This window comes from Oncorhynchus keta, chromosome 22, assembly GCF_023373465.1.
Source record: "Oncorhynchus keta strain PuntledgeMale-10-30-2019 chromosome 22, Oket_V2, whole genome shotgun sequence".
In the NCBI taxonomy this organism is placed as follows: domain Eukaryota; kingdom Metazoa; phylum Chordata; class Actinopteri; order Salmoniformes; family Salmonidae; genus Oncorhynchus; species Oncorhynchus keta.
Genome location: NC_068442.1, coordinates 44775372 through 44847460, shown reverse-complemented (window position 1 = coordinate 44847460; position 72089 = coordinate 44775372). Strand labels below are relative to the sequence as shown.

The following is a 72089-nucleotide window of genomic DNA, read 5'->3' as shown; positions in this document are numbered from 1 at the left end:
CCCGGCGTATTCAGTTCGAGGCATTCTGGATTCTAGACGCCGGGTGGGGGGCCTACAGTACCTCGTGGACTGGGAGGGGTACGGCCCGGAGGAGAGATGCTGGGTTCCGGTGAGGGACATTTTGGACCCTTCTCTCCTGATAGAATTCCACCGCCTCCACCCGGATCGCCCAGCACCTCGTCCTCCGGGTCGTCCTCGAGGACGGTGGCGGCGCGCTGCGGGAGCCGCGCGTCAGGGGGGTACTGTCACGACTTCCGCCGAGGTAGGCTCTCCTGCCCGTTCGGGTGGTGCTCGGCGGTCGTCGTCACGTCCTATTAGCCACTACCGATCCCTTTTCGTGTATCTGTTGGTTTTGTCTGATTGTTTTCACCTGTGTGTTAGTTAATTAGTATCTGTATATAATGTAGGTTGTCCCGCCCTTGTTTTGTGCGGGATTGTTTGTTTTGTCATTCGTTTCGTCTGTCTGTGTTTTTGTGTTTATTTATTCTCCAGTTTGTCCGTTATCCTGTTTTGGATAATTTCACCCTGTTTGTATTTTGGGTTGTCCGTGTTTATTTTTGTTCACCGGAGAATAAACTACTTATCACTATTTGCTCTCTGCGCCTGATTCCACCCACCTTGACTAGACGTGACATAGGCAGTGTAAAGCCATAACACATATGTTTTTCCAGCAGCAGACTATAATCGATAATGTAAAAAGATGAACTGAAGTCTAACAAAACAATCTTCTCGTCATCAATTTCTCTTAGCCAATCATCAGTCACTTGCATAAGTGCTTGATGAATGTCCTTCCCTATAAGCATGCTGAAAGACTGTTGTCAATTTGTTTCCTGTAAAATAGCATTCTATCTGCTCAAACACATTTTTTTCATACACTTTACTAAGGGTTGGTAACAGGCTGATTGATCGGCTATTTGAGCCCATAAAGGAGGCTTTACTATTCTTAGGTAGCGCAAGGACTTTAGCTTCCCTCCAGGCCTGAAGGCGCACACTTTCTAGAAGGCTTAAATTGAAGATATGAAGATATCATCTGCTATTATCCTCAGTAATTTTACATTCAATTTGTCAGACCCTGGTGCATTGTCATTGTTGATAGACAACAACAAAAAATGTACCTCTTCCACACTCACTTTACCGAATTCAAAATTACAATTCTTGTCTTTCATAATTTGGTCAGATATACTTGGATGTGTTGTATCAGCGTTTGTTGCTATCATGTCATGCCTAAAAAATCTGTAAAAGTAGTTGGCAATATCAGTCTGTTTTGTAGTGAATGAGCCATCTGATTCAATGAATGATGGAGCCTTTTTTAATTTCATTGAAGGTGCTCCAAAGCTTTTTACTATCATTCTATATGTCATTTATCTTTGTTTCATAGTGTGGTTACTTCTTATTTGTATTCAGTTTAGTCACATGATCTCTCAATTTGCAGAATGTTTGCCAATCAGTTGTGCAGTCAGACGTATTGCCATTTCTTTTGCCTCATCCCTCTCTTTTACAGTCATTTTCTTAATAGGTGCATGCTTATTAGTAACTGGGATAAGCAATTTCTTAAATGTGTCAAGTACAATGTCTGTTTGCTCCTCAGTACACACCACGGACCAACAAATATTTGCATCAACAACATAGGAAAAAACTTATTGTATGACCTCTTATACACTATATTAGGCCCAGCCTTTGGATCTTTGGTTTTCCTAGATATGGCTACTGTATTGTGATCACTACATCCGATGGATGTGGATACTGCTTTCAAGCCCATTTCTGCAGTTGCTGCAGACAGTTCCTCCCCAGGTTGAGGAAGACGTCGGAAACTAGGTGAGCAATGGCCTTGTTGCTGACCTCCAGCTCGGTCAGGCTCTGCCAAACCTCAAGCAGTATGGGTCAAAGGACTCCAGACTGTTGGCGTCCAGATGGAGCTGCTCCAGACTGAACAGGGTGTTGAACACCCGGGGAGGGAGGTTGACTTTGAAGAACAGCATGACGGAATTAGCTGCGGAGCCACGTGGAAGGGATCGTTCGATTGCACCGATCACTTCCCTGAGTGTTAGCTACCGGTGATTTAAGTTAGTTGAAATTTGGCTGTTTAAAGAAAACCAAATAATTGATTTGTTTCTCCTGGCCAATGGACTACTTTTTAATACTGAACTTTCTCTTTAATTGTATCCATTCACAATTTCAGAAGACTAGTCTAATTCCATGTAACATTGTATTGGGTTTTCTCTTTTTTTCAACTGAAACCCCCCTTTCTTATTTTGGGTCTGCTTGCGGGCATTTGTGTGAGGCTGCAAGCTTAGCCGTTTTGTTGTTGTTGTTTTGACTAGGCCATCAGTGATGAATAGTTCAGCCCTCCTGTTGTCAGCTCTTTTTTTGAGTCAGTGTTGCTTCAAGGCCACAAGTCACCAGTTTCTCTCTGATAATCCATTGTTATTTTCTGACAGTGTAGCTGATGGCACAGACTGACTGGTTTCCCAGAGGCCTATCAGTGAAGCTGACCCGACCTTTGACTCATCTCCCATCAGTCTCTCTTCCTGAAATACCAATTACACACGTAGCCAAGACAAAGGTTAGCATGATAATATATTATTTATTCAATGTAGGAAACAATAACACATTCAAAAAGCAATACTTTATAATATTTGACTATGGAAAATAAAATGAATTGCACCACTGCCCCCATTTACCACTAGGGGAAGACAAAGTCAACATTTTGAGAAGAGGGTGGTTCCTCTGGGTGTGGAAACTTTATGGACCAAGGCCTTTGCCAGCAGATCGTTGGTTAAGACAACAACACTCTCCGTCTTAGAGAAATGCTAGTACGCCCTAGTCATGATAGTGTGCCCGAGTCATGACGACTTCAGCAGTACAATATGCGATGAGTGCATTAGTTATGTTACAACATTTCAACAGTTGGTGATGGTAATGGGGAGGTGTGTTTATGTCTGTGAGCGTATTGAGTCTTAAGGCTTTGGAGGGTTAGGGCGATGCAGCAGGACTCAGTAGAGTTTCTCTCCCTTAGACTGTCATACACAGTACTTCCAGAAACAATCTGTGGACACAGAGAAAAACACTGTTCAGTCTCTCTTGCACTATTAGATGGAGGAATATCATTTTTTTTTTTAAACTAAGTCCACTCCAGTAAATAAAATATGTTGTGACTTGAAAATGATTGCTATCACCAACAATCATCAATAAGAAAAGTGCACTCACCCCTTTTCCTCGGTATGGACTTGTCCTCTGCAAATACATTGGATGAGAGCTCCCTCTCCAGCTCCAAGCCCTCCTTCAAAGCCTCTAGCTGTAAGTAGAGAACACTGGTTACAGGCGGTCAAAGGAACACTATGTTTGTTTCTATGGAAAGTGCCTTTTGCTGATGAATCCTACAAAGATGACATCCAGAGATAATTCTCCAGAGAATGTACAAAGTACCTCAGTCAAAGATAACTATGTTCATCTATTCATCTCATAAACCCTGCCTAAAAAGTATTTGATCTGCTAAGGAAAATAAATACTGGTATGACTGCACATCTAATATTTTACTGTACGTAAAAAAAAACGCATTAATGACTTACCTCCTCCAACTCTGCTAGTTTGTTGTCCAAATGTAAACCTGCAGAGAAGAAAATCGGATAACATCATGACAGAAGGCAAACCCAAGAAACACTTGGTCAATCCATGTGTAGTATTATACATCCTCAACATTGAGACTGTTAGTGGTATTTGTGTGCTGCTATACTGTAAATGCCTTACCTAAAGCGTCATTTCTTTCAACAGGTTCTAAGCTTTTATGTAGTAGAAATGCTAGAATCTTGTTCTGGCCATCTGTGCCTTCCCTTGGCTGATAAACATGGTTTCCTGAATATGTGGGAAATGACAATACATCTGTGATTACTACAAAGAACTTGAAAATGAATCTAGAATTACACAATATTCACTTAAAACTCCACAAATGTAGTATTCAGAGTATTGTTAGAAGAACAATTGAAATGGCAAGCAAAATAATGTAATTTGCTTGCCGCATAATACCAGTAACATATTCATCCTCTTTGCATATAATTCGGAACTATTGAATAATGTTCTGCATGACAATGTATTTTCTGAGCTCGTCAATAATAAAATTATTCATATATGCATGATGAATGGCTTGTCAAATGTAAGAACTATTGAAACTACCTGTTGCACATCTTCTGTGCAATTTGCCCTAATTATTCACTAGGAGATCTTTCTCATGGCTACATTTTGACAAAAAGTATAAAGAACTAACAGTACATGCAGTGATGGAAAGGAGCCCATGGTTGCATCCTCCAACATCATCAGGTAGTCAATGCCTCAAATACGCCAGCTAGTACGTGCAACAAGCTAGAACATTCACCAAGCCAGCAGACTCACCAGGGTTGAAGATGCTTCTGCCCTCCACGCTGACTACCCCTTGTAGGAGCAGGAAGGCTACCAGTCCCAGCCAGTACTTCACAGAGACAGTCTTGTCCATGACAATGAAGCAACTGTCCCAAAGAAGTGTTCAAGTAGCAGCTGGTTCTCAACCTGCCCAAAGGATCTACTGCCTTTGGTCCATCCCAACCATACTTTTATCCTGTCTGACATGGAAGGAGGAGACGGGGGCTCAGCCCCCGGTGCTCTCAATCAATAGGTTGCCACCTTCGATTTCGTCAATAGACCACTGTCCTTTGCAAGAGGGATGTTGTAGTGGCTGACCAGCCTGGTCTCATAGACTAGACGTAAGATAGTAAATATAAATCAGGGACACTCAAATTAATATATGTTATGTTTGGTATGGTTACATAAGACAGATGGTTACTTAAGGCAAAAAAAAAAAAGTATGATGGTTGGTCGGGGTGGATGGGTCGGTGTATAATGTGGCTGTCTATCAACCCAAAGGTTGTTCAAATCTCATCACGGACAACTTCAGCATTTTAGCAACTTTTCAACTACTTACTACTTTTTCGCGACTTTGTAACTACTTAGCATATTAGCTAACCCTTCCCCTAACCCTAACCCTTTTAGCTAACCTTTCCCTAACCTTAACCCTTTTAGCTAACCCTAACCCTACCTTAACCCCTAGCCTAGCTACCGAAGCTACAGAATTGTCATTTGTAACATATCATACGAAATGGGTGATGGACATCCACAAATTAATACATACCATAAGAAACCTAACATATCATAATAAATGGAGCGCCTCTTCTGTACATACAGAATAATACGAAATACTATGAGACCAGTTTTGGCTGACAGATCTGGGGCCAGAGGCCCTTCATCAACGTGACAGATACAAAGCCAGCAGAGTGAGGAAGTTGTCAATCACCTATTATTTACAGGAGAGGACAGTCAGATGTTCTTGGCACTTTCAGTCCTTAACTTTTATATGAATGAGTTCCTTAAGAATGTAGAGGGAGAATTTTGGACAGGGGTAAGAGTCTGAGAAGTGAATTGATTCTGTCCCTATAAAGTGCACCATGCCCGGAGATGAGCTCTTCAGTCTTGGCTCCAGGTCTGAGCATCGGCAACAATGTGGAGCTGATTGAACATCCATCACCGAGGTCAAACCACGTGACCCTGGCCTGTCTGTTGCATCCGGAAATCATGACTCAATGCCTGCGTCAGTGAAATGGCTGCTGTATTTATGTACGATAGTTTTAGTTAAATTAAGTGTCTGGCTTGTTTGCCTCATAAAGCTCCTTGGCTGCTATTTCATTGACGCCTTGTGTCTTCCGCTGAGGAGGTTATTGATGGCTAGTCATGTCTCTCATCCAGAAACCCATCACATATCCATCTACTTATGCTACGGATTTTGGGAACTTGAGGACTTAGAGAACATGATTGAGTGAGTCACAGTGAATGAACCTTGTTACATCAAGGAGATATTGCTTCTTGTGAAGTAGTTCAGTAATTTTTATTGAAAATGTAATCAATTTCTTGATGGATCTCCAAACATGACTCACATTGCAGAGGATAACATTCCTAGACACTGTGTGTTCCTCTGTACAATGTTCTTCTGGAATCATTGAAATCAAATTGTATTTGTCAAATGCGCCGAATACAACTGGTGTAGTAGACCTTACCATGAAATGCTTACTTACAAGCCCTTAACCAACAATACAGTTTTAAGAAATATAAGAGTTATTTTATATTTACTAAATAAACTAAAGTAAAAAACTAAACAACACAATAAAATAACAATAACAAAGCTCTGTATACAGGGGGTACCGGTATAGAGTCAATGTGTGGGGGTACCGGTATAGAGTCAACGTGTGGGGGTACCGGTATAGAGTCAACGTGTGGGGGTACCGGTATAGAGTCAACGTGTGGGGGTACCGGTATAGAGTCAACGTGTGGGGGTACCGGTATAGAGTCAACGTGTGGGGGTACCGGTATAGAGTCAACGTGTGGGGGTACCGGTATAGAGTCAACGTGTGGGGGTACCGGTATAGAGTCAACGTGTGGGGGTACCGGTATAGAGTCAACGTGTGGGGGTACCGGTATAGAGTCAACGTGTGGGGGTACCGGTATAGAGTCAACGTGTGGGGGTACCGGTTAGTCAGGGTAATTGAGTTAATAGGTACATGTAGGTAGGGGTAAAGCAACTATGCATAGATAATAAACAGCCGCATAATAAATAAATAAAAGATTTTGGTCAATGCAAACAGTCTGGGTAGCCATTTGATTAGCTGTTCAGCAGTCTTATGGCTTGGGAGTAGAAGCTGTTTAGAACCCTCATGGACCTAGACTTGGCGCTCCGCTTTCAGTGCAGTAGCAGAGAGAACAGTCTATGACTAGGGTGGCTGGAGTTTTTGGTCATTTTTAGGGCCTTCCTCTGACACTACCTGGTACAAAGGTCCTGGATGGTAGGAAGCTTGGCCCCAGTGATGTACTGAGCCGCATGCACTACCCTCTGTCGTGCCTTGTGGTCGGATGCTGAGCAGTTGCCATATCAGGTGGCGATGCAACCAGTCAGGATGCTCTCGATAGTGCAGCTGTAGAACTTTTTGAAGACCTGAGGACCCATGACAAGTATCTTTTCAGTCTCCTGAGGGGGAATGGGTTTTGTCGTGCCCTCTTCACAACTTTCTCGGTGTGTTTGGAACATGATAGTTTGTTGGTGATGTGGACACCAACAAACATGACGATCTCAACCAGCTCCACTGCAGCCCCGTCGATGAGAATGGGGGCGTGATCAACCCTCCTTTTTCTGTAGTCCACGATCATCTCCTTTGTCCTGATCACGTTGAGGGAGAGATAGTTGTCATGGCACCACACTGCCAGGTGTCTGACCTCTTCCCTATAAGCTGTCTCATTGTTGTCGGTGATCAGGCCTACCACAGTTGTGTCGTCGGCAAACTTAATGATGGTGTTGAAGTCGTGCTTCACCACGGAATAGTGGGTGAACAGGGAGTACAGGAGGAGACTAAGCACGCACCCCTGAGTGGTTCCCGTGTTGAGGAGCAGCATGGCAGATGTGTTGTTGCCCACCCTTACAATCTGGGGGCGTCCCGTGAAGAAGCCCAGGATCCAGTTGCAGAGGGAGGTGTTTCGTCCCAGGGTTCTTAGCTTAGTGATGAGCTTTGAGGGTACTATGGTGTTGAATGCTGAGCTATAGTCAATTAACTGCCTTCTCACGTAGGTGTTCCTTTTACCCAGATGGGAAAGGGTCGTCTGCAGTGCAATAGAGATTGTGTCTTCTGTGGATCTTTTGGGGCAGTATGCGAATTGGAGTAAGTCTAGGGTTTCTGGGATGATGGTGTTGATGTGAACCATGACCAGCCTTTCAAAGCACTTCATGGCTTCAGATGTGAGTGCTATGGGTCAGTAGTCATTTAGGCAGGTCACTTTGGTGTTCTTGGGCACAGGGACTATGTTGGTCTGCTTGAAACATTCAACAGATTACGTTCTATAATGGTGTCAAAGCAGATATTTCTGGCCTGACAGATTGTTCTTATGTTCTGAGAGTCAAATCTTATGTTCTGGGAGTCAAATCTTATGTTCTGAGAGTCAAATCTTATGTTCTGAGAGTCAAATCTTATGTTCTGGGAGTCAAATCTTATGTTCTGAGAGTCAAATCTTATGTTCTGAGAGTCAAATACACGTACTTGGAGTGTTATCTCTATTGTGAACGTCTATTTAGATGTATACAATGGGTGGGTCTAATCCTGGATGCTGATTGGTAAAAAACATATTCCAGTCGGTGTCTATTTAGAATTACATGGCTTATCTTTTCCTTTTATTTGGATGATAAATCATTTGAAAATTCAATTTCATCACTGTCTTAAGAGAACAGAGAGATCAAGACTACCAAGCAGTGTTTCCAATCTGTCAGTCTGGTTCATAACATGAACTCCAGTAGCTCTGCATCTCCGTGTATTGATTTGTAAGGTGGCTGTGAGTGTGCAGGAGGATGTATTAATCTAAAATGGCTGTGAGTGTGCAGGAGGATGTATTAATCTAAGATGGCTGTGAGTGTGCAGGAGGATGTATTAATCTAAGATGGCTGTGAGTGTGCAGGAGGATCAGTAACATGATTAATCTAAGGTGGCTGTGAGTGTGCAGGAGGATGTATTAATCTAAGGTGGCTGTGAGTGTGCAGCAGGATCAGTAACATGATTAATCTAAGGTGGCTGTGAGTGTGCAGAAGGATCAATAACATGATGAATCTAAGATGGCTGTGAGTGTGCAGAAGGATCAATAACATGATTAATCTAAGATGGCTATGAGTGTGCAGCAGGATCAGTAACATGATTAATATAAGGTGGCTCTGAGTGTGCAGCAGGATCAATAACATGATTAATCTAAGATGGCTGTGAGTGTGCAGAAGGATCAATAACATGATTAATCTAAGATGGCTGTGAGTGTGCAGAAGGATCAATAACATGATTAATCTAAGGTGGCTGTGAGTGTGCAGCAGGATCAGTAACATGATTCATCTAAGATGGCTGTGAGTGTGCAGCAGGATCAATAACATGATTAATCTAAAATGGCTGTGAGTGTGCAGCAGGATCAATAACATGATTAATCTAAGATGGCTGTGAGTGTGCAGCAGGATCAGTAACATGATTCATCTAAGGTGGCTGTGAGTGTGCAGCAGGATCAATAACATGATTAATCTAAAGTGGCTGTGAGTGTGCAGCAGGATCAGTAACATGATTAATCTAAGATGGCTGTGAGTGTGCAGCAGGATCAATAACATGATTAATCTAAGATGGCTGTGATTGTGCAGTAGGATGTATTAATCTAAAATGGCTGTGAGTGTGCAGTAGGATGTATTAATCTAAGATGGCTGTGAGTGTGCAGTAGGATGTATTAATCTAAGATGGCTGTGAGTGTGCAGTAGGATGTATTAATCTAAGATGGCTGTGAGTGTGCAGTAGGATGTATTAATCTAAGATGGCTGTGAGTGTGCAGGAGGAGCAGTAACATGCTTTATCTAAGATGGCTGTGAGTGTGCAGGAGGATGTATTAAGTTTATCATAGCGCACTATGCTTTATTACGGGAGACAGGTTCAGTGCACTTCACTACATTCTGTATCAGAAAGCAGGCTGACCCTCTTGAAAGTCTCATAGATTGATGCATTGTGGTGTTATTGTTTAGAAAGCCTTGCACAAACTTTCACCGTACTTTACTTCATAGTTAACCTGCAGATGTACGAGTTGCCAGACCCGGTCTCAGGGATGGCTAACTCTGGAGATCTGTTCCATCTCCAATGATTTAGGTCAAGCTGCTTTATGTTTTTTTGCACCTTAACTTGTGGAATAATCTCAAACTCTGAAATTTGATGATTTGGTGCAATGCAGTCAGAGGTACGCCAAACAAAAATTGGAATCACATTTAAAAAATAAATATAAATTCTTCACATTTTCAAACAGTCCATTTTTACTTTCCAACGGGGCTATACATTTGGGAGAGGTTTTTTTCTCTTCTGAGTAGCCTCGTTTCACTGCCATAAATCAAATTAAACCATCTAGTGTTCAGCGAAATAACGACACAATGTCAAATACAGGTAGCCTAGTCAAATAACTAACATCCAATCACATTAACCGTTACTCTCTCGCGTGAATTCCACGCGAGAGTATGTAGCCAAACGTACAGTGGATGCTGCTCATTCCGTTTGCTCGTAAATTGATAAATGGTTAAAAAGAGTAAGGCCTGCGTCCATAGAGACACATACCTGCTACTACCAGCAGTACTACACCTGTCGAAGAGACACAACTTGTTCTGCTTCCACGAGCACATCCAATGCTAGCATCAGTAATTCTACATTTGTTGTTAGCCCAGCTAGCTGACAGTTGTGAATCTGAAGCAGTCGAAGAGCTACTGCCCCCTTAACCAGGAAAGCACCGAACAACAGACAGGGACGTTGGACCATCAAAGATGCGCAAATATGATGAGAATTACATTAATTTGGGTTTCACTTATATTGGGAGTAATGCCTTTCCTCAGCCACAGTGCAAAAGTACTATCTCACAACTCGATGAAACCTTCACTCTTGCGCAGACACGTAGAAACAAAAAAATGCCAATTTGAAAAATAAGCCACTGGAGTTTTTTGAGCGAAAATTAAGATGACTTTCGAGTAGAAAGACATGTATAAAAGCAACAGAAGGGGCAAGAAGGGGCAAGAAGCGTCTTATATGGGGTTATGGTCAGTATATATGATTACTGGTAGGGCACTGGAACCAATATATACTTCAAAGTGCTGCAGAGATAACAACAAAGCAAGAGCTTCTTGTCCAATAGTTGCATAATTTGTCTGACATTGGTTGAATTTACGAGAAAAATAACAAACGGGATGATCCACTCCACTCTTGTCCTGCTGCAGTAGAACAGCACCAGCACCTCTGGCACTAGCATCTACCTCTTAAACGGTTGTTCAAAATCCGGAGCAGCAAGTACAGCGGTATGACATAAGAGTGCTTCAGCAGACTCAAAAGCTACCTGACAATCAGGGGACCACTCAAACAATAGTGCCGGACTGAGCAAATCGGTCAATGGAGCAACTACCTCAGAGAAGTTCTTACAGAAACTACGGTAGTAGCCAACCATCCCTTAAAAGCGGCGTAGCTCTCGTCTGGTGGTAGGTGCGGGGAGTGTAGTTATAGCCAAGACCTTGGCATCAACAGGGCGCACCTGTCCATGGCCCACCTCTTTCCCGAGATAGATAAAAGTAGCCTTCCCAAACTCGCACTTTGCCAAGTTCAGGGTTAGAGAAGCAGCTGCCAACCATTCACATACTACCCTTAGAGAGTCAACATGAGTTGACCACTCAGATGAATAAATCACTAGATTATCAAGCTATGCACTACAATTGGGAACACCAGCTGATACAGAGTTAACCAGTCGTTGGAAAGTGGCTGGTGCAAGAGCCTACATTGAGAGACGAGCTTAAAGCTTTCTTTACTAACCATCATTTTCACTTGTCTGACCGCTTGCATGATGATGAGTTTCTCACAAGACTGGCCTGTCTGGGTGATGTTTTTTCTCACCTGCATGATCTGAATCTAGGATTACAGGGACTCTCCACAACTATATTCAATGTGCGGGACAAAATTGAGGCTATGAATAAGAAGTTGGAGCTCTTCTCTGTCTGCATTAACAAGGACAACACACAGGTCTTTCCGTCATTGTATGACTTTTTGTGTGCAAATGAACTCAAGCTTACGGACAATGTCAAATGTGATATAGCTAAGCACCTGAGTGAGTTGGGTGCGCAATTACGCAGGTACTTTCACAAAACAGATGACACAAACAACTGGATTCATTATCCCTTTCATGTCCTGCCTCCAGTCCACTTACCGATATCTTAGCAAGAGAGCCTCATCGAAATTGCAACAAGCGGTTCTGTGAAAATTTAATTTAATCAGAAGTCACTGCCAGATTTCTGGATTGGGCTGTGCTCAGAGTATCCTGCCTTGGCAAATCGCGCTGTTAAGACACTGATGCCCTTTGCAACCACGTACCTATGTGAGAGTGGATTCTCAGCCCTCACTAGCATGAAAACTAAATACAGGCACAGACTGTGTGTGGAAAAAGACTGAGACTCTCCAAAACAACCCAACATTTCAGAGTAATGTGCACCCTTTCCATTAACCTGTGGTAATTTATTCACAATTTTTGATGAACACATTTTTTCATTCAACTAGGTAAGTCACTTACAAACAAATTCTTATTTTTTTATATATATATATTTTTTTACCTTTATTTAACTAGGCTAGTCAGTTAAGAACAAGTTCTTATTTTCAATGACAGCCTAGGAACAGTGTGTTAACTGCCTTGTTCAGGGGCAGAATGAAATATTTTTTTACCTTGTCAGCTCAGGGATTCGATCCAGCAACCTTTCAATTACTGACCCAACGCTCTAAGCACTAGGCTACCTTCCACCCCTATGAATTAAGGTTTTATATGTAAGATGGCTAAATAAGAGCAAAATTATTGATTATTATTATTTGTACCCTGGTCCTATAAGAGCTCTTTGTCACTTCCCACGAGCCGGGTTGTGACGACAACTCACACTCATTCTTATGTTTAATAAATGTATTGTATAGTGTGTGTGTGGCAGGCTTACAATGATGACAAAAAACAACATTTGAGAGTGCGCTGACCCTGGTGCTAGAGGGGGTACGTAGCTGGAGGTTGAATGTTTGAAGGGGTACAGGACTATGAAAAGGTTTGGGAACCATTGATTTAGGGCAATTCAGACGGCTGATTGAGGACCTTTTTACTTTAATCTCCGTTTTGCTTTTCATAGTGTATTGATATGTATATTCTTTGTATTTAAAGAGTTCTTCTGTAAAATAGACCTTGGTCTCAGCATGACTCTCTGTCAAAATAAAGGTTCATTAAATAAAATAAAAACAAGGAACACTCAAAGACCAAAGATAACCATAATGCAATACCATAGCATAAAGCTATCTGGTAATAGCAACATTGATTGAACTTCCAATAAACTAAAACAATTGGCATCATCTGTCACAATCATTCTCACACACTGTAACTTGTGAGAATGCTTTGATAATTGTTATTTTTGTGTAATTTGGTCCTGCATTTAACAGGGCAAGCAACTGTGACATCCATGCAGAAATGAATTTTGTGACATGTGCTATCAGAAAACGGGCTCATGTGTCTGTGTTTTCCCCAGTGAAGATTTAAATCAAACAATTATTTTTGAAAACTGATTGAAATACAATTTGCTGGACTGGAGATGGTTCTCAAAATTGTCAATAACTATATCATTCATTACTAATGATTTATTGTTTGGTGAAAAAACAAACAAGTGATTACAACTATGTCGTGTGCAAATAAGGACATTGTTTTATGTTGATATTACACCTTCATTTTCTCTTTTGTTTTTACATAGATAAATAGCCTAATCTCCTCTATCCTCTTTCATTCGTCACATATTCAAAAGTGAATGATATGACCCGCCCTGCATCCCGTAGCTGGTCTTGAAGCAAGCCAGCAGGCTAGCTAATGAAATCCACAGCTGCAAAGGAGGAGGAAGAAGAAGAGGGAGGGTCTGTGAGAGAGAGACCCACACGAATCGGACTGGCAAAGGGAGGTTTAGAGGTGGTTAGGTAGCTACTTGATACTAATCAAAGGGACACCCGTACTAGTATTGGAATCATCAATTGGGTTTATGACAAAAAACAATAAATCAGATTCCGGTACTGTACCCTTCGGGAAATCGTGGAAGCGTAATTCAACGTGAACGGCGTTGACACCTCGCTGACATCATGGCTGAATTTAGCATCGATCAGAACAAACTGCCTGGAGTAAAAGAAGGTAACGTTTGCAAGCTAGCTACTTAGCAGCACGATGGATAAACTGTAGCTAGAGCTAGCTTCGATGGTTTACACCTGTCTGACAGGTAATATATAAATAGGTGTCAAGTACCTGCATCATATATGCTTAATCTATGTTTGTTTTGTCAAATAGCTAAACTGGCAAACTAACGTTAGCTAACGTTACACTGGGTCACTGTTAAGTATCTGGCTTTCATGTTTCTGCTAGTTAGCTAACGTTAACTGAGGACAAATAAATTCACACGTGATTCTGGAATTTGTTATGATTGTGCGAGTTTTTAACTGTCTGGCAGCTAACGTGTCAGATCGCTATCTCTGGTCTGCAGAGGTGGCAATGGATTTTCGACTTTTACTACAAACTGTCTGATTTCCCCCTGGCTAGCTAGTTATTGTATTCAATGGCATTCAGGTGGTTTGCATGTAAAGTGGTTGAGCCAGATGCTGTCACTCAATCTCTCCAGGATACGGTCTGGACATCGAAAGATGCTGTGGGCAACATCAGATCATGGTTTTGTAACGTTTCTCACCACCTGTTCTGAGCACACACTCCGTGTTCCCCTTACGGATGAATGCACAGATTGGTGGACCATGCTATATTGTCCCACCTAGCTATGTGTTGAAAAAAATATGCCATGCTAGTGTGCAAAACATTCCCAAACGAATTTCCTTTACTCACAAAGTTTCCTCAAAATGGCCTAGTTCTGGGTTGGAACAAAATGTTATTCAGAATTTGAAGAGTGGTGAGAATTGGTGAGCCCTAACTCTTGTCCAAAACAATAGCTCATAACAGCTGTTGGGATATGAGTGGACACTACAGACAGACCATAACACACTTAAAACAATCCCCTTGTTTGGATATCTTCTACAAATATCATGTTCTTGTGTATGCTTTCAATCTGCTCTGATTGGGGATGTGGAGCAGACTGTCTCTTCCTGAGGTTGGGAAACAGCTGCTCTGGTCCAACTCCATGGAATTTTTGACATGGTGGTCTGGAGGAGAGCATGATGGGAGAACGTGCCTTTCCACTGCTGTGCGACTGGCTCCATGGAACCATCCAAGTGATACATATGGTTGTTTGAGATGGTTCCAGCCCCACCCCCTATTTATTAATTTATTCCTGCTTACAAATGACAAAATGATTTATATTCATTGGGAAAATAAGAATTTATTGCCAGCCTCGGTTAACTTTTGGATGAAACAGTGTGTTATTTCTCCCAGGCCTGATCTAGGCCTGTTCCTAGATGTGCAACCTCAGCATGTTTCATGGTAGACACACTTTTGCTTTGCTCTTTGTCTGTGATCCACGCATGGCACTGTAGAGGGCCATGCATTGAAACATTGAGGCACATTTTAATGGAGAAATGACAATGTTCAGTAGGTTAGGTCAGTGTTAGATTGAATCTCCTGGGGAGGGGGGGTTCAATTAAGAGATTAAGCATAAGGTTGAAACGTGGTCAGTGTTAATCAACATTTATGTGAGCCTGTCTGGGGTGGGGGTTTTATGGAAATGGGACCTAATTCATCCTCTCTCACTATGACACATCCATCTATCTACCCCCTCCCTGTTCTGCCCATTCTCTATCTATTAACCCCAGTGGAGCTGCAGCTCATCCCTCCCCTGCCCAGCAGTGACATGTGTCAGGGGAGTTTGATTCACTATGGGGCTGTCTATTAATCATAGAGGCTCTGGGTTGTCTTCACATGGCACTACAGCAACTGAGAAATACTGCTGCACAGTTTGTGGACTGCTGCTTTTGTCATGAATTATGTATGATATGGATGAGGTCATCTCTGAGAACAGATTGTGGCTTGCCTTGCTGTGTGAGTTTGAACTGTGGCAGGCTCGCTAGCAGAGAGAGAGCGAGGGAGGAGAACTAGTCAAATTAAGGCCTAAATAGTCAGTGGAATAACCAAGTGCATTTACATTACATTTAAGTCATTTAGCAGACGCTCTTATCCAGAGCGACTTACAAATTGGTGCATACACCTTATGACATCCAGTGGAACAGCCACTTTACAATAGTGCATCTAAATCTTTTTAGGGGGGGTGAGAAGGATTACTTACCCCTAGGTCCTTGAGGTTTTCAGGTGTCTCCGGAAGGTGGTGATTGACTCCGCTGTCCTGGCGTCGTGAGGGAGTTTGTTCCACCATTGGGGGGCCAGAGCAGCAAACAGTTTTGACTGGGCTGAGCGGGAACTGTACTTCCTCAGTGGTAGGGAGGCGAGCAGGCCAGATGGACATAGGTCCATCTTTAGGCTATGTCCCTGAGATTGGTAGGGCTATTTGAATATTATTCGAAAGAAACATCTGACATGGTAGTCAAATTAGTCTAGATGTTAGCCACACACACTGCCAGTAACAGAGAGATACATGGTTAATTACATATTTATAATCACAGTTTTGTATCCTCCTCAAAGATGTTCACCACAGTTTTGTGCCAGTAAATGGAAAGTCACTTAATAGCATTTCCAGAATGATTCCATTCCAGTTAAACAGAAGAGGTTTAAGTACAGTTTACCCAGCCTATAAAACAGAAACCATTTTGAATGTTCATCAGCAAATATTGCCTGTGTTGCTCACCTTGAGAATGTTCTAGATGAAAACAGCCCCTACGGCAGCAGGGCTCTATCCAAGTTGATATGCTTTATTGGACTGATGGAGTTAAATGCAAAAAGACATGAGCATGTCCTTTCGAATAACCATTTTCTTGTTGGGTGTCAACTGATGGAGATGGGTTGTGGTGCATACAGGTTTATGTGAAACACACTAGAACTTCGTTTTGGTGTCTCTTTCTTTCGGTTTTGTACACCAGCTTCTAAACCGCTGAAAATACAATATTTTTGTTTATTGAAAATATATTTCACAGCGGTTTAGGTGGTTCAATGATTCTCTAGACTATTGCTTGTTTAATCACAAACTGAAATTAGGAAAACCTATATTAGAATTTTAACAACCAGGAAATGGTGGAGCGATTTTTGCATTTTTCATCGATTTTGTTATCGAAGAAACAGTCAACCGCACGAATGCCCTGCCCTCCCGTCTTCAGTCAGCTTTGATTTAATTTTTAGGGTTATGGAGGTTATTGTATTTTCACGAGTGTCTTCATCCATAACCATCACTTATACGGTAATTATCCTAAACCTAGATTAGGGTTTTCCTATGTAATCTGGTTGATCCCCTTAAATTATGAAGATTATGCTAATAGTGCTGGTCATCATATGAATATCGCATCAGCACTACTGTTAACGCTAGTTTGCATGTTGACTGGCGGATCAATTCTCCTTCAAGTGATGCCCAGGGGGAAACCTACAACGCTCATTGCCAGAGACGTACATCATCTCTGACAGACTTTCAGATTCCTTCCATGAGTTCCATTCTTCTGTCTAATTTCTGCTCCTGTGATTGTTCTTGATCTGATTGGTCTTAAGCTATGGCACTGTGCCTCTTCACAACTACTTTGCCTCCGTCTGGCAGTCTGAATGCTTTTTGACAGTGTTGTGCTGCCTGTTTGGAAGCTGCTGCCTCCATCCTCTTCCCCATAAACTAATTAAAAGGTTTGCATGTCCTCAGCAAACGGTAATGTGGTTTGAGAAGTGGCTCAACATATCCCACAGACAGCAAATACAGAGCTTTACTATTCTGACTGAGTGACATCTAAGAAGGCTAATTATAACTAACACTTTGCCATGCTGTCGTGCCTTGGAAGCTAGGACTTAATTTCTTATAAGACTTAATAACTAATTACTGGCAGTTTGTTTTTCTACATAAAAAAAAAAAAAGTAGATTTACCACAGCATGCTTAGGTAGGCCGATGGGGCCTAGCCTCATTCAAAATGAGCAAATTTGTTGAAAAAAACCAACAGAACAATCATCAGTCTTTATTTAACCCAGGGTTGCTTGCTCAACCCCACTTTCAGTTAATACTTTTCTCTTTATTTAAATCTAGACTCTTCTTTTAGGGCCCCTACTTCAGACATGGGCAAGTTCAGCTTCTCCTTTTGTCTTCTTGATCTCTGAACAGGCATCAAACAGAGAATGGCTTGTTAGTGCAGCAATTGTCCTTTTGACCACAAAAACAGGTCATGGGCTTCCCCTCTGTGGGCCTGATGTTCTGTCTGATTGTTACAACGGCCTTGACATTTCTCCAGTTGATGCTGTAGTTCAGCCCCAGTAGCTGCCACAGGTGCAAAGTGTAAGATTAGCCGTCAAGGTTAAATTGGGGGTGCTTGTGTTATTAGGGTCACAAAACCCTTGTTTAGTCTTTGGTGCTCTGTTTCTAGTGAATTTCCTGCCCTTGATCAGGGTGTATCTGTTGTTATCAGTGCTGCAGTAGAACATCATGTGTCGGTGGTGTACACAATGTCTCGTAACATGGAACAATGGTTATCAAGCTGAGTTCTTACAGTACCAACAGAAAAACAGCTTTTCAAAAGGCCTGGTCTGTTTCCATAAGAACTTCAGCTATATCGCCCCAACACAGACAACTTTAACACAGACAAAATATCGCAACGACACAGACCTAACTTCCCAAGTGTGGAGTAGTATTGGCTATTTTCATTACAAACTTTCATTTTGAAGTAACTTCCTGTCTCTGTCTACAGTTGTTCGGGATTTTGCTGTTCTGGAGGACCACTGCCTGGCCCATAACCTCCAGGAGCAGGAAAGTAAGTATACTACCACACCTGAGATGACCTGGAATCAGCTTTACTCTCCCATCCCTAATGGTTTCAGGTTGTCTTGGCTGTTCCCAAAGCAGAGCCCTCTGGATGCAGACAGTGAGCTTTGTGCACAGTAAACCTCCTCCATCGAAGTCTCCTTTACGTCTCATTATCTAGAACAGTACTATTTTAGACAAGCACATTGAGATTTCTTTGCAGCATATGGCTATTTCATGTCAACTATTCCAAGTAGCACCTTTTTTTTTTGCTTTCTTTATGGGAATACAAACTATCAAAATGTTCCATGCATTTGGAATTAGAAAAGTCTGTAATGAAAACACAAATGGTCCCGTGATGCCCCTGAAAATCTCATGTCTGACCCTAAACCTCAGCATCAGTGGTAGCAGGCCGTAAGCAGCTGCAAAACACAGCTGCTAGTCTGCAGCCACAACAATGGCACACTGGTTCTGTGGTGGCTGTTAGCGGGCTGGGCGTTTGCTCACTGTGTCTGGATCACATTATTAATGCCCGTCTGTAGTAGTACAACAAACCAGTCCGGTCTGGTCTCTCTCTGTCAGACTGGTCTAGTCTGGGTGGACGTTAGGCTAGCACAATCAGCGTAGCAGGGATTGGGGATGTCATCAGGGAAACGTTAGAGATTCTATGATTTTCCTTGAGAAACCTGTGTGTATGTTTGTGGTGTTTGTATCCCTGCATGAATTATTGATTGCGTGTTTGAGTTATGGATCTATAGCTTAAAAATCAGATTGATTTTGGTGAAAATTACAATGTATATTGTGCATCGCCTGTATCAACAAAAATATAGTGGTAAATGTTTTTGCTAAATAAGCATTGTTGTAAAATACACTGCATATCAAACAGTCAGCAATAATCTAATGCTTGTGAAGTTATACCTAGGCTAAATTTAAGCTTTCCACAACCATAAGACCCAGTAATAATTTAATTGTTTGGTCAAAATAGTTTAACCTGCTTTATTTTTTGCAATAATCCATGATCTGGTTTTCAAGTCTGTCTATGAAAATGCCCTTTTTACAAACGTAACTAGAACCATGCATAATTAAGCAATAAGGCACGAGGGTGTGTGGTGTATATGGCCAATATACGACAGCTAAGGGCTGTTCTTATGCACGATTCAATGTGGAGTACCTAGACACAGTCCTTAGCCGTGGTATATTGGCCATATATCACAAACCCCCGAGGTGCCTTATTGCTGTTATAAACTGGTTACCAATGTAATTCGAGCAGTAAAAATACATGTTTTGTTATACCCGTGGTATACGGTCTGATATACCACGGCTGTCAGCCAATCAGCATTCAGGGCTCGAACCACCCAGTTTATAATCACTAATAATGACTAACTTCTTGTAGCAGGCGTTAGGCTTTAGAACATTAACACGGATCTCATCAACAGTCTCTCAAGCCCACGTGCTGGTGATTAGCCAGCTAATCTTTTATATTTCATGTTTAGCCAGCTAATCTTTTATATTTCATGTTTAGCCAACTTGGATCTATTTTCTAGCCAACAAAGTTGAACTGTTTTAATTGTTATGAACACAACCTTCTGTTTCTCTCCAACAGTTTGAAAAGCATGTTAGCCTGTCCACTTTGTTCTGATGTTGAAATCAAGTGGCCTAATTTCTCAGAATGAGAACAAGTTGCCAATTCCATATATATTGTATATAATTGTGTTATGCTTATTGCACATTTCTAAAACACAGACTAGACAGCTAGTATAAGTGTCTTTGGTTCAGGTGCTAGTGGTACCCTCATGTGACTCACTGAGCGTTAATGGGTCTGAATCAATGTCAATTGACACTCGTTTTAGAAGTGTCTGCTCTCTGTGAAATTTGAGTAGTTGGGACATAAGGGTATCGTTAGAAAGGATATCTCTTATTATGGTAAAATAATGTCTGTGTTTTGGTGTCCATATGAACGATTCTGTTGGACCAAACCTCAAATGCAAATAGCAAGTTGAAACCGCTTGTCAGGTAGTAAGATGTGATCGCTCAACCTTGTTGGCGTGAGAGGCAGGGGGAAAGGGCTTGGTTGTGTGTAAACCATAGAGGAAGAGGTAAAGCGAGAGTGAAGTTAAAATAAAATAAGGCCAATGTGTTTCTATGGACCTAAGCTTTTCTCCTGCCTTTGGGACAACGACTCCCATTTGTTAGAGCCGTGACGTGCATCGCGTCATTATACACAGATCTCTGGGGGAAATGGGAAGGTGCAGACAAAAGAGCGAAGGAGACGACCAAACATACAACATGAGAGAAAGCGGAACTAAACTCTCCAAAAAATGGAAAACGACAAAACGCTGATTCTTGCGATTCAGGCATTCGGAATATCTCGCAAAAACATACATTTAGAATGAATCAAATTAATTCGATATGTCGCCCAGCTTAGTTTGAGTATTTTTAGATGAATGTCATCTTTAACATATCAGTTTCTTTGTGTCAGTTTGTGTGTTGTTGTGAAGCCCCTCTTCACTGTTTCACTCAAAGCCTTTTATAACGGACATGTCATCTCACTGTAATTGGCTCCCTCCCAGTATTTCTTAGCTGTTGAGGTCGAAAGGTCACAACTCAAAATAGATGAAAGCCCATGCCTCTGAGGTCAGACATAACAGGGTCTTTCTCTTTCTTGTGCAAATAACATCTCCCCGTCTTGGGGATAATGTATAAGGTCTAACACGTCAGTTATACTACGCGTTGCCATCAGCATTGTAAATCATCTTGGGGATAATGTTTAAGGTCTAAGAAGTCAGTTATACTACGCGTTGTCATCAGCATTGTGCCAGTTGCCGTTCTACCTGCTACACTGGAAACCAACCGAAATCAGTATTTTTATTTTCAAATCAATTCGAATTCTTTGGTTAAGTCAAGATGTAGCCTAGACCTATTTACAATATAGGTGAATGCATATTCAATAGGAGTGTGTGCATGCATTGAGTTATTTAAACAAAACAAAAATATAAATGCAACACTCCTCAGTTTCATCAGCTGTCCCGGTCTGGTCTCAGACGATCCCACAGGGGAAGAAGCCGGATGTGGCGGTCCTGAGCTGGCTTAGTTACACGTGGTGTGCGGTTGTGAGGCTTGATGTACGTACTGCCAAATTCTCTAAAATGACTTTGGAAGCCGCTTATAGTAGAGAAATTAACATTAAATTCTCTGGCAACAGCTCTGGTGGACATTCCTTCAGTCAGCATGTCAATAGCACGCTCCCTCAACTTGATACATCTGTGGCATTGTGTTGTGTGATAAAACTGCACATTTTAGTGGCTGTTTATTGCCCCCAACACAAGGTGCACCTGTGTAATGATCATGCTGAATCAGCTTCTTGATTATGCCACATCTGTCAGGTGGCTGGATTTATCTTGGCAAAGGAGAAATGCTCACTAACAGGAATGTAAACAAATTTGTGCATGGAATTTGCGAGAAATAAGCTGTTTGTGCATATGGACAATTTCTGTGATCTTTTATTTCAGCTCATGAAACATGGGACCAACACTTTACATGTTTTGTTTATATTTTTGTTCAGTGTAGCTTGTTTTGACAGATTTTTAATGGGGCTACAGATGGAAAAACAATCTATTTCCCTTCCATTTGTGACTTATTATAGTGATCAACAACATTAATAACCCACAAATGCTGATGCTCCAGATACTCAACTAGTCTAAAGGCCAGTTTTATTGCTTCCTTAATCAGCACAACAGTTTTCAGCTCTGCAAACATAATTGCAAAAGGGTTTTCTAATGATCAATTAGCCTTTTAAAATGATAACCTTGGATTAGCTAATACAACGTGCCATTGGAGCACAGGAGTGATGGTTGCTGGTAATGGGCCTCTGTAAGCTTATGTAGATATTCCAGCTACAATAGTAATTTACAACATTAACTATGTCTGCACTGTATTTCTGATCAATGTTATGTTATGTTCATGGACAAAAAAAATGTGCTTTTCTTTCAAAAACAAGGACATTTCTATACACACACAAGTTTGGGGTCACTTAGAAATGTCCTTGTTTTTGTGTATATATATATATATATATATATATATATATATATATATATATATATATATATATATATATATATATATATATATATATATATATATATATATATATATATATATATATATATATCAATTCATTCCCTGGTCTTTGTAGTTGAAATTCACTGCTTGACTAAGGGACCTTACAGTTATCTGTATGTGTGGGCAACAGAGATGAGGTTGTCATTGAAAAATTATATAAAATATTTTCTGGAGCCCTCGTGAAACTGCCCTCTGCCACTGGTTGATTTTTGACTAGTTGAGGGGTGAGACTTGACTGGAGCAGGGTCACTGCGTAATGAATCCAGTGGAAACTCCACCGCGTTAGGCCTATAAACTAGGGCTGATGTCTCTCCACCGCGTTAGGCCTATAAACTAGGGCTGATGTCTCTCCACCGCGTTAGGCCTATAAACTAGGGCTGATGTCTCTCCACCGCGTTAGGCCTATAAACTAGGGCGGCTGATGTCTCTCCACCGCGTTAGGCCTATAAACTAGGGCTGATGTCTCTCCACCGCGTTTAGGCCTATAAACTAGGGCTGATGTCTCTCCACCGCTTTAGGCCTATAAACTAGGGCTGATGTCTCTCCACCGCTTTAGGCCTATAAACTAGGGCTGATGTCTCTCCACCGCGTTAGGCCTATAAACTAGGGCTGATGTCTCTCCACCGCGTTAGGCCTATAAACTAGGGCGGCGGATGTCTCTCCACCGCGTTTAGGCCTATAAACTAGGGCGGCTGATGTCTCTCCACCGCGTTAGGCCTATAAACTAGGGCGGCTGATGTCTCTCCACCGCGTTAGGCCTATAAACTAGGGCGGCTGATGTCTCTCCACCGCGGTTAGGCCTATAAACTAGGGCGGCGGATGTCTCTCCACCGCGGTTAGGCCTATAAACTAGGGCGGCGGATGTCTCTCCACCGCGTTAGGCCTATAAACTAGGGCGGCGGATGTCTCTCCACCGCGTTAGGCCTATAAACTAGGGCGGCGGATGTCTCTCCACCGCGTTAGGCCTATAAACTAGGGCGGCGGATGTCTCTCCACCGCGTTAGGCCTATAAACTAGGGCGGCGGATGTCTCTCCACCGCGTTAGGCCTATAAACTAGGGCGGCGGATGTCTCTCCACCGCGTTAGGCCTATAAACTAGGGCGGCTGATGTCTCTCCACCGCGTTAGGCCTATAAACTAGGGCGGCTGATGTCTCTCCACAGCGTTAGGCCTATAAACTAGGGCGGCTGATGTCTCTCCACCGCGTTAGGCCTATAAACTAGGGCGGCTGTCTCTCCACAGCGTTAGGCCTATAAACTAGGGCGGCTGATGTCTCTCCACCGCGTTAGGCCTATAAACTAGGGCGGCTGATGTCTCTCCACCGCGTTAGGCCTATAAACTAGGGCGGCTGATGTCTCTCCACCGCGTTAGGCCTATAAACTAGGGCGGCTGATGTCTCTCCACCGCGTTAGGCCTATAAACTAGGGCGGCTGATGTCTCTCCACCGCGTTAGGCCTATAAACTAGGGCGGCTGATGTCTCTCCACCGCGTTAGGCCTATAAACTAGGGCGGCTGATGTCTCTCCACCGCGTTAGGCCTATAAACTAGGGCGGCTGATGTCTCTCCACCGCGTTAGGCCTATAAACTAGGGCGGCTGATGTCTCTCCACCGCGTTAGGCCTATAAACTAGGGCGGCTGATGTCTCTCCACCGCGTTAGGCCTATAAACTAGGGCGGCTGATGTCTCTCCACCGCGTTAGGCCTATAAACGAGGGTCTTGTTAAGCCTCAATGATTTCATGTATTGTCCAGCATCACTGTCTCATGCGTTCTGTTGCACTCACATTGTCCAATGCTGTCTGGCCCTTTAGGATGCCAGCCGCAGAGAACTGGAGCAATTAGTCCGTTCAGAAACTTCTGAGGCTACGCCAAGGTTGAGTAAACACGAAACCTTTATCTTGAGTTCCTAGAAATACGGCCAACAGAAATGTGTTTTCCCCCAGAGAAAAGAACAGCATTGAACATAACCAAATATATTGTTTTCTGACGTTGTATGTTTGCCCTCAATTTCGTGTGGCACCGAAAACCCACTGCACAACCGATCAGCGTCGTCCTATAATCGATATGTCAGCCTATTGGTTTCCTTCATATAGCTGTGATTCACAGCCCCCCCCCCCCTGTTGTCGTCTCGCAATCTCAGAGTAGGAACGTATGGAGCCTCTAGTAAATTGTAGCCTAATTTGGTACTTTTCACTTGGAACCTACCAGTGGATAAATAACCAGTCCAGTGGAGCTGAATGAGTAGCAAGGGATTGAGTGATGCTCCTTTGAGCTGGTAGAGCGTCAGCAACGAGGATTTACAACCTTCCTTGTCCAGCTCTTTGGTCTGTCTCATCCAAGGGGGCCAGCCTTGGAATGGCAACTCCTGGGCTAGTTTGTCATGTCCTGACTCACTGAGCTTGGCTCTGTAACTTCAGGGCTGAAGCGTCCGTGTTTATATCCCTTGTCTCCTCCACAGTGTACACTACTAAACATGCTACTTGTCCTGTCAAAATGGATATCCAAATTTATGTTAGAAATCAACACCCTCTCGGCTCCAGTACTTGCATCCGAGACCTGCGGTTTAAAAGTCACCAAAGCAAATTAAACTGGAGGGTTGTGAATGTTGTCCATTTGGTTCCTCAGCATTGTGGGTTGGCCGGATGACCTGTGAGAGAGTGAAGAAGAGGGTGTGTACTGATTCTGAGTGCTGTGTTTGTTGCTGTGTTTGTCCCCGCAGTCGAGAGCCACTTGGCTTCCAACGTCCACAAGAGCCGTCTGGTGCAGCAGGACGTAGCATTGGCCAAGCAGCTGCAGGAGGAGGAGGACCGGAGGGCCAAGGCCAAGGCCCACAGACAGCACAGAGACATGTGAGTGAGATCATATTAACCACATCATTCCACCACACAATATTCAGTGTGCTCTAGAGATAGCGAAGGGTACGTCATGGAGACTCACAATCTAACTCACACCTTAACCTTAAATATGGAGACCGCATAACTAGTGTGTTTGATTGTGAGTTTCCCTGAACTACCCTCTAGAGCCTAGGGTAGTACACTAAGTCATACCGTATTTTTACTATATACCGGTATTGCTGCATGGCCCTGTTTTGGGTTTTTACTTTACCTTCGATAATGGTATTTGTTAAAGCGTAACGTACATTTTTATAATTTAATCTGCTACTTAAGTCCACTCACTCACTCTCACACACACACATATTACTGCACCTGTACATAGCCCACCTATAATTTAGCCCAAACAACTACCTCTTTCCCTACTGTATTTAATTAATGTATTTATTTTGCTCCTTTGCACCCCATTTTTATTTCTACTTTGCACATTCTTCCATCGCAAATCTACCATTCTAGTGTTTTACTTGCTATATTGTATTTACTTTGCCACCATGGCCTTTTTTTGCCTTTACCTCCCTTCTCACCTCATTTGCTCACATCGTATATAGACTTGTTTATACTGTATTAATGACTGTTTGTTTTACTCCATGTGTAACTCTGTGTCGTTGTATGTGTCAAACTGCTTTGCTTTATCTTGGCCAGGTCGCAATTGTAAATGAGAACTTGTTCTCAACTTGCCTACCTGGTTAAATAAATAAATATTCCACACAGACATAGCCCCACCACTCGAGGGCATTTGTTGTATAATAACACAAGTAGTTTGTTTCTTACATCTGCAAACAGCTAGTTTGTCTTTTCTTAGCAAGTTGCCACTAAACCGTGTTAGCCGCTAATGCTAGTTAGCTGGCTAGCTAATAAATGTAGTCAGAACAAATGTAGCTAGCTATACAGCCTGATGCCAATGATGGTGTAGGCCTAAATCAGCATGTTGTTTGTGCATCAGGAAACACTGATCAACACCGGTTCATACTCAGGCACAATCGAGTGCATTCGGAAAGTATTCAGACCCCTTGACTTTTTCCAAATTTCATTACGTTACAGCCTTATTTTAAATTGTATTAAATAAAAAGATTTCCCTCACCAATCTACACACAATATCACACAATGACAAAGCCACAACAGATTTTGAGTCATTTTTGCAAATGTATTAAAAATACAACTGAAATATCACATTTACATAAGTATTCAGACCCTTTACTCAATACTTGGTTGAAGAACCTTTGGCAGCGATTACAACCTCAAGTCTTCTAGGGTATGACGCTTTACTTTTCTGCAGATCCTATTAAACTCTGCCAGGTTGGATGGGGAGCATCGCTGCACAGCTATTTTCAGGTCTCTCCAGAGATGTTCGATCGGGTTCAAGTCCGGGCTCTGGCTGGGCCACTCAAGGACATTCAGAGACTTGGCCCGAAGCCACGCCTGCGTTGTCTTGGCTGTGTGCTTAGGTTCGTTGTCCTGTTGGAAGGTGAACCTTCACCCCAGTCTAAGGTCCTGAGTGCTCTGGAGCAGGTTTTCATCAAGGATCTCTCTGTTCTTTACATTCATCTTTCTCTCGATCCTAACAAGTCTCCTAGTCCCTGCTGCTGAAAAACAACCCCACAACATGATGCTGCCACCACCATGCTTCACCGTAGTGATGATATTGGCCAGGTGATGAGCGGAGCCTGGTTTCCTCCATACTTGACACTTGGCCTTCAGGCCAAAGAGTTTAGTCTTGTTTTCATCAGACCAGAGAATCTTGTTTATCAGAGAATCCTTAAGGTGCCTTCTGGCGAACGTCAAGCGGGCTGTAATGTGCTTTTTACTGAGGAGTGGCTTCCGTCTGGCCACTTGGCCATAAAGGCCTGATGGTTGTCCTTCTGAAATGTTCTGTGGCCGGCTCTAGGAAGAGTCCTCATATAGACAGGTGTGTGCCTTTCCAAACCATGTCCAATCATTTGAATTTACCTCGGGTGGACTCCAATCAAGTTGTAAAAACGTCTTGATGATGATCAATGGAAACAGGATGCATCTGAGCTCAATTTCGAGTCTCATAGCAAAGGGTCTTAATACTTATGTAAATAAGGTTTTTCTGTTTTATTTTTCATGCGTGTGCAAACATTTCAAATAAACTTTTCGCTTTGTCTTTATGGGATATTGTGTGCAAACTGATGAAACTGTAATTCAATCCATTTTAGAATAGGGCTGTAACATAACAACAAGTGGAAACAGTGAAGGGGTCTGAATACTTTTGTTCAAAAGGAAAATGCTATTGCAACCTCTTTGCAATAAGGAATTGAGACCAAAAGCTCGAAGTTAAGTGTTTATTACCAAGGATACAGTCAGCTGAGTGCATCTATTTAGAAAGCTCACTACACATTTTATACTCTTCCCTTATAGGCATCACTTCCCCAGCTATACATTTTATGACCCCAATGAGTTTCCCTCGTTTCCCCTGTGAAATGTCCATGGTCCTCTCTTTGTTTAGCCAGATGTCAGAATCCCAACCCGTCCATCTTCTGTTCTGGTCCTGACTCTTCTCTCTGATCCCAGGCCATTTCCTCTTCTCCGAGTAGGTCAACCTGTCTAAATGAGCATCCACAGTTTCATGGCCTAAACTTCATTCATTCTCACAGTAATCATTCACTAAACAGGGTACAAACTAACTACAGATTAACATTTTAATACAATCCATCATCACTCCAAATGCACTGTAACTCTTGTCTTTGTCATGTCAAACACTGTATTCACAGTGTCCACTAATGTACTCTAACTATAGAATTATTATTATCATTATATTTCCATGATTCCAACAGTTCACCCAAGTGTTTTGATCTAAATCTCAATTGCCACGTTTGGTAAAAAATAAGCCCTACATTGTTTTCCACGTAGGGCTGCACGACATTGGCAATGTGGAAATGATCTCAAATGAGTGCAGGAAATGCAGAAATTGATTAAAAATGCTGACATTTCTTGGGGGGTTGAAGTTGAGTTGAACAGTATAAAACTATCAGAATGGATGAATGAAGACCTGTTGAAATCACTTAATGCATATGTTGACACTGAGGTAATGCATGTGTTGACACGCTGAGGTAATGCACTACTTATGAAGCAAATTTAGAAATGACATCACCGCACTCTTATGCTTATCCCCCCCCCCAACACCATAGCCACATTTTATACACCCCACACTATTCTGGAAACAAAGCTTTGGGTGTCAGATGTGGAGGAAAAGGCTCCAGTCTTTCCTTCCCACGTGTGTTATTAGTCCGACACGCTGACACACTCGAGTCATCCGCCCTCACGCTCGCTAGCAGCAGAGCAGCACCCCCAAGAGAGAGCCAGATGCTCCGCCGCCCATACAGCCTGGGCTAATGCCGATTTGGCATGCTAGAAGCTTCTGCTGCCATCCTCTCTACCCTCTGCCCAATACCCATCTCTACCTCGCTCTCTCTCTACCGATATTCCCCTCAGATGCCCATCACTTTTAGAATACACTAGGACCTGTATTCATAAACCATGATTGAAAAGACACCATCCTAGATCCCTCAAATTCAAATCTGGACCTCGGAGCCAGCAGCACTGTTTTTTCCCATTCTTCCCCCTCTAATCAGGGTGTTATGGGTGTAAATTCATTATCAAGTGGAACAGCAGTGCTCCATACCTGGTAGGGTAAGATTGAAATAGCCCTATCCTAGATCAACACTCCTCTGAGATAAACGACCTATTAGAACTGTATTACACTGGCTCAATCTGGACTGAAACAGGGATGGACTGTCTGAACTCGTCCAATAGGAAATGCACTATTTTCTTATTTTTCTTCCCTTTGCAAAAAGTTTTGCTACGGTGTACCATAATGAATACATCCCTGCAACATACATTCTCTAACGTGGACATTCAGACATCTTCTAGCATCACCTTCACAGTGGTGTCTCATCACATTCTTCAAGGACTGGCTGCAGATGGAATCGTTATCCGTTCTGAAATGTGTCAAGGTTTTCTAAGATATGAGAACACCTACCTGGGCCAGAGACAGAGATGCTATCAGTCTAAGCACTTGATTAGTATTAGAATCCTTGTGTTCAGTAGCCTTGATACTGCCATCAGCGCTATGAAACAGGGTTTGTATGAGCATAGTGTGTATATACTACCCATGCATACCCAATGTGTTTGTGTAGATGTTAGAGGGCGGCAGGTAGCCTAGCGGTTAGAGCGTTGGGCCAGGAACTGAAAGGTAGCTGTTTCGAATCCCGAGCCAACATGGAGAAGAAAATATATATATATATTTATTATTATTATGGAATGAGAAGCAGGAACACAGTCCTGTCTCATACATTGGATTGAACATTGTTCTCATAAGCCACATTCTGAGATAAGTGACTTGATTTTTAGCTGATTTGAGTTAACCAGAACCTTGGGCAGGGTACAAGTTTTGGGGCAGTTGTGTATCTACTTCTGATGGTGTTTTCTCATCTTGTTTGTCTCCTACACACACACACACACACCTACCTAGTGAGCGCAGTGACAATGAGATCGCCCAGGAGATTCAGGAGGAACTGGTCCGACAGGCCAAGCAGCAGCGGATGCAGGAGGAGAAGGATGCGGTAAGTGACACCACCTCTCCCCTTTCTCCCGCCTCAACCAGTCAACATGGGCATACCTCCTCCTCCCTCCAATCACAAACTGTAGTATCGATGGGTCACCATGGGTGGATCACCCGATTGGCTTGTTGAAAACCACTGCTGGTGTTACAGCCTGTACTTGTTTATTCTACTTCAGTGTTAGAAAGAATGTCTAGCCCAATGGTGACCTCATGTCTGGTGACATCAAATACTATACTGATCAAAAATATAAACACAACATGTAAAGTGTTTGGTCTCATGTTTCAAGAGTGAAATAAAAGATCCCAGAAAATGTCCATATGCCCAAAAAGCTTATTTTTCTCAAATTTCTTCACATTCCTGTTGGTGAACATTTAGCTTTTGCCAAGATAATCAATCCACCTGACAGGTGTGTCATATCAAGAAGCTGATTAAACAGTATGATCATTACACAGGTGCACCTTGTGCTGGGGACAATAATAGGTCACTCTAAAATGTGCCATTTTTGTCACACAACCCAATGCCACAAATGTTTTGAGGGAGTGTGCAATTGGCATGTTGACTGCAGGAATGTCCACCAGAGCTGTTGCCAGAGAATTGAGGCGGTGCTGGGTGCAGAGGAGTATTTCTGTCTAATAAAGCCTTATAGACTCCCAGGCCCAGCCATGGCTGTGTCCTTGCACAGTCATGTGAAATCCATAGATTAGTGCCTAATTCATATATTTAAATGTGCTGATTGCCTTTTATGAACTGTAACTCAGTCAAATCTTTGAAATTGTTATGTTGAGTTTTATTTTTGTACAGTATATACAGTGCCTTGCGAAAGTATTCGGCCCCCTTGAACTTTGCGACCTTTTGCCACATTTCAGGCTTCAAACATAAAGATATAAAACTGTATTTTTTTTGTGAAGAATCAACAACAAGTGGGACACAATCATGAAGTGGAATGACATTTATTGGATATTTCAAACTTTTTTAACAAATCAAAAACTGAAAAATTGGGCGTGCAAAATTATTCAGCCCCTTTACTTTCAGTGCAGCAAACTCTCTCCAGAAGTTCAGTGAGGATCTCTGAATGATCCAATGTTGACCTAAATGACTAATGATGATAAATACAATCCACCTGTGTGTAATCAAGTCTCCGTATAAATGCACCTGCACTGTGATAGTCTCAGAGGTCCGTTAAAAGCGCAGAGAGCATCATGAAGAACAAGGAACACACCAGGCAGGTCCGAGATACTGTTGTGAAGAAGTTTTTAAAGCCGGATTTGGATACAAAAAGATTTCCCAAGCTTTAAACATCCCAAGGAGCACTGTGTAAGCGATAATATTGAAATGGAAGGAGTATCAGACCACTGCAAATCTACCAAGACCTGGCCGTCCCTCAACTTTCTGCTCATACAAGGAGAAGACTGATCAGAGATGCAGCCAAGAGGCCCATGATCACTCTGGATGAACTGCAGAGATCTACAGCTGAGGTGGGAGACTCTGTCCATAGGACAAAAATCAGTCGTATATTGCACAAATCTGGCCTTTATGGAAGTGTGGCAAGAAGAAAGCCATTTCTTAAAGATATCCATAAAAAGTGTTGTTTAAAGTTTGCCACAAGCCACCTGGGAGACACACCAAACATGTGGAAGAAGGTGCTCTGGTCAGATGAAACCAAAATTGAACTTTTTGGCAACAATGCAAAACGTTATGTTTGGCATAAAAGCAACACAGCTCATCACCCTGAACTCACCATCCCCACTGTCAAACATGGTGGTGGCAGCATCATGGTTTGAGCCTGCTTTTCTTCAGCAGGGACAGGGAAGATGGTTAAAATTGATGGGAAGATGGATGGAGCCAAATACAGGACCATTCTGGAAGAAAACCTGATGGAGTCTGCAAAAGACCTGAGACTGGGACGGAGATTTGTCTTCCAACAAGACAATGATCCAAAACATAAAGCAAAATCTACAATGCAATGGTTCAAAAATAAACATATCCAGGTGTTAGAATGGCCAAGTCAAAGTCCAGACCTGAATCCAATCGAGAATCTGTGGAAAGAACTGAAAAATGCTGTTCACAAATGCTCTCCATCCAACCTCACTGAGCTCGAGCTGTTTTGCAAGGAGGAATGGGAAAAAATTCAGTCACTCGATGTGCAAAACTGATAGTGACATACCCCAAGCGACTTACAGCTGTAATCGCAGCAAAAGGTGGCGCTACAAAATATTAACTTAAGGGGGCTGAATAATTTTGCAAGGCACTGTATGACATTTAAAATAGTTTAAATAGTTACTCTTTGGAGGGACCTGACCAAATTCGCATAGAGATGGGAGTTATAGATCTGTCATTCTCATTGAAAGCAAGTCTAAGAAGTGGTAGATCTGTTCTAAGTGATCTATTGATATGCTTCCTAATAAGTTTAGTTTTTACTTTTACTTTCGGTTTTGTACACCAGCTGAAATTATAATATTTTGGGTTATGAAAAGATTGATTAAATGATACATTCTCTACATGATACATCGTTTTGTCACATAAACAGAAATTAGGGCAACTATTTATTAGAATTTTAGCAACCAGAAAATGGTGAAGTGATTTCTGAATATTGTACCTTTTTAAATCTGTGCTTGATAGTCTACCTGGTTCAATGGAACCAATATAATAATCCCAACACTTTAAACCCTCCATATTTGGCACTAAAGCAAATGCTCAATGTATTTATAAAATGTCAAATTTGTATTTTAAACCAGGTCTCATTGGAACTGGCAGTCCTATTCTGCTGATTCCTTATACTTATTAAAACTTAGTCCTTTAAATTTCAATCCTCAGGGGAAAACGTCTCAATCTAGGGTAAAAATAAGAAGTGATGTGTCAGCAGTTTGGAGGGGTTTGTTTATTTGTGTGCGTTTTGTCTCAATGCGTGTTTCCAGGCCATCGCTCGTAAACTGCAGGAGAAAGAGAGGAAGGAGGAGAGGAAGCGACAGAAGCAGCTGGAGGCCAACTTTGAGGAGGAGTACTACGAGGATAATGGTACTGGCGCGCTCCCTGTCTGTGGATATAGGATTATATTCCTGTTGGAGTGAGGGATTAGGATTATATTCCTGTTGGAGTTAGGATTATATTATTCTGTTGGGGGCATATAGGATTATATTCCTATTGGTTTGAGGGATATAGGATTATATTCCTGTTGGCGTGAGGGATTAGGATTAGATTCCTGTTGGAGTGAGAGATTTAGGATTAGATTATTCTGTTGTCGGGGGGAAGGCTAAGGGATTATATATTATTCTGTTGTCGGAGGGAAGGCTAAGGGATTATATATTATTCTGTTGTCGGAGGGAAGGCTATGGGATTATATATTATTCTGTTGTCGGAGGGAAAGCTAAGGGATTATATATTATTCTGTTGTCGGAGGGAAGGGTATGTGCCACTCTGGGTATGTGTAAGGGTGGGTTATCAAAATCAAATATAGGGGTGTGTGTGTGGGATGGAGTAGTGTGTTAGAATAGAGTTGATTTAGGATGAGGATTTAAGAGGGCAGTTTTAAGCAAATAGCTGACCTTGAGGTAGAGCGTGTGTGCGTAGGTAGTGAGGAGTCATTTGTCATCTTGCTCCCTCCTCTCTGACCATTTTACACGCACACTGCAGTTCTGCTCGTTTGTGAGCTGAGGCGGTGCTTTGCAGGGCTGCGAGAGCAGCTTTGACTCAACTGCAGCAATAAGGCTCCATTTTAAACTGATAAATTCATAGAAGCTTGCCTGATGTCAGAACTTAAAGGAGCCTTTTGGCAGTTGTTTCTTCCATTGTGGGTTCCAGTCTCCCCATCCCCCTGCCTTAAAACAGGAAGACATTTTATCTCAACGTCTCATCGGAAAGATTTTTTTTTTTAAACAAGTTAATGCAGAACCAGCTCTGGTGTCCACTAGTACATTCTAGTACCTTGATTCAACCCCAAATTCACAGCGAAACTATTTGAATACTTACCAGATTTGTAAAATGATTTGTGGTATAGGCCTATATGTGGTGTTTTGGGAAACTGACGAGGCCTATATGTCAAATAAAATCAAATTTTATTTGTCACATACCCATGGTGAGCAGATGTTAATGCGAGTGTAGCGAAATGCTTGTGCTTCTAGTTCCGACAATGCAGTAATAACCAACAAGTAATCTAACTAACAATTCCAAAACTACTGTCTTATACACAGTGTAAGGGGATAAAGAATATGTACATAAGGATATATGAATGAGTGATGGTACAGAGCAGCATAGGCAAGATACAGTAGATGGTATCGAGTACAGTATATACATATGAGATGAGTATGTAAACAAAGTGGCATAGTTAGTGGCTAGTGATACAACATGTATTACATAAGGATGCAGTCGATGATATAGAGTACAGTATATACGTATGCATATGAGATGAATAATGTAGGGTAAGTAACATTATATAAGGTAGCATTGTTTAAAGTGGCTGGAGTTGGGTCAGTGTCAATGTCAGTGTGTTGGCAGCAGCCACTCAATGTTAGTGGTGGCTGTTTAACAGTCTGATGGCCTTGAGATAGAAGCTGTTTTTCAGTCTCTCGGTCCCAGCTTTGATGCACCTGTACTAACCTCGCCTTCTGGATGATAGCGGGGTGAACAGGCAGTGGCTCGGGTGGTTGATGTCCTTGATGATCTTTATGGCCTTCCTGTAACATCGGGTGGTGTAGGTGTCCTGGAGGGCAGGTAGTTTGCCCCCGGTGATGCGTTGTGCAGACCTCACTATCCTCTGGAGAGCCTTACGTTTGAGGGCGGAGCAGTTGCCGTACCAGGCGGTGATACAGCCCGCCAGGATGCTCTCGATTGTGCATCTGTAGAAGTTTGTGAGTGCTTTTGGTGACAAGCTGAATTTCTTCAGCCTCCTGAGGTTGAAGAGGCGCTGCTGCGCCGCCTTCACAACGCTGTCTGTGTGAGTGGACCAATTCAGTTTGTCTGTGATGTGTATGCCGAGGAACTTAACTTGCTACCCTCTCCACTACTGTTCCATCGATGTGGATAGGGAGGTGTTCCCTCTGCTGTTTCCTGAAGTCCACAATCATCTCCTTAGTTTTGTTGACGTTGAGTGTGAGGTTATTTTCCTGACACCACACTCCGAGGGCCCTCACCTCCTCCCTGTAGGCCGTCTCATCGTTGTTGGTAATCAAGCCTACCACTGTTGTGTCGTCCGCAAACGTGATGATTGAGTTGGAGGCGTGCGTGGCCACGCAGTCGTGGATGAACAGGGAGTACAGGAGAGGGCTCAGAACGCACCCTTGTGGGGCCCCCGTGTTGAGGATCAGCGGGGAGGAGATGTTGTTGCCTACCCTCACCACCTGGGGGCGGCCCGTCAGGAAGTCCAGTACCCAGTTGCACAGGGCGGGGGTCGAGACCCAGGGTCTCGAGCTTGATGACGAGCTTGGAGGGTACTATGGTGTTGAATGCCGAGCTGTAGTCGATGAACAGCATTCTCACATAGGTATTCCTCTTGTCCAGATGGGTTAGGGCAGTGTGCAGTGTGGTTGAGATTGCATCGTCTGTGGACCTATTTGGACGGTAAGCAAATTGGAGTGGGTCTAGGGTGTCAGGTAGGGTGGAGGTGATATGGTCCTTGACTAGTCTCTCAAAGCACTTCATGATGACGGAAGTGAGTGCTACGGGGCGGTAGTCGTTTAGCTCAGTTACCTTAGCTTTCTTGGGAACAGGAACAATGGTGGCCCTCTTGAAGCATGTGGGAACAGCAGACTGGTATAGGGATTGATTGAATATGTCCGTAAACACACCGGCCAGCTGGTCTGCGCATGCTCTGAGGGCGCGGCTGGGGATGCCGTCTGGGCCTGCAGCCTTACGAGGGTTAACACGTTTAAATGTCTTACTCACCTCGGCTGCAGTGAAGGAGAGACCGCATGTTTTCGTTGCAGGCCGTGTCAGTGGCACTGTATTGTCCTCAAAGCGGGCAAAAAAGTTATTTAGTCTGCCTGGGAGCAAGACATCCTGATCCGTGACTGGGCTGGGTTTCTTCTTGTAGTCCGTGATTGACTGTAGACCCTGCCACATACCTCTTGTGTCTGAGCCGTTGAATTGAGATTCTACTTTGTCTCTGTACTGACGCTTAGCTTGTTTGATAGCCTTGCGGAGGGAATAGCTGCACTGTTTGTATTTGGTCATGTTACCAGACACCTTGCCCTGATTAAAAGCAGTGTTTCGCGCTTTCAGTTTCACGCGAATGCTGCCATCAATCCACGGTTTCTGGTTTGGGAATGTTTTTATCGTTGCTATGGGAACGACATCTTCAACGCACGTTCTAATGAACTCGCACACCGAATCAGCGTATTCGTCAATATTGTTATCTGACGCAATACGAAACATGTCCCAGTCCACGTGATGGAAGCAGTCTTGGAGTGTGGAGTCAGCTTGGTCAGACCAGCGTTGGACAGACCTCAGCGTGGGAGCCTCTTGTTTAAGTTTCTGTCTGTAGGCAGGGATCAACAAAATGGAGTCGTGGTCAGCTTTTCCGAAAGGAGGGTGGGGCAGGGCCTTATATGCGTCGCGGAAGTTGGAATAGCAATGATCCAAGGTTTTTCCACCCCTGGTTGCGCAATCGATATGCTGATAAAATTTAGGGAGTCTTGTTTTCAGATTAGCTTTGTTAAAATCCCCAGCTACAATGAATGCAGCCTCCGGATAAATGGTTTCCAGTTTGCAAAGAGTTAAATAAAGTTTGTTCAGAGCCATCGATGTGTCTGCTTGGGGGGGGGGATATATACGGCTGTGATTATAATCGAAGAGAATTCTCTTGGTAGATAATGCGGTCTACATTTGATTGTGAGGAATTCTAAATCAGGTGAACAGAAGGATTTGAGTTCCTGTATGTTTCTTTCATCACACCATGTCTCGTTAGTCATGAGGCATACGCCCCCGCCACTCTTCTTACCAGAAAGATGTTTGTTTCTGTCGGCGCGATGCGTGGAGAAACCCGTTGGCTGCTCCGCCCCGGATAGCGTCTCTCCAGTGAGCCATGTTTCCGTGAAGCAGAGAACGTTAGTCTCTGATGTCCCTCTGGAATGCTACCCTTGCTCGGATTTCATCAACCTTGTTGTCAAGAGACTGGACATTGGCAAGAAGAATGCTAGGGAGTGGTGCACGATGTGTCCGGAGTCTGACCAGAAGACCGCTGCGTTTCCCTCTTTTACAAAGTCGTTTTTTGGGGTCGCTGCATAGAATCAATTCCGTTGACTTGTTTGTAAGGCAGAACACAGGATCCGAGTCGCGGAAAACATATTCTTGGTCGTACTGATGGTGAGTTGACGCTGATCTTATATTCAGTAGTTCTTCTCGACTGTATGTAATGAAACCTAAGATGACCTGGGGTACTAATGTAAGAAATAACACGTAAAAAAACAAACTGCATAGTTTCCGAGGAACGCGAAGTGAGGCGGCCATCTCTGTCGGCGCCAATGAATGCGGTGATGTGGTGTTTTGGAAACGGACTAGGCCTATGTGGTGTTTTGGAAACGGACTAGGCCTATGTGGTGTTTTGGAAACGGACTAGGCCTATGTGGTGTTTTGGAAACGGACTAGGCCTATGTGGTGTTTTGGAAACGGACTAGGCCTATATGTGGTGTTTTGGAAACGGACTAGGCCTATATGTGGTGTTTTGGAAACGGACTAGGCCTATATGTGGTGTTTTGGAAATGGACTAGGCCTATATGATCAGGACTGTTTTCTAAGTCAGATTACCTTTTTTAACATGACCAAATTATCCCTTTTTATAGAGTCAGGTGAACTCGTGGATCCCATTTTATGTCTCTGTGTCAGTATGAAGGAAGTTAGAGGTAGTTTTGCTAGCCAATGCTAACTAGCATTATCCATAGACTTCAGTCCTTCTGTAGCTCAGTTGGTAGAGCATGGCGCTTGTAACGCCAGGGTAGTGGGTTCGATCCCTGGGACCACCCATACGTAGAATGTATGCACACATGACTGTAAGTCGCTTTGGATAAAAGCGTCTGCTAAATGGCATATATTATTATTATTATTTATTGCGATATCTGCTAGCATGCAGGCTGTGGTTACGGTATGTAGGTTAGTATGAGCAGGAATGAAGGGACGGTCACTCCTGTCAGGAATGTTCTGGTTTCCTCTGTCTCTGAGAGTTGGAATGAAGGGACAGTCACTGCTGTCAGGAATGTTCTGGTTTCCTCTGTCTCTGAGAGTTGGAAGGGACAGTCACTGCTGTCAGGAATGTTCTGGTTTCTCCTGTCTCTGAGCGTTGGAATGAAGGGACAGTCACTGCTGTCAGGAACGTTCTGGTTTCCCCTCTGTCTCTGAGCGTTGGAAGGGATGGTCACTGCTGTCAGGAATGTTCTGGTTTCCCCTCTGTCTCTGAGAGTTGGAAGGGATGGTCACTGCTGTCAGGAATGTTCTGGTTTCTCCTCTGTCTCTGAGAGTTGGAAGGGATGGTCACTGCTGTCAGGAATGTTCTGGTTTCCTCTCTGTCTCTGAGCGTTGGAAGGGATGGTCCCTGCTGTCAGGAATGTTCTGGTTTTCTCTCTGTCTCTGAGCGTTGGAATGAAGGGACAGTCACTGCTGTCAGGAATGTTCTGGTTTTCTCTCTGTCTCTGAGCGTTGGAATGAAGGGACAGTCACTGCTATCAGGAATGTTCTGGTTTTCTCTCTGTCTCTGAGTGTTGGAATGAAGGGACAGTCACTGCTGTCAGGAATGTTCTGGTTTTCTCTCTGTCTCTGAGTGTTGGAATGAAGGGACAGTCACTGCTGTCAGGAATGTTCTGGTTTTCTCTCTGTCTCTGAGCATTGGAATGAAGGGACAGTCACTGCTGTCAGGAATGTTCTGGTTTTCTCTGTCTCTGAGCGTTGGAATGAAGGGACAGTCACTGCTGTCAGGAATGTTCTGGTTTTCTCTCTGTCTCTGAGCGTTGGAATGAAGGGACAGTCACTGCTATCAGGAATGTTCTGGTTTTCTCTCTGTCTCTGAGTGTTGGAATGAAGGGACAGTCACTGCTGTCAGGAATGTTCTGGTTTTCTCTCTGTCTCTGAGTGTTGGAATGAAGGGACAGTCACTGCTGTCAGGAATGTTCTGGTTTTCTCTCTGTCTCTGAGCGTTGGAATGAAGGGACAGTCACTGCTGTCAGGAATGTTCTGGTTTTCTCTCTGTCTCTGAGCGTTGGAATGAAGGGACAGTCACTGCTGTCAGGAATGTTCTGCCGTCCTGTCTTTCCACATGAATCTCTTCTTTCTCAGGGAGTATCCTCTTCCTGTAGATGCACAACCAACCCAGGGCCATAGCCACAAAGTCTCTCAGCGTAGGAGGGCTGATCTTGGATCAGTTTAGCCTTTTTAGAGCACAATGAATAAGATTATATGGACACTGGGGACCTGATCCTAGATCAGGACTCCTACTCTGAGAGGCTTTATGAATATGACTAAAGCCGTATGTAGTACTACCTCGCCCTGCTCTCATGTATTACTGTCTAGCTGGGCTGGCTTTAGAACCCAGGGCTCCCTCTGTATTACACAAGCAAACATTCTGCCGTGCTGCCATTCTGCCGTGCTGCCATTCTGCCGTGCTGCCATTCTGCCGTGCTGCCATTCTGCCGTGCTGCCATTCTGCCATGCTGCCATTCTGCCATGCTGCCGTGGCTGGGCTTGAGCTGGGACGACACATCCAACAACTCTTCCACACCGAACCCTTTTCATGGACACTTTGCTCATATTATCGTTCATTACAATAAAAAGTTTGAATTTAAATAAGTCTTCTATTCTGGGTGGTTGTTGATGGGACATTTTTAGAACTACAGCATTTGTAAAGTACTAGTATTAAGAGTAATAAAAAAATAACTGTGGTGCACTTTGTTATAATCGTATCGTCCAATTGACCGTTATTGTGATAATTCAGTCAATTTGTCGCAATAGGGATTTAAAAAATATATATGTTATATCGCCCAGCTCTAGTGTGTACGTGCTCCTCCACACACACACACACACACACACACACACACACACACACGCTCTGCCACGTCTTATCTCGGGCGAGTTGTTTCCTCAGGCCCGTGTGATTGGCCACCCTTCTCAGGAAGTGACGGGCGCTGCCTGGCTGCCATGTTTGTCTTCTCATTCAGAGAGAAACAGAGGTTGGTTTAGCGTTCAGCTTCTGCAGATAAACCACTGTGGGGGAGAGCGAGGTGTGAAGAGGAGGAGGTGAGACAGAGGAAGGAAAGACATTTATCTGCCTTTTTGTTATTGAGAGAGAAACAGACCAGAGCATCATTTCCATCCTTAACTGCTCAGTCAGCTTATAAAACTGACAGCCAACTACTTTTCCATCAGTCAACTATCTGCCATAATTCAGAGAACAGCCCATTGTTGAGGGTTACAGAGCATTTTAAATGATTATGTAATTAAGGACTAGGTGATTTCTACCTGGCCTTTTTATTTCAACATTTACAGTTTCTGTTGATCAGAGTAACCAGCTGCTACTGGGTGACTGACATTCCATTGGGCTGACGGCAGACACACACCTGTGTCCTTCACAAACAATGTGTTAGGAAGGTTAACTGTGGTTTTTAAAGTTAATTTACATTTGAGTCATTTAGCATACACAATTATCCTGAACGAGCGTTAGTATGTTCTTCTTAAGATAGCTAGTTGGGACAACCACATATCACAGGCATAGAAAGTACATTTTCTTCTCAAACTATCAGTAGCTGGTCTGATTTTTATTATTATGTTTTATATATACAGTTGAAGTCGGAAGTTTACATACACCGTAGCCAAATACATTTAATCTCAGTTTTTCACAATTCCTGACGTTTAATTATAGTAACCAATCAATCAATCAATCAATCTAATTTTATTTATATAGCCCTTCGTACATCAGCTGATATCTCAAAGTGCTGTACAGAAACCCAGCCTAAAACCCCAAACAGCAAGCAATGCAGGTGTAGAAGCACGGTGGCTAGGAAAAACTCCCTGGAAAGGCCAAAACCTAGGAAGAAACCTAGAGAGGAACCAGGCTATGTGGAGTAACAATTCCCTGTCTTAGGTCAGTTAGGATCACCACTTTATTTTAAGAATGTGAAATGTCAGAATAATAGTAGAGATTTATTTATTTCAGCTTTTATTTCTTTCATCACATTCCCAGTGGGTCAGACGTTGACATACACTCAATTAGTATTTGGTAGCATTGCCTTTAAATTGTTTAACTTGGGTCAAATGTTTCGGGTAGCCTTCCACAAGCTTCCCACAAGAAGTTGGGTGAATTTTGGCCCATTCCTCCTGACAGAATTGGTGTAACTGAGTCAGGTTTGTAGGCCTCCTTGCTCGCACACCCTTTTTCAGTTCTGCCCACAAATTTTCAATAGGATTGAGGTCAGGGCTTTGTGATGGCCACTCCAATACCTTGATTTTGTTGTCCAGTAGCCATTTTGCCACAACTTTGTAAGTATGCGTGGGGTCAATGTCCATTTGGAAGACAGTTCTACTTTTGTTTCATCAGACGAGGACATTTCTCCAAAAAGTACGATCTTTGTCCCCATGTGCAGTTGCAAACCGTAGTCTGCCTTTTTTTATGGCGGTTTTGGAGCAGTGGCTTCCTTGCTGAGCGGCCTTTCAGGTAATGTCGGTATAGGACTCGTTTTATTGTGGATATCGATACTGGAGGAAACCGGTACAAAAGTATCTTTACAAGGTCCTGTGCTGTTGTATTGGAATTTATTTGCACTTTTCGCACCAAATTACATTCATCTCTAGGAGACAGAACGTGTCTCCTTCCTGTTAAGGGATTTTTTTTTATCAATAATGACTGTATACATTTCAATCAGGACTGACTAATCAGAATACTATTATGTTACTGTATAGATGTATGAATTTTATTTTAATCCTAGTACTGAATATAATGTGTGTAATTATAATCAAGAATTAGAACAATGACTGTCTGTTCCTTGGTAGAAACGAATGAACTTATTGTCAGACTGGCTAGAATGCTTATCTACACAGGAAGACCTTGGCTTGGTCATAAATTATCTATATTGGTGGGAGACGAGGTAGGAAGGCTTGAGAACTATACTGCCATTGTACCGGAGTGGAGGAGGGACGGGACAGTTTGAAACCTAATGATGTAATTTTCAGTTTATAACCTGTTGTAAATTGTATCGTGTTCGGTACTCTGGAGAATAAACTTTGGTGCTTGATTTTGAGACTGGTCTCTGCCCATTTTATGCAAATATGTTTCTTACAAATCCTTAGAAATGGGCTGAGTGTATTAATTTAATTGGGTATTAAACATAATTTAATTCCTCTAACACTTCCTGAGCGGTATAACGGCTGCGTGGTCCCGTGGTGTTTATACTTGCATACTATTGTTTGTACAGATGAACGTGGTAACTTCAGGCGTTTGGAAATTGGTCCCAAGGATGAACCAGACTTGTGGAGGTCTACAATTTGTTTTCTGTTGTCTTGGCTTATTTATTTTGATTTTCCCATGATGTCAAACAGAGGCACTGAGTTTGAAGGTGGACCTTGAAATACATCCACGGGTACACCTCAAATAGGCTAATTGACATCATTTGAGTCAATCAGAAGCTTCTAAAGCCATGACATCATTTTCTGGAATTCTCCAAGCTGTTTGAAGGCACAGTCAACATAGTGTATGTAAACTTCTGACCCACTGGAATTGTGATACTGTGAATTATAAGTGAAATAATCTGTAAACATCAGGAATTAGGAATTGTGAAAAACTGGGTTTAAATGTGTTTGGCGAAGATGCACGTAAACTTCTGACTTCAACTGTATAACTAACCAGCCCAGCTTCACTGACATCTCTGTTATTGTCTTGTTCCATCCATCCATGTCTTCCTTCCATCTCTTCATAGCCATCGTCTCTCCCCTCAACCCAGCCAGCCGAGCTTCTCTGGACCTGGATGACAAACCCAGGTGGCCTGGTTCTAACTCTCTCTCTTTGGAGAGAGATGCTGTGGAGACTAGAACCAACTCTCTTTCCAGATACCCTGAGCACCATTTAGAGGGTAGGGAGGGGAGAAGGGGCAGGCATGGAGATGCACACCCTGAGCACCACCGCTCCAGTAGCAGGGGCAAACATGGAGACAGGTACCCTGACTACCACCACCCCACTGAGGGTAGAAGCAGAGGGAAGGAGGGCCAGAGGAGCAGAGACAACCAGGGGTCCCAGTCAACCTTCTTTGCAGACAACCATGAACCCAGGAGACAGCGAGATGAGGAGGGGGATAGGGTGGTCAGGAGGAAGGAGAGGCCCGCCCGGCCGCCCCCACCATCCCATATCCCTGTGAAGAGAGACGAGGCTTCGAGTAGAGCGAGACACCGGGAGTGGGAGAGAGACGGGGAACGTGACAGACAGAGAGAACCCAGGAGAGATGAGGAAATTGAGAGAGACGCACAAAGACAGGAAAGACACGGGGAGCGATTGAGAGACCAAGAGCATAGCCGAGACAAAGACGGACACCGAGAGAGAACCAAGAGCAGGGAGCAAGGTCTGGATGAAGTTCAGGACGAGCCCATCCCCAGTTGCCGCAGCAGGGCCTGGGACAGTGGTGGGGAGGAGTCCCCTAGCCCTGGGGATGATGAAGAGGGGAAAGGGGGGGCCAGGGCCCGCCTGATGCTCCTCTCTGGCCCCAGTGAGCTGTGTGAGGAGGCGGCAAGGAGGAGCCCCAGGATGGGGAGAGGGGAGAGGGGACACAGGGACCCTGGGGAGGGCCCCAGCACGGGCAAGGAATGCTCCCATACTCACCCCGCTCCCAGGGAGCCAGGTACGGCCTAGCGCCGGTCCTGTGGCCGACCATTTGTGGGTGTGGTATGTGTGTGTGGGTTCTTGATTGGCCCATGGCTGGGAGCTGCTGGTGGTGGTTTTGTCTCTCTAACTAAATAATCATTCATCAACAATCATTTTCCTTTTTGTCATCATCATCATCATCTTGGTTTAGCAGCTTTCAGTCATTATGGTGGAATTCCACAGTCAGTTACAATACAAGGCCCTGCTGCCAAAGGCCTCTGTGAAACAGTTGAATCAGGTGTGTGCGACAGAGCGCCCAGGTAGAAATATACTGCGTAGAACAGACATGATTCTAATATTGATCAGCTTCTATACATTAAATTTCTTTCTGTGATGTTTTTACCGTTGCACTCCAATTCTATTCCTCAAGGGCTTCTGTCGACATGCACTTTCATCCCTGTCTAGTCTACTCACCACAACTGATCAAGTACTGGCATGGATTTGCCATCAATTTGTCCACACTTACCTACTCTGACCATAAATCAGACATTGATTAAAATAGCAGTGATTTAAACCAGTAGACACTGCAGCCCTAGAAGAATCAGAGTTGTCTCATCCACTCTAGTCTGGTGTTTCCTGGTTCTGGGGTCCCACAAGCACGTCTTAGTTTGTTTTTAAATTCCTGATTCAAGTTAAAGGCTTGACGATTAGTTGAATCAGATGTGTAGTACTTGGGCAAAAATAAAGAAGTACGCTCTTTTGGGTCACCAGGGACAGCATTGGGAAACACTGTTCCAGACTAAAAACAGTTGTATTTACTCAGTTGTATGTGGCGCCCCCTGCAGGTCGTATCGTGCAAGGAGGACCAGGGGGTCGTGGAGCAGGGAATTACGGGCTGGGCGAGGTCACCCAGGGCATCACTAAGCTGGACCTGCGGGAGCAGGAGCTGCTGGACATGGAGGTGGCCCGGAAACTACAGGAGGAAGAGGTGAAGGTGAGAGAACTGGTCTTATAACGCAGTTATTAGGAGAATATAACACCCTTATTAAAACATCATAAAACCCTTGGACAACATGGTAGCTAAAACTCTGTCCCATCGTTTAGTTAACATACATAACATTCAGTAGACCTTTGTATTGTGCAGCTTCAGATGTCTGTGAGAAATGCTCTGTCTCAACAGTCACTTCCTATGTTATGTCATGATAGAGCCCAGGGAACAGAATGTTCTATGCTGAGGGAAAATATGACTCAATTGGTTCTTAATTATTTTTCGGTTCCAGGCAAGCAAGATGGATAAGCGTGCGGCCCAAGTGGCTCAGGATGAGGTGAGTGGAAGGCCGGCTGCTTCTCTGTCTGGAACAGTCGTCACTGACCGACTCGCTTTCTCACGCTCTTTCATTTTCTCTCACTCTCTTGCCCTGTCTCAAGTCTCAACTTTTGACACATCAACTTAAGCAAGGTACTGAGTGTAAAAGTTGTTTACCTTTGTTAAATAAATGATGTCCCTTGGTCCATTCATTCCTTTTGGTCAGTGTTAACCTGGGTAATCAAATCTCACCACATCATGGTTATATCCGTGTGTGGCGGGAGCCATATGAAGCAACACTGTGCCTGAAAGGGACAATCTCAGATTGGAGGAACAACATACCGCTACCCCGCCTCTTGTTTTAGTAAACAGCTGGAGAAATGGAGCCACTCTCAAATTCATTGGGGAAAAGTGTATGTGTTTGTACTGTAACTGTATAGTAAACGTGGTATTGGTGTTGTCAGGAGATGACCACGTTGTATTGGTGTTGCCACAAGACAGCCACGTTGTATTGGTGTTGCCAGGAGACGGCCACGTTGTATTGGTGTTGCCAGGAGACAGCCACGTTGTATCGGTGTTGCCAGGAGACGGCCACGTTGTATTGGTGTTGCCAGGAGACGGCCACGTTGTATCGGTGTTGCCAGGAGACGGCCACGTTGTATCGGTGTTGCCAGGAGACGGCCACGTTGTATCGGTGTTGCCAGGAGACGGCCACGTTGTATCGGTGTTGCCAGGAGACGGCCACGTTGTATCGGTGTTGCCAGGAGACGGCCACGTTGTATCGGTGTTGCCAGGAGACGGCCACGTTGTATCGGTGTTTCCAGGAGACGGCCACGTTGTATCGGTGTTTCCAGGAGACGGCCACGTTGTATCGGTGTTGCCAGGAGACGGCCACGTTGTATCGGTGTTGCCAGGAGACGGCCACGTTGTATCGGTGTTGCCAGGAGACGGCCACGTTGTATCGGTGTTGCCAGGAGACGGCCACGTTGTATCGGTGTTGCCAGGAGACGGCCACGTTGTATCGGTGTTGCCAGGAGACGGCCACGTTGTATCGGTGTTGCCAGGAGACGGCCACGTTGTATCGGTGTTGCCAGGAGACGGCCACGTTGTATCGGTGTTGCCAGGAGACGGCCACGTTGTATCGGTGTTGCCAGGAGACGGCCACGTTGTATCGGTGTTGCCAGGAGACGGCCACGTTGTATCGGTGTTGCCAGGAGACGGCCACGTTGTATCGGTGTTGCCAGGAGACGGCCACGTTGTATCGGTGTTGCCAGGAGACGGCCACGTTGTATCGGTGTTGCCAGGAGACGGCCACGTTGTATCGGTGTTGCCAGGAGACGGCCACGTTGTATCGGTGTTGCCAGGAGACGGCCACGTTGTATCGGTGTTGCCAGGAGACGGCCACGTTGTATCGGTGTTGCCAGGAGACGGCCACGTTGTATCGGTGTTGCCAGGAGATGGCCACGTTGTATTGGTGTTGCCAGGAGATGGCCACGTTGTATTGGTGTTGCCAGGAGATGGCCACGTTGTATTGGTGTTGCCAGGAGATAGCCACGTTGTATTGGTGTTGCCAGGAGATCGCCACGTTGTATTGGTGTTGCCAGGAGATCGCCACGTTGTATTGGTGTTGCCAGGAGATCGCCACGTTGTATTGGTGTTGCCAGGAGATCGCCACGTTGTATTGGTGTTGCCAGGAGATCGCCACGTTGTATTGGTGTTGCCAGGAGATCGCCACGTTGTATTGGTGTTGCCAGGAGACAGCCACGTTGTATTGGTGTTGCCAGGAGACAGCCACGTTGTATTGGTGTTGCCAGGAGACAGCCACGTTGTATTGGTGTTGCCAGGAGACAGCCACGTTGTATTGGTGTTGCCAGGAGACAGCCACGTTGTATTGGTGTTGCCAGGAGACCACCACGTTGTATTGGTGTTGCCAGGAGATAGCCACGTTGTATTGGTGTTGCCAGGAGACAGCCACGTTGTATTGGTGTTGCCAGGAGACAGCCACGTTGTATTGGTGTTGCCAGGAGATAGCCACGTTGTATTGGTGTTGCCAGGAGATAGCTCGGCTGCTGATGGAGCGTGAGAAGATGGAGTACAAGAAGTCCAGAGAGAAGGAGAAGCAGGGGATGAGGCCTGAAGAGAGGAGGAGGCCAGAAGGAGGAGACTACAAGGTAACTCTCTCTCCTTATTTTTCTGGATGAGATGACCTTAGGATATCATAACTACATGTATTCTGATCATCAAGATATGTGTTTCATACTGTAATGGCAGGCCCTCCAATGAATTAATTAGTTGATATGATCTGTTGTAGTTTTTTTTACATAGAAGTACTGTAGTAAGAACAGCACAGTTTACATTTGAGTCATTCAGCAGACGCTCTCATCCAAAGCAACCTACTGTTAGTGCAGGTTTATTGGCACAGTTTAAGGGGCATTTTTTTATCAACTTGTTGATAAGACCAGACTGAAGATGTCTGTCTATGTGTGTGTTCCAGCCAAGCTCAGAGGAGTTATTTCATCCCAGACTACGAGAGGAGGAATACCAGAAGCCCAGGAACCACCAAAAGCCTGCCAGGTGCTGGCCTCACTCTGTCATTAGCCTGCCAGGTGCTGGCCTCACTCTGTCATTAGCCTGCCAGGTGCTGGCCTCACTCTGTCATTAGCCTGCCAGGTGCTGGCCTCACTCTGTCATTAGCCTGCCAGGTGCTGGCCTCACTCTGTCATTAGCCTGCCAGGTGCTGGCCTCACTCTGTCATTAGCCTGCCAGGTGCTGGCCTCACTCTGTCATTAGCCTGCCATGAATAAACAACATGAATACACCCCGTGTTGCAACAATATTATGGCCTTAAAATAATATTTTCTCTCTCTCTGCCCTCTCACAGGCCTTCTCAACCTCCTCCCCATAACTATGAGAATGTGGAGTCCAGCTACTCAGGGAGCCACTATTCTTCCGGGTCTCCAGCGCGACCTGAGGCGTCTTACAAAGGTAAATTCAGCTATTTTTGTCGGGTTTAACTAGGGCCTCAACCTAAAACCCAAAGAATTTAGGTTGAACACTTCTCATACAGCAAATGTTCTATCCAGCATACCACATGGTTGGCACACACCAAATGTATTTCTTAGAGAGCTCCAACCATTCTAGCCAGTGGTTATATTATTCGGTATTAAAGATCAAGCTAATGCGTTCTCTCTCTCCTCGCTATATGTTCTAGGTGTCTATTACAGACAGTGACCGAGGCTTCCTGAACCATCCATCTGAGTTTTTTTTTTTTTTTTTTTTTTCATTGCTGTATTTTTAAAGCTCCCATCACTTTCTATTGGCCAAGAGCCTTGGAACAATGTACCTAGTCGTTGGCAGTGGGTTCGGGAAGGGTGTTGGTCAAGAGGGGCAGCTGAAACTCGCACGGTATCATTTGTTTTCTATTTTAATTGGCGCGACAACAAAGACAACTGAAAGGAGACACCTAGTGATATTCTATCTCCTGCTGGCTCTTAACTGTGGATGATGGTGACATATCTCCTGCTGGCTCTTAACTGTGGATGATGGTGACATACTATCTCCTGCTGGCTCTTAACTGTGGATGATGGTGACATACTATCTCCTGCTGGCTCTTAACAATGGATGATGATGTGGATGTGGAAGATGAAGATTTAAAAAAAGAGTGAAGTGTTCCTGTTTTGCTGTATTAGTCGTTTGCTGGTGTTTCTGTCCCTCCGTGGATCATGCTCGTCATGGTGGATCAGGCCTTTGCTGGATATATAACTGTGCAGTCTCTGTATCTATGGCTGTCTATGGGATGTGCTTGTCTTTGGAGCCAAAATGGTGGCCGCGTGGTTCTGTGCACTCCCAGGTTCCAGTTCTCCTGTCCTTGTATTGTGCTGCACATCAAGGCTGAACAACAACATGACCGACCCAGTCCAAAACTCTATTATATCAGGAGAATGGGTCTTTGTATTAACATCTTCCAGTCTGGAAGCGAATGGTGATCGTATGTGGACTGGTTGCTCTCTGCAAGCCTTCTACCTGTGTTCCCATGTCTTTCTAAGGGGCTGGTGTATATAGCTGCTGAGAATACGGACTTGGAGGTGAAGTGTTATAGGACACACTGCCATCATTGTGTTTTTACGTGCATACTTACTGAATGTGTTCTGTTCTCTTTGTGAAACTCTGACACACTCTTTGTTAGTCAACTAGAGCACAAGCCACCGCAAACCCCAATGAGTTGTTTTGTGGATTAACAAAACATGCTATTTTAAATATTAGCCCTAATATATTTGATTGGATGTGCCGTCAGTATTTGATTTTGTCTTATCTGCTTACAAACTGGCATTGGCAAATGCTTTCAGCGCTAATAGAAGTGGACCAGTAGGAATTGAATGCATGTACATTTCAGATCTGTGCCAAACATAACATTGTGCTTGTTTTGTCAGAGCTGTATTCACTAGGAACGGGACGAAACGGGGAGGGACCAACCTGAATTTGTCCAATAGAAACTCTTGTTTTTGTTGCAAAACATTTTCCATTGCGGTATGTTTTGCTACAGTGTACAAAAAGGAATATTCCCCAGGATGTGTTTTTCCTAACCGACAGTGTCCATTGATTGAATGGTTGACTCGTTGGTCGCCTGATAAAGTGCAAGTCACGTCTGAATGACTGTTTCTGCATTTTATTTACTTTTATATCATTTTATTTAATCTTATTTGGTATCACTCTTAAAGGGCCTTGTTTCCTGTACATTCCATTCCTCATGAAATGCCTTCACTCCCTCTGTCTCACACACACACCTCTCTAAGAGGGTTATCACTTCCTGTGCGTGTAACATGAGTAAACATTCCCAGGGTTAACAAAGTGGAGGGAAGTATCAGTCATCCACTGAATCAACAGAGCAAGTGAGAACATGATGTAATTCCACTCAATGGGACCTTTAGACTCAGACAGCTGGGTGATGGGGGTCAACTTCTCCCGCCAGCTGGGCGATGGGGGTCAACTTCTCCCGCCAGCTGGGTGATGGGGGTCAACTTCTCCCGCCAGCTGGGTGATGGGGGTCAACTTCTCCCGCCAGCTGGGTGATGGGGGTCAACTTCTCCCTCCAGCTGGGCGATGGGGGTCAACTTCTCCCGCCAGCTGGGTGATGGGGGTCAACTTCTCCCGCCAGCTGGGCGATGGGGGTCAACTTCTCCCGCCAGCTGGGCGATGGGGGTCAACTTCTCCCGCCAGCTGGGCGATGGGGGTCAACTTCTCCCGCCAGCTGGGTGATGGGGGTCAACTTCTCCCGCCAGCTGGGTGATGGGGGGTCAACTTCTCCCGCCAGCTGGGTGATGGGGGTCAACTTCTCCCGCCAGCTGGGTGATGGGGGTCAACTTCTCCCTCCAGCTGGGTGATGGGGGTCAACTTCTCCCGCCAGCTGGGTGATGGGGGTCAACTTCTCCCTCCAGCTGGGCGATGGGGGTCAACTTCTCCCGCCAGCTGGGCGATGGGGGTCAACTTCTCCCGCCAGCTGGGCGATGGGGGTCGACTTCTCCCTCCAGCTGGGCGATGGGGGTCGACTTCTCCCTCCAGCTGGGCGATGGGGGTCTACTTCTCCCGCCAGCTGGGCGATGGGGGTCGACTTCTCCCGCCAGCTGGGCGATGGGGGTCGACTTCTCCCGCCAGCTGGGCGATGGGGGTCGACTTCTCCCTCCAGCTGGGCGATGGGGTTCGACTTCTCCCTCCAGCTGGGCGATGGGGGTCGACTTCTCCCGCCAGCTGGGCGATGGGGGTCGACTTCTCCCTCCAGCTGGGCGATGGGGGTCGACTTCTCCCTCCAGCTGGGCGATGGGGGTCGACTTCTCCCTCCAGCTGGGCGATGGGGGTCGACTTCTCCCTCCAGCTGGGCGATGGGGGTCGACTGCTCCCTCCAGCTGGGCGATGGGGTTCGACTTCTCCCTCCAGCTGGGCGATGGGGGTCGACTGCTCCCTCCAGCTGGGCGATGGGGGTCGACTGCTCCCTCCAGCTGGGCGATGGGGGTCGACTGCTCCCTCCAGCTGGGCGATGGGGGTCGACTGCTCCCTCCAGCTGGGCGATGGGGGTCGACTGCTCCCTCCAGCTGGGCGATGGGGGTCGACTGCTCCATGGCCAGTTTCGTCTTTGTTGTTTTCCGTATTGAATGAGGGTGGTAATCGTGGCGATAGATTAAACACTTTTTGATTACCAGACTTCATACTTTAATAGGATCCACGCTATATCAAAGGGATGACAGGAGACTATATAGGGACTGTTTGAGAGAATACATCCCAAAATTGCACCATATTCCCTAATATATATATATATATATATTAGTGCACTACTTTTGAGCAAGGCCAATCGTGCTTTGGTTAAAAGTAGGAATTAGGGTGCCATTTGGGACGGAGACATACTGTACTGCCAATGGTCATGGTACCACCATGTTCATATCATGTATTATAGCCTAATTATTGTGTATTACATATAAAGAGTAATCCCACACAGTTTCCAGTTTGATCTAATGAAATGTTATGATTCCGTGGTATTTACATGTTTCCATTGAGTGATGTTCATCATCGTCTATGATGGTGTTTTTTGTTGTTGATATGCTTTGTCCAAGTTGGTAGCGTCTGCCTCAATACTTTTCTTTTGAGACTTCTTCTGTGCGTATCAAAGACATTCTAGATGTGTGAAATGTTCTGACTTGTTGGATGGATGGGATTTGTGCCATAGGGATGGTTTTTGTTTTTTTCAGGGACTTGTAGATAACGGGGAATCTCAGCTCCTTCTAGGGTAATGACGGTGAGGAGTATTGGTGTAGAACCGCCCAGAACTGAGATCTGTCTTTTTGTGGGATAATAGCACCATCTCGTGGACATATTGAATATCAAATGAAAAATGTACATTATCTGATCACACAGTGAGTGCATATTGGCGATTGCTGTGTAATGATTGTCCTATATGCTTTGACTGCAATCTGAACCGAAATCAAGTGTAATATTTTTGTTTTGCCATCCAGAGCCTGAATGCAATCTACAAATGAAATCATAAAAGTGACTGTTGACACTTACTGTGACTGTTTTGTATCATGAACTGAATAAACAGTTGACATTGACATTTGCATGTGTTTATTTACAATTATTTGTCTAACTTCAGGTTCTGTATCACATTTCTATCAAGACTATTGGAGATCAAAGTATGATGCAAGGCACGAGTGAATGGTTTATGAAAGGCCCAACTAGCCTAAATGTGTTGAAGAGCATGTGGTGCCGTTGGCTGTCCTGGAAAATTCAGACTCAGGAATTTGCTTACAGCATTTATTCTGCGAGTTACAGGTTTAGTTGGCAAACCATATTGCAAGTTGTTCAACAGCCCTGTATCCCTTTCCATTGGCAATGAAAGCACACGTATTAAGTATGTCAGTGTATAGTCAACCATACTCTACATCCCAATGTGCTGCCATTACTCAAAGCCTTTGAGGAAACCTCTTGCACTTAATATATCGCCGTACAGCTACTTAGTTATTTTGTAGTCATTAAACAATAGTCACTGTGACACTGTAGGAGTTCTAGATTTGTTGGGGTTCTAGATCAGCTTGACCATTTTGAATAATACACCCACTAAGCCATGCCTTCAATATCATTGCTCAGTGTGTCTTGCCTTTTGGAGTGAATTGTAGAGTTACCACCCATGACTGCATTTGTTTGTGATAGCGACATGGTTGTTGATTTTTGTTCATCTTCACTCCTGTGGCCTTTAACCAAGTGAGTTGCTAGGCAAATATTATAATTATACTCTTTATGACCATACATTACATATCTCATAAGGCCTTATATGAGGTCTAGTTTCACCCTCTTACAGTTGTCTGAAACTTGAGGTTTACAGGCCACATCAGGCCTGCAAGTAGGGTAGCAAAATTCCAGTAATTTTTCTCCAAATTACCAGATAAAGAAAATATATATATTCTGGTTTGATAATATTTAAGGAATTTTCCAACCAGGACTCCTGGAAAACCTGAAATTTACCAGAATTGTGCAACCCTTCCTGCAAGTCACATAGCGTATTCAGATCCCTTCACTTTTCCACATTTTATTACATTACAGTTTTATTCTAACATTGATTAAAAACATTGTCCTCATCAATCTACATACAAAAAAAATATGAACAGAAGTTATTTTTGTGCACATTTATTAAAAATAACATGAATATCTTATTTACATACAGTTCCAGTCAAAAGTTTGGACGCACCTACTCATTCAAGGGTTTTATATTATTTTTACTATGTTCTACATTGTCGAATATTAGTGAAGACATCAACACTATGAAATAACATGAAATCATGTAGAAACCAAAAATGTTTTAAACAAATCGAAATGTTTCATATTCTTCAAAGAAGCCACCCTTTGACTTGATGACAGCTTTGCACACTCTTGTCATTCTCTCAACTAGCTTCACCTGGAATGTTTTTCCAACAGTCTCGAAGGAGTTCCCACATATGCTGAGCACTTATTGTCTGCTTTTCCTTCCCTCTGTGGCCCAACTCATCCCAAACCATCTCAATTTGGTAGAGTTCGGATAATTGTGGAGGCCAAGTCATCTGATGCAGCACTCCATCACTCCTTCTTGGTCAAATAGGCCTTGCACAGACTGGAGGTGTGTTGGGTCATTGTCCTGTTGAAAAACAAATGATAGTCCCACTAAGCTCAAACTAGATGGGATGGCGTATCGCTGGTTAAGAGTGCCTTGAATTCTAAATAAGTCACTGACAGTGTCACAAGCAAAGCACCCCCACTCCATCACCCCTCCTCCATGCTTCACGGTGGGAACTACACATCCCTTCACCTACTCTGTCTCTCACAAAGACACAGCGGATTTCCACCAGTCCAATGTCCATTACTCGTGTTTCTTACCCCAAGTCTCTTCTTCTTATTGGTGTCCTTTAGTTGTGGTTCGCTTGCAATAATTCAACCATGAAGGCCTGATTTACAGTCTCCTCTGAATTTTTTTTTATTTTTTTATTTCACCTTTATTTAACCAGGTAGGCTAGTTGAGAACAAGTTCTCATTTGCAACTGCAACCTGGCCAAGATAAAGCATAGCAGTGTGAACAGACAACACAGAGTTACACATGGAGCAAACAATTAACAAGTCAATAACACAGTAGAAAAAAAGGGGAGTCTATATACATTGTGTGCAAAAGGCATGAGGAGGTAGGCGAATAATTACAATTTTGCAGATTAACACTGGGGTGATAAATGATCAGATGGTCATGTATAGGTAAAGATATTGGTGTGCAAAAGAGCAGAAAAGTACATAAATAAAAACAGTATGGGGATGAGGTAGGTGGAAATGGGTGGGCTATTTACCAATAGACTATCTACAGCTGCAGCGATCGGTAAGCTGCTCAGATAGCAGATGTTTGAAGTTGGTGAGGGAGATAAAAGTCTCCAACTTCAGCAATTTTTACAATTCGTTCCAGTCACAGGCAGCAGAGTACTGGAACGAAAGGCGGCCAAATGAGGTGTTTGCTTTAGGGATGATCAGTGAGATACACCTGCTGGAGCGCGTGCTACGGATGGGTGTTGCCATCGTGACCAGTGAACTGAGATAAGGCGGAGCTTTACCTAGCATGGACTTGTAGATGACCTGGAGCCAGTGGGTCTGGTGACGAATATGTAGCGAGGGCCAGCCGACTAGAGCATACAAGTCACAGTGGTGGGTGTTATATGGTGCTTTAGTGACAAAGCGGATGGCACTGTGATAAACTGCATCCAGTTTGCTGAGTAGAGTGTTGGAAGCCATTTTGTAGATGACATCGTCGAGGATCGGTAGGATAGTCAGTTTTACTAGGGTAAGTTTGGCGACGTGAGTGAAGGAGGCTTTGTTGCGGAATAGAAAGCCGACTCTTGATTTGATTTTCGATTGGAGATGTTTGATATGAGTCTGGAAGGAGAGTTTACAGTCTAGCCAGACACCTAGGTACTTATAGATGTCCACATTTTCAAGGTCGGAACCATCCAGGGTGGTGATGCTAGTCGGGCATGCGGGTGCAGGCAGCGATCGGTTGAAAAGCATGCATTTGGTTTTACTAGCTTTTAAGAGCAGTTGAAGGCCACGGAAGGAGTGTTGTATGGCATTGAAGCTCGTTTGGAGGTTAGATAGCACAGTATCCAAGGACGGGCCGGAAGTATATAGAATGGTGTCTACGTAAAGGTGGATCAGGGAATCGCCCGCAGCAAGAGCAACATCATTGATATATACAGAGAAAAGAGTCGGCCCGAGAATTGAACCCTGTGGCACCCCCATAGAGACTGCCAGAGGACCGGACAGCATGCCCTCCGATTTGACACACTGAACTCTGTCTGCAAAGTAATTGGTGAACCAGGCAAGGCAGTCATCCGAAAAACCGAGGCTACTGAGTCTGCCGATAAGAATATGGTGATTGACAGAGTCGAAAGCCTTGGCAAGGTCGATGAAGACGGCTGCACAGTACTGTCTTTTATCGATGGCGGTTATGATACCGTTTAGTACCTTGAGTTTGACTGAGGTGCACCCGTGACCGGCTCGGAAACCAGATTGCACAGCGGAGAAGGTACGGTGGGATTCGAGATGGTCAGTGACCTGTTTGTTGACTTGGCTTTCGAAGACCTTAGGCAGGGCAGGATGGATATAGGTCTGTAACAGTTTGGGTCCAGGGTGTCTCCCCCTTTGAAGAGGGGGATGACTGCGGCAGCTTTCCAATCCTTGGGATCTCAGACGATATGAAAGAGAGGTTGAACAGGCTGGTAATAGGGGTTGCGACAATGGCGGCGGATAGTTCCAGAAGTAGAGGGTCCAGATTGTCAAGCCCAGCTGATTTGTACGGGTCCAGGTTTTGCAACTCTTTCAGAACATCTGCTATCTGGATTTGGGTAAAGGAGAACCTGGAGAGGCTTGGGCGAGGAGCTGCGGGGGGGGAGCTGTTGGCCGAGGTTGGAGTAGCCAGGCGGAAGGCATGGCCAGCCGTTGAGAAATGCTTGTTGAAGTTTTCAATAATCATGGATTTATCGGTGGTGACCGTGTTACCTAGCCTCAGTGCAGTGGGCAGCTGGGAAGAGGTGCTCTTGTTCTCCATGGACTTCAGTGTCCCAGAACTTTTTGGAGTTGGAGCTACAGGATGCAAACTTCTGCCTGAAGAAGCTGGCCTTCGTTTCCTGACTGACTGCGTGTATTGGTTCCTGACTTCCCTGAACAGTTGCATATCGCGGGGACTATTCGATGCTATTGCAGTCCGCCACAGGATGTTTTTGTGCTGGTCGAGGGCAGTCAGGTCTGGAGTGAACCAAGGGCTGTATCTGTTCTTAGTTCTGCTTTTTCTGAACGGAGCATGCTTATCTAAAATGGTGAGGAAGTTACTTTTAAAGAATGACCAGGCATCCTCAACTGACGGGATGAGGTCAATGTCCTTCCAGGATACCCGGGCCAGGTCGATTAGAAAGGCCTGCTCACAGAAGTGTTTTAGGGAGAGTTTGACAGTGATGAGGGGTGGTCGTTTGACTGCGGCTCCGTAGCGGATACAGGCAATGAGGCAGTGATCGCTGAGATCCTGGTTGAAGACAGCGGAGGTGTATTTGGAGGGCCAGTTGGTCAGGATGACGTCTATGAGGGTGCCCTTGTTTACAGAGTTAGGGTTGTACCTGGTGGGTTCCTTGATGATTTGTGTGAGATTGATGGCATCTCGCTTAGATTGTAGGACTGCCGGGGTGTTAAGCATATCCCAGTTTAGGTCACCTAACAGAACAAACTCTGAAGCTAGATGGGGGGCGATCAATTCACAAATGGTGTCCAGGGCACAGCTGGGAGCTGAGGGGGGTCGGTAGCAGGCGGCAACAGTGAGAGACTTATTTCTGGAGAGAGTAATTTTCAAAATTAGTAGTTCGAACTGTTTGGGTATGGACCTGGAAAGTATGACATTACTTTGCAGGCTATCTCTGCAGTAGACTGCAACTCCTCCCCTTTGGCAGTTCTATCTTGACGGAAGATGTTATAGTTGGGTATGGAAATCTCTGAATTTTTGGTGGCCTTCCTGAGCCAGGATTCAGACACGGCAAGGACATCAGGGTTAGCAGAGTGTGCTAAAGCAGTGAGTAAAACAAACTTAGGAGGAGGCTTCTGATGTTGACATGCATGAAACCAAGGCTTTTTCGATCACAGAAGTCAACAAATGAGGGTGCCTGGGGACATGCAGGGCCTGGGTTTACCTCCACATCACCCGCGGAACAGAGAAGGAGTAGTATGAGGGTGCGGCTAAAGGCTATCAAAACTGGTCGCCTAGAGCGTTGGGGACAGAGAATAAGAGGAGCAGGTTTCTGGGCATGGTAGAATATATTCAGGGCATAATGCGCAGACAGGGGTATGGTGGGGTGCGGGTACAGCGGAGGTAAGCCCAGGCCCCGGGTGATGATGAGAGAGGTTGTATCTCTGGACATGCTGGTTGTAATGGGTGAGGTCACCGCATGTGTGGGAGGTGGGACAAAGGAGTTATCAGGGGTATGAAGAGTGGAACTAGGGGCTCCATTGTGAACTAAAACAATGATAACTAACCTAAAACAATAAGGCTTTTTAACTCAGTTCAACTTACTAGATGTCTTTTAGTCAATTAAAAGTCATTACTTTAAGACATGAAGGTCAGTCAATCCGGACAATTTCAAGAACTTATACATTTCTTCAAGTAATGTTATAATGTTACACTGAGAACTTTATGCTGCATTCCATCTTTAAGGTTCCTCTTGTCAGGGAAAAAGGTTGGTCTGGGTATTCCCACTTACCTGTATACAGGTATAACATCATTCTGGTGATGCCCTGGTTTTACCTGTAGAGAGAACATGTATACAGGAATAACATAATTCTGGTGATGCCCTGGTTTTACCTGTAGAGAGAGAGCATGTATACAGGTATAACATCATTCTGGTGATGCCCTGGTTTTACCTGTAGAGAGAACATGTATACAGGAATAACATAATTCTGGTGATGCCCTGGTTTTACCTGTAGAGAGAGAGCATGTATACAGGTATAACATCATTCTGGTGATGCCCTGGTTTTACCTGTAGAGAGAGAATATGTATACAGGTATAACATCATTCTGGTGATGCCCTGGTTTTACCTGTAGAGAGAACATGTATACAGGAATAACATAATTCTGGTGATGCCCTGGTTTTACCTGTAGAGAGAGAGCATGTATACAGGTATAACATCATTCTGGTGATGCCCTGGTTTTACCTGTAGAGAGAGAACATGTATACAGGTATAACATCATTCTGGTGATGCCCTGGTTTTACCTGTAGAGAGAGAACATGTATACAGGTATAACATCATTCTGGTGATGCCCTGGTTTTACCTGTAGAGAGAGAACATGTATACAGGTATAACATCATTCTGGTGATGCCCTGGTTTTACCTGTAGAGAGAACATGTATACAGGTATAACATCATTCTGGTGATGCCCTGGTTTTACCTGTAGAGAGAGAACATGTATACAGGTATAACATCATTCTGGTGATGCCCTGGTTTTACCTGTAGAGAGAGAACATGTATACAGGTATAACATCATTCTGGTGATGCCCTGGTTTTACCTGTAGAGAGAGAACATGTATACAGGTATAACATCATTCTGGTGATGCCCTGGTTTTACCTGTAGAGAGAGAACATGTATACAGGTATAACATCATTCTGGTGATGCCCTGGTTTTACCTGTAGAGAGAGAACATGTATACAGGTATAACATCATTCTGGTGATGCCCTGGTTTTACCTGTAGAGAGAGAACATGTATACAGGTATAACATCATTCTGGTGATGCCCTGGTTTTACCTGTAGAGAGAGAACATGTATACAGGTATAACATCATTCTGGTGATGCCCTGGTTTTACCTGTAGAGAGAGAACATGTATACAGGTATAACATCATTCTGGTGATGCCCTGGTTTTACCTGTAGAGAGAGAACATGTATACAGGTATAACATCATTCTGGTGATGCCCTGGTTTTACCTGTAGAGAGAGAACATGTATACAGGTATAACATCATTCTGGTGATGCCCTGGTTTTACCTGTAGAGAGAGAACATGTATACAGGTATAACATCATTCTGGTGATGCCCTGGTTTTACCTGTAGAGAGAGAACATGTATACAGGTATAACATCATTCTGGTGATGCCCTGGTTTTACCTGCAGCACAAACATGTCTCCTGCAAAAGGAGAGAATAAAAAAAGATGAAAGTGAGTCATGATGGGTTGCAGTCATCAGGGAAAGTACAATGTCCCATTTCGTCTAACTCTTCCCTGTGAATTAAAGTAGAAAGGAGGGTTTGGTGCTTCAGTAGAGCTGGTTTACCAACATACCTGACATTGTCATGGTTCGCTTGGATGTGGCAACACCACTGAAACTGCCCACAGTACACGACGTCATACAATGGTTCTATTCTCCTTTGAGACACATCACTGCCCCCTGCCTGTAACCATACGTATGAGTGGACAGATTAAGCCTCGTCCTGGACTAAGAAGCACTTTCAGTGGAGGATCTCCTTCGATCATGTTAGAAGTTTTTAAGGCTTTTTCTGTGACTAGAATCCTTCCCAATATCAGGCAAACTCTTCTCAGGTTATTCAAATATTCTTTCTCACGACTTAACCAGAGGCATTGACACCTGTTGACATACCTGCTACACACACTACCAGAAACAATGACTGAAATTCATCAGCGCATCTCAGGCAAGGTTTCTAGCTGTGTGGGAAACTTGTGACACTTGGAAAGGACCCTGTGAGAAGTAGGCCTCTGTTGTACATTGTTACAGTCCTCGAGGAGATTTGTGTCATTAATGCTTTGTCTTATCATTGTAGTTACAACTATTCAAATACAGCAATATGGTTCATTGCTCAAGTATTACCATATATCCACTACCGTTCAAAAGTTTGGGGTCAGCTTAGAAATGTTCTTGTTTTTGAAAGAAAAGCACATTTTCTAGGCACAGTTCCTCTGTCCAGTGTCTGTGTTCTTTTGCGCATCTTAATCTTTTATTTTTATTGGCCAGTCTAAGATATGGCTCTGTCTTTTCAACTCTGCCTAGAAAGCCAGCATCTCGGAGTCGCCTCCATTGTTGACGTTGAGACTGGTGTTTTGCGGGTACTATTTAATGAAGCTGCCAGTTGAGGACTTGTGAGGCATCTGTTTCTCAAACTAGAAACTCTAATGTACTTGTCCTCTTACTCAGTTGTGCACCGGGGCCTCCCACTCCTCTTTCTATTCTGGTTAGGGCCAGTTTGCGCTGTTCTGTGAAGGGAGTAGTACGAGATCTTCAGTTTCTTGGCAATTTCTCACATGGAATAGCCTTCATTTCTCAGATCAAGAATAGACTGATGAGTTTCAAAAGAAAGTGCTTTGTTTCTAGCCAATTTGAGCCTGTAATCGAACCCACAAATGCTGATGCTCCAGATACTCAACTAGTCTAAAGAAGGCCAGTTTTATTGGTTCTTTAATCATACAACAGTTTTCAGCTGTGCTAACATAATTGCAAAAGGGTTTTCAAATGATCAATTACCCTTTTAAAATGATCAACTTGGATTAGCTAACATAATGTGCCATTGGAACACAGGAGTGATGGTTGCTGATAATGGGCCTCTGTGCGCCTATGTAGACATTCCATTTAAAAAAACACAGTTTCCAGCTACAATAGTAATTTACAACATGAACAATGTCTACACTATATTTCTGATCAAGTTGATGTTATTTATTTTAATGGACAAAAGATGCGCTTTTCTTTCAAAAACAAGGACATTTCTAAGTGACCCCAAACTTTTGAACGGTAGTGTATGTAGTGTATATATAAAATCCTAAACAGTATCAAACCTAACCTTTTGCACTTCTATTGACAGCAAAAAGTTATTCTGTGTCATTATCAATGCACTGATTATACCAGTTACATACATGAAGGATTCTTGCCTGTGTTGAAGGCTACCTAGGTTGAAACATTTAGGCTATGTTATAAAAAAAAAAAATTGCCACCATTGCATCAGTCAGGTATGTTAGCCTACAAAACGTTTTCATTTACAGATAAACTGTGAATCAGAGTGATACACTTGGAATTACTATTACAACACTATGAATACACAGACGAGTGAATGAAAATCGTCAAGCATACAGCAATGAATATACTACTGACAGGTCAAGGTGTACATTGGCTAACTCACCTGTTTCGGTCTTTCGGCATCATAAAATGTTCCATGTAATAAACGTGTCATAATATATCAAGTAGAGCGTGAAGTAAACTTGAACTATGTAGATATCAATCGATCCTGAAGAGCAGTCACTCATGTCACACCTGATAATTGAAAGTAAATGCAGACGTCCTGAAATGAGAACATGCCGTGTTGAGACATGGAAAACTAGGAAAATACACACGCCCAGTTTTATCAGATCAACTTTCCGTGCACTCATTGGAGAGGACAGGACAACTCCTAAACAATTCACCCGAGACAGTGGTTTTACCGTTGATGGCAAACCCAAGAAATTACCTCTACCTAGTTCCTTTGCCACTCCAAATGTGCCGAACCCCTTTTAATTCATGCCATTTACATTTTTCTTGAGCTAATAAGCCTTGGGCACATATTCAGGAAAAACCGGTAGAGGTTGTCACAGGCAGAGAGGATTTCTTATTATCAGACTCAAGCAAGCAACTTCTGTAGTTAAACCAGCCTTTTGAATAGTGTTGACTTAAACTGTGTGAAATTACTTCATAGTAGCCAAAGGTTCTGCTATTTCCCCTAAAAATGTAATGGTTAGCAATTGACATTGTCACAGTGCATTATTTAACTTTTTCTACTGCACTGCAATGAACTGAAATTTGTCAATGTTTGTACATTTTTGCCTTAAAATTATAATAATTCATGGCTTATTTCTTCTGCAGACAGTATTTCAGTCCATGCAGTATTTTATAAAGTCGAAATTGGAGTTAAATTATGGAGTTAATTATTTGTTCAGTTGTTAATCAGAGATCAGAAGAGGGATACTAAAGGAGGGAAAGATTATGGAACAGGAGTAACATCTACCCCCTCCCTTATGGAATAGGAGTAACATCTACCCCTCCCTTATGGAATAGTAGTAACATCTACCCCTCCCTTATGGAACAGGAGTAACATCTACCCCTCCCTTATGGAATAGTAGTAACATCTACCCCCTCCCTTATGGAGCAGGAGTAACATCTACCCCTCCCTTATGGAATAGTAGTAACATCTACCCCTCCCTTATGGAGCAGGAGTACCATCTACCCCTCCCTTATGGAATAGTAGTAACATCTACCCCTCCCTTATGGAATAGTAGTAACATCTACCCCTCCCTTATGGAACAGGAGTAACATCTACCCCTCCCTTATGGAATAGTAGTAACATCTACCCCTCCCTTATGGAGCAGGAGTAACATCTACCCCTCCCTTATGGAACAGGAGTAACATCTACCCCCTCCCTTATGGAACAGGAGTAACATCTACCCCCTCCCTTATGGAGCAGGAGTAACATCTACCCCTCCCTTATGGAGCAGGAGTAACATCTACCCCTCCCTTATGGAGCAGGAGTAACATCAACCCCTCCCTTATGGAGCAGGAGTAACATCTACCCCTCCCTTATGGAACAGGAGTAACATCTCCCCCCTCCCTTATGGAGCAGGAGTAACATCTCACCCCTCCCTTATGGAGCAGGAGTAACATCTCACCCCTCCCTTATGGAGCAGGAGTAACATCTCACCCCTCCCTTATGGAGCAGGAATAGGAGTAACATCTACCCCTCCCTTATGGAATAGGAGTAACATCTACACATCTCACCCCTCCATTATGGAACAGGAGTAACCTCCCTTATGGAGCAGGAGTAACATCTCCCCCCTCCCTTATGGAGCAGGAGTAACATCTACCCCTCCCTTATGGAACAGGAGTAACATCTACCCCTCCCTTATGGAATAGGAGTAACATCTACCCCTCCCTTATGGAACAGGAGTAACATCTACCCCTCCCTTATGGAGCAGGAGTAACATCTACCCCTCCCTTATGGAGCAGGAGTAACATCTACCCCTCCCTTATGGAGCAGGAGTAACATCTACCCCTCCCTTATGGAGCAGGAGTAACATCTACCCCTCCCTTATGGAGCAGGAGTAACATCTACCCCTCCCTTATGGAACAGGAGTAACATCTACCCCTCCCTTATGGAACAGGAGTAACATCTACCCCTCCCTTATGGAATAGGAGTAACATCTCCCCCTCCCTTATGGAACAGGAGTAACATCTCCCCCTCCCTTATGGAACAGGAGTAACATCTCCCCCTCCCTTATGGAACAGGAGTAACATCTACCCCTCCCTTATGGAGCCTCCCCCTCCCTTATGGAGCAGGAGTAACATCTACCCCTCCCTTATGGAACAGGAGTAACATCTCCCCCTCCCTTATGGAATAGGAGTAACATCTCCCCTCCCTTATGGAACAGGGAACAGTAACATCTCCCCCTCCCTTATGGAGTAGGAGTTAAATCTCCCCCTCCCTTATGGAGCAGGAGTAACATCTACCCCTCCCTTATGGAGCAGGAGTAACATCTACCCCTCCTTTATGGATTAGGAGTAACATCTACCCCTCCCTTATGGAATAGGAACAGGAGTAACATCTCCCCTCCCTTATGGAACAGGAGTAACATCTCCCCCTCCCTTATGGAACAGGAGTAACATCTCCCCAGGAGTAACATCTACCCCTTATGGAACAGGAGTAACATCTACCCCTCCCTTATGGAACAGGAGTAACATCTACCCCTCCCTTATGGAGCAGGAGTAACATCTACCCCTCCCTTATGGAACAGGAGTAACATCTCCCCCTCCCTTATGGAACAGGAGTAACATCTCCCCCTCCCTTATGGAACAGGAGTAACATCTCCCCCTCCCTTATGGAACAGGAGTAACATCTACCCCTCCCTTATGGAATAGGAGTTAAATCTCCCCCTCCCTTATGGAGCAGGAGTAACATCTACCCCTCCCTTATGGAGCAGGAGTAACATCTCCCCCCTCCCTTATGGAGCAGGAGTAACATCACACCCCTCCCATCTCACCCCTCACCCCTCCCTTATGGAGCAGGTTTTGCTGCTCTTGTGTTTTGGTGACAGTGGGTTTGGGTTTTCGCTGTCCGGTATCTTGGTAACAGTGGGTTTGGGTTTTCGCTGTCCGGTATCTTGGTAACAGTGGGTTTGGGTTTTCGCTGTCCGGTATTTTGGTAACAGTGGGTTTGGGTTTTCGCTGTCCGGTATTTTGGTAACAGTGGGTTTGGGTTTTCGCTGTCCGGTATCTTGGTAACAGTGGGTTTGGGTTTTTGTCCAGTATGATGAATTTATTTATTTCCAAATTATGGTGGAAAATAAGTATTTGCTCACCTACAAACAAGCAAGATTTCTGGCTCTTACAGACCTGTAACAACTTTTTTAAGAGGCTCCTCTGTCCTCCACTCGTTACATGTATTAATGACACCTGTTTGAACTTGTTATCAGTATAAAAGACACCTGTCCACAACCCCAAACAGTCACACTCCAAACTCCACTATGGCCAAGACCAAAGAGCTGTCAAAGGACACCAGAAACAAAATTGTAGACCTGCATCAGGCTGGGAAGACTGAATCTGCAATAGGTACGCAGCTTGGTTTGAAGAAATCAACTGTGGGAGCAATTATTAGGAAATGGAAGACATACAAGACCACTGATAATCTCCCTCGATCTGGGGCTCCACGCAAGATTTCACCCCGTGGGGTCAAAATGATCACAAGAACGGTGAGCAAAAATCCCAGAACCACACGGGGGGACCTAGTGAATGACCTGCAGAGAGCTGGGACCAAAGTAACAAAGCCTACCATCAGTAACACACTACTCCGCCAGGGACTCAAATCCTGCAGTGCCAGACGTGTCCCCCTGCTTAAGCCAGTACATGTCCAGGCCCATCTGAAGTTTGCTAGGGAGCATTTTGTTGATCCAGAAGAAGATTGGGAGAATGTCATATGGTCAGATGAAACCAAAATATAACTTTTTTGGTAAAAACTCAACTCGTCATGTTTGGAGGACAAAGAATGCTGAGTTGCATCCAAAGAACACCATACCTACTGTGAAGCATGGGGGTGGAAACATCATGCTTTGGGGCTGTTTTTCTGCAAAGGTACCAGGACGACTGATACGTGTAAAGGAAATAATGAAAACCTCCTTCCATCAGCAAGGGCATTGAAGATGAAACGTGGCTGGCTCTTTCAGCATGACAATGATCCCAAACACACCACCGGGGCAACGAAGGAGTGGATTCGTAAGAAGCATTTCAAGGTCCTGGAGTGGCCTAGCCAGTCTCCAGATGTCAACCCCATAGAAAATCTTTGGAGGGAGTTGAAAGTCCGTGTTGCCCTGCAACAGCCCCAAAATATCACTGCTCGAGAGGAGATCTGCATGGAGGAATGGGCCAAAATACCAGCAACAGTGTGTGAAAACCTTGTGAAGACTTACAGAAAACGTTTGACCTCTGTCATTGCCAACAAAGGGTATATAACAGTATTGAGACAAACTTTTGTTATTGACCAAATACTTATTTTCCACCATAATTTGCAAATAAATTCATTAAAAATCAATGTGATTTTTTTCTAATTTTGTCTGTCATAGTTGAAGTGTACCTATGATGAAAATTACAGGCCTCTCTCATCTTTTTAAGTGGGAGAACTTGCACAATTGGTGGCAGACTAAATACTTTTTTGCCCCACTGTAGATGTTTTTTTTGCAGTTACTGGTGGCTATATTGATGTTTTTTGTGGTTACAGACACTATATATATGTTTGAGGTTACATGTGGCTATATAGATGTTTTTTGCGACTTCAGATGTCTATATAGATGGTGGATTCGGAAACATGCACTGCTCAAAAAAATAAAGGGAACACTTAAACAACACAATGTAACTGTCAATCACACTTCTGTGAAATCAAACTGTCCACTTATGAAGCAACACTGATTGACAATACATTTCACATGCTGTTGTGCAAATGGAATAGACAACAGGTGGAAATTATAGGCAATTAGCAAGACACCCCCAATAAAGGAGTGGTTCTGCAGGTGGTGACCACAGACCACTTCTCAGTTCCTATGCTTCCTGGCTGATGATTTGGTCACTTTTGAATGCTGGCGGTGCTTTCACTCTAGTGGAAGAATGAGACGGAGTCTACAACCCACACAAGTGGCTCAGGTAGTGCAGCTCATCCAGGATGGCACATCAATGCGAGCTGTGGCAAGAAGGTTTGCTGTCTCTGTCAGCGTAGTGTCCAGAGCATGGAGGCGCTACCAGGAGACAGGACAGTACATCAGGAGACGTGGAGGAGGCCGTAGGAGGACAACAACCCGGCACCAGGACCGCTAACCTCCGCCTTTGTGCATCCTCCAGCATGACCGGTTTGGCGGTGGGTCAGTCATGGTGTGGGGTGGCATTTCTTTGGGGGGGCCACACAGCCCTCCATGTGCTTGCCAGAGGTAGCCTGACTGCCATTAGGTACCGAGATGGGATCCTCTGACCATATGCTGGTGCGGTTGGCCCTGGGTTCCTCCTAATGCAAGACAATGCTCGACCTCATGTGGCTGGAGTGTGTCAGCAGTTCCTGCAAGAGGAAGGCACCGTTCCCCAGACCTGAATCCAATTGAGCACATCTGGGACATCATGTCTCGCTCCATCCACCAATGCCACGTTGCACCACAGACTGTCTAGGAGTTGGCGGATGCTTTAGTCCAGGTCTGGGAGGAGATCCGCCACCTCATCAGGTGCATGCCCGTTGTTGGGAGATCATACAGGCACGTGGAGGCCACACACACTACTGAGCCTCATTTTGACTTGTTTTAAGGACATTACATCAAAGTTGGTGTGTGGTTTTCCACTAATTTTGAGTGTGACTCCAAATCCAGACCTCCATGGGTTGATAAATTTGATTTCCATTGATCATTTTTCTGTGATTTTGTTGTCAGCACATTCAACTATGTAAAGAAAAAATGTATTTAATAAGAATATTTCATTCATTCAGATCTAGGATGTGTTATTTTAGTGTTCCCTTAATTTTTTTGAGCAGTGTATTAACCTGTATAGTGATTTAATCTGCATCAGCACCCTGTTGAATGCTGTTATGTGGGTAGAGCGAGAGCGAGAGAAAGCAGGCATTCACATCATGTTAATAAAAAATAGGCAGCGGACCGTTTGGCCCAGGGCACTGTGCTCTTTGAGCTGTGTGCTGTGCCTGATGCAGGAATGACATCGGACTGGTTTGAGAGCAGCAGTCCAGAGGCCTGTGCTAAGAATGAGTCGCCTCCAATAAATGCCAGAGCAGTCCTCCGCTTGTGTTCAATTACATCTCTGCTATAGGCCTCAGCCTAAAATGTTTTGTTTTACTGCATTATGAGTGTTACTTCCTGTACGTAATGTAGTTAGGTAACTTTGGTGAAGAGAATGTATTAATGTTGTCTGTATATGCAGATAGGGTACATAAAACAAAACATTAAGTTTGAATGAAAAGAGTTGTATTGCAAAGAAACTGTACAAATTAGTTTATTGTATAGTTAATGTACATGTAGGTCTACATCATTATACTGTACATTGTAAATGCATGTGGTAGCAACTTACTATGCAACTTACTATATAACCTATTAAGTGTGACCAAATTATGACATTTTAGTAGACACTCTTATCCAGAGCGACTTACAGGAGCAATTGGAGTTAAGTGCTTTGCTCAAGGGCATATCAACAGATTTTTTTTCAACTAATCGGCTTGGGGATTCAAACCAGCGACCTTTCGGTTACTGGCCCAATATATATATATATATATTTTTAATACCCCTTTTTCTCGTCAATTTCGTGGTGTCCAATTGTTGTAGTAGATACTATCTTGTCTCATTACTACAACTCTCAAACAAGCTCGGGAGAGACGAAGGTTGAAAGTCATGCATCCTCCGATACACAACCCAACCAGACACATTGCTTCTTAACACAGCGCGCATCCAACCCGGAAGACAGCCGCACCAATGTGTCGCCACAGGAGTCGCTGATGCGCGATGAGACAAGGACATCCCTACCGACCAAGCCCTCCCTAACCCGGACGACGCTAGGCCAATTGTGGGTCGCCCCATGGACCTCCCGGTCGCGGCCGGTTACGACAGAGCCTGGGCGCGAACCCAGAGTCTCTGATGGCACAGCGCCCTTAACCACTGCGCCACCCGGGAGGCCCTGGCCCAACACTCTTAACCACTAGGCTACCTGCTGCTCCATGTTCCTTTCCCAAGAGCGACATTATTCTGTGAGATTATTTGTGTGTACTTTCTGGTCCCCCCCCCAAAGAAATGCTGTTTAAATATCCTAAGTATGATTTAACTGATCAAATACGTTCTAGATCTATGTCAAAGTTCAGTAAGTAATAGGAAAATGAATAGTGTTTGGAGATAAAGAGAAAGGGATAATGCTACATTTGTTATTAGGAAGTGATCATGATATTTCAGGGAATAACTGAGGTCAGTATGTGAGATGCTCTAGTTCACAGATCTGACTGCCACCTGTCACTTGTCTTGTAGATCTGTTACTTAGATTGTCCACTAGATGGCAATCTTATCCTAGAATGACAAAGGAAAGTTAAGCAACAAGGCCCGAAGAGGTGTGGTACATGGCCAATATACCACGGCTAAGGGCTCTCCTTACGCACGACCAATACGGAGTGCCTAGACACAGCCCTTAGCTGTGGTATATTGGCCATATATCACAAACCCCTGAGGAGCCTTACTGCTATTATAAACTAGTTACCAAAGTCATTAGGGCAGTAAAACTAAACGTTTTGTCATACCCATGGTATACAGTCTGATATACCACAGCTGTCAGCCAATCAGAATTCAGGGCTCAAACCACCCAGTTTATAATACCAGATATACTCTACACTACACACAGTGCTGCTCCACAGGTATGTACATATAACAATTAGCTGGCTGGTTTAACTTAATGTGTCTGTTTTACCTAGTATGACCTTCGCCGACATTCAGTGAGTAGCCTTGCATTGATTGATTGCAGGGTTACCTCCTCAAACCTGTGACAGCATACAAATGACAAGATAAGAAATGGGAGGCCTGTTTTAGTTGTTGTGGTTGTTAACCTATTGCATTTTTGAGGATACTGTACATTCTATCCAGTGACTATACAGCAGGCCTGGGTTCAAATTCTATTTTAAATATTTTAAATACTTTGAACATTTGATGTAGCCTGCCTTGAGTGCCAGATAGGCATGATCTGCACTTTTGGGACTATTCTATTGCTCAATCAATCACAGATAAAGTATTTGAAATTATTTCAAATAGGATTTGAACCCATTAGTGTTGAGCGATTAAACCAATATATATATATATATATATATATATATATTTTTTTACCAACTAGACCTAATTGACCAACATTGGTTCAATGATTTATTTATTTATTGAATCCATTGCGGTCTGAGACAGTGAGATGAGACAGTTGCTTCGTGGGGTATCTCTACCTGAAAATACATGATCTAAGACTGATAGTTGGCATTCAGCAGTCATAAAAGTATGCCTTATTTACCTTGAAGAACTTCTGAAATAGTGATGTCAGACAGCATCTCTAATTTACTTTAATTGTGACCCACCTGTGATAATGTGCAGCTCAATATCTGTAACACATAAATACAGGTCCTAAGTGTGATCTAATCAGGATTGTTTGTTAATTAGCCTACTAAACCTCATTTCCAGTAATCAGAACTGGGTGGACCAGCATAGTGCCCCTCCTCCACCTTCTTGCTTTTGTGTGATTCCTACAAGCTTTAGCTACAGCTCATCACCTTGAATGTAAATGGTGTCTCTATGTCAGAGTGGGACTGTATTGTGATTATGAATACAACTGCTCAAGGGACAATAATTCTGCTCTAATTATCCATTGTCATATTCTGAACATGACGCGGACCCCCGGACACATCATGATGAGGATGCTGGCCTATATTTCAGTGGAAATCACTATGGACTTGGGCCAAACAATGGAGTATCTAATTTCCCCATGCTACTGGGGCCACTGTGTTCTTGGGGACCTTCAATGCTGCAGAAATGTTTTTTGTAGCCTTCCCCAGATCTGTGCCTCGACACAATTCCTTTTGACCTCATGACTTGGTTTTTGCTCTGACATGCACTGTCAACTGTGGGATCTTATATAGACAGGTGTGTGCCTTTCCAAATCATGTCCAATCATTTGAATTTACCACAGGTGGACTCTAATCATGTTGTAGAAATACCTCAAGGATGATCAACGGAAACAGGATGCACCTAAGGTCAATTTCGAGTCTCATAGCAAAGAGTATGAATACTTATTTACACAAGATACTTCCTGAGTTTTTTTTTTATCTCCTAGATTTAGGACTGACAAACCTTGTTTATTATGCTTTTTCTTTTACTGTAGTTTTTTTGCAATTTATAAATGTGTTACTCAATATGGTTATATGGGCTTTAGTAGTAAAGGCCAAAATCTATATTTTTTCAAATGTTTATATTTTTTTGGGATACCTAATGAGGTCCTAAAATTCCAAATCAAATAGCTAAATGATCCATAGTATGACCATCTTAAAACAATTCCATGTGTCAGCTTAGCACCACCTCGCCTCCCCCAACGGCTTATAAATAATACATAGTACAGTGTAAATTACAGTACAACATACATAAAATGGCTTTGTCTCTTCACAGTCCCCTTTGTGCAGTAAGGTATTCTTTTATACATTTTTTAATATGGTTTTATTTCTAGCTTGAGTTACCTGCACTGGCAGAGTTCCATGTAGTCACGGCTCTATTTAATACTGTGTGTTTCCCAGCCTCCGTTCTGGACCTGGGGACTGTGAAGAGACCTCCGGTTGTACCTTCGAGTGTCCGAACTGTGTGCCAACTGCTTGAATAAGTAGTTCGATACCTTCAACACATCAATACCTCGCACAAAGACCAATAGTGATACAGTCAATCTCTCCTCAACTTTGAACCAGGAGAGATTGACATCCTGTTACTGACACATTCCCTCCGTGTACATCTAAGTGAAATACATGCTGCTTTGTTCTGGACCAACTGCAATTTACCTTTGTTCATCTTTGCCGCACTTGACCAAACAGCTGGGCAGTATTCCAAGTACGACAAAACTAGGGCCTGTAGAACCTGTCTGGTCGACTGAGATGTCAAGAAGGCAGAGCAACGCCCTGTCACGGACAGATCTGTTCCCATTTTAACAACCATTGAGCCGATATGTTTTGACCATGACAGCTTGCTTTCTAGGGTTACACTCGGCAATGAAGTCTCCTTAACCTGTTGACAGGGTAGGGTTCCCTTTTGGGAACGACCCCTACCACGTTCAGCTGGAACGGTGGCGCATGGAATGCAAAAATATTCTTAGAAATATTTAACCTCCACACATTAACAAATCCAATAGCTCAAATGAAAGATAAACACCTTGTTCATCCAGACAGCAAGTCAGATTTCTAAAAAGTTTTACGGCGAAAACATAGCACATATTTATGTCAAACCACCACCAAAGACACAGCTAATTTGAATAGCCAAGTTGAACAAAATATGCAATCAACAAACGCAGGATTCAAAGAAAAATAATTCACTAACCTTTTGAAAATCTTCATCAGATGACAGTAATAGGACATGTTACACAGTACATTTATGTTTTTTTCAATAATATGCTATTTATATCCATACATCTCTGTTTACAATGACGCAATGTTCAAAAAATGTTACTCAAATGTCCGGAGAAATGATGATAGCTCCGGCAGATAACGTCAGACAACAAGCAATACACATCATAAACTTTGACTAAATATACATGTTCTACATATAGATAGAAAGATACACTTCTTCTTAATGCAACCGCTGTGTTACATTTATTTTTAACGTTACAGAATTCGTTCACTAGGCTATAAT

The 72089-nt window shown here is 43.8% G+C and overlaps 2 protein-coding genes and 1 long non-coding RNA gene across 9 annotated transcripts; 1 reads left to right on the top strand and 2 right to left on the bottom strand.

The window, feature by feature from the left end:
- Positions 1–2570: 2570 nt before the first annotated feature.
- Positions 2571–4608, bottom strand: uts2d (urotensin 2 domain containing). The gene is made up of 5 exons (XM_035797798.2): positions 4387–4608; positions 3748–3852; positions 3570–3607; positions 3208–3295; positions 2571–3046 (listed from the first exon to the last, which is right to left on the bottom strand). The coding sequence occupies exons 1-5, from the start codon at positions 4484–4486 to the stop codon at positions 3021–3023; spliced, it is 357 nt and encodes a 118-aa protein (XP_035653691.1). The 5' UTR covers positions 4487–4608; the 3' UTR covers positions 2571–3020.
- An 8863-nt stretch (positions 4609–13471) lies between these two features.
- LOC118401554 (zinc finger CCCH domain-containing protein 13-like) lies at positions 13472–52213 on the top strand. Of its 2 annotated transcripts, none has more exons than XM_052475323.1 (12): positions 13472–13785; positions 18409–18471; positions 25297–25426; positions 29961–30051; positions 32967–33066; positions 42936–43847; positions 44656–44804; positions 45091–45135; positions 47141–47287; positions 47611–47690; positions 47998–48101; positions 48328–52213. In XM_052475323.1, exons 1-12 carry the CDS (start codon positions 13737–13739, stop codon positions 48345–48347), a joined length of 1890 nt encoding a protein of 629 aa, XP_052331283.1. In that variant the 5' UTR covers positions 13472–13736; the 3' UTR covers positions 48348–52213. The 2 variants fall into 2 exon arrangements, with proteins under 2 accessions (XP_052331283.1, XP_052331284.1); XM_052475324.1 differs by having other exon boundaries at positions 13473–13785; positions 47171–47287.
- A 5030-nt stretch (positions 52214–57243) lies between these two features.
- LOC127910667 (uncharacterized) lies at positions 57244–61288 on the bottom strand. Of its 6 annotated transcripts, none has more exons than XR_008075712.1 (3): positions 58415–61288; positions 58122–58239; positions 57244–57948 (listed from the first exon to the last, which is right to left on the bottom strand). It is a non-coding gene; the product is annotated as an uncharacterized LOC127910667 (long non-coding RNA). The 6 variants fall into 6 exon arrangements; XR_008075710.1 differs by having other exon boundaries at positions 58356–61287; XR_008075709.1 differs by having other exon boundaries at positions 57244–58005; positions 58065–58239; positions 58356–61286.
- Between the last annotated feature and the right edge of the window lie 10801 nt (positions 61289–72089).

Coding starts and splice junctions, on each gene's coding strand:
- uts2d (XM_035797798.2), bottom strand. CDS start 4,486: ATGGACAAGACTGTCTCTGTGAAGTACTGGCTGGGACTGGTAGCCTTC. Junction 3,608..3,747: donor TGAAAGAAATGACGCTTTAG/GTAAGGCATTTA, acceptor TCTTCTCTGCAG/GTTTACATTTGGACAACAAA. Junction 3,047..3,207: donor GTCCATACCGAGGAAAAGGG/GTGAGTGCACTT, acceptor CTGTGTCCACAG/ATTGTTTCTGGAAGTACTGT.
- LOC118401554 (XM_052475323.1), top strand. CDS start 13,737: ATGGCTGAATTTAGCATCGATCAGAACAAACTGCCTGGAGTAAAAGAA. Junction 33,067..42,935: donor GGAGTACTACGAGGATAATG/GTACTGGCGCGC, acceptor ATCTCTTCATAG/CCATCGTCTCTCCCCTCAAC. Junction 44,805..45,090: donor TACAGGAGGAAGAGGTGAAG/GTGAGAGAACTG, acceptor TTTCGGTTCCAG/GCAAGCAAGATGGATAAGCG.